At 37.5% G+C, this 60735-nt stretch overlaps 3 protein-coding genes across 3 annotated transcripts; 1 reads left to right on the forward strand and 2 right to left on the reverse strand.

Moving 5' to 3' along the window:
- Positions 1-958: 958 nt before the first annotated feature.
- LOC145802789 (uncharacterized) lies at positions 959-1327 on the reverse strand. Its single transcript, XM_082895575.1, has one exon. The coding sequence runs from the start codon at positions 1325-1327 to the stop codon at positions 959-961; it is 369 nt and encodes a 122-aa protein (XP_082751701.1).
- Positions 1328-7307: 5980 nt separating this feature from the next.
- LOC114301513 (putative plant SNARE 11) lies at positions 7308-19857 on the reverse strand. The gene is made up of 10 exons (XM_082895931.1): positions 19379-19857; positions 18864-18956; positions 18122-18215; positions 17985-18022; positions 17203-17291; positions 11203-11282; positions 9513-9569; positions 9330-9422; positions 9166-9240; positions 7308-7675 (listed from the first exon to the last, which is right to left on the reverse strand). The coding sequence occupies exons 1-10, from the start codon at positions 19453-19455 to the stop codon at positions 7589-7591; spliced, it is 783 nt and encodes a 260-aa protein (XP_082752057.1). The 5' UTR covers positions 19456-19857; the 3' UTR covers positions 7308-7588.
- Positions 19858-54080: 34223 nt separating this feature from the next.
- Positions 54081-59117, forward strand: LOC114301821 (SNF2 domain-containing protein CLASSY 3-like). Its single transcript, XM_028246782.2, has 4 exons — positions 54081-55271; positions 55391-55627; positions 56605-56763; positions 57094-59117. The coding sequence occupies exons 1-4, from the start codon at positions 54081-54083 to the stop codon at positions 58969-58971; spliced, it is 3465 nt and encodes a 1154-aa protein (XP_028102583.2). The 3' UTR covers positions 58972-59117.
- Positions 59118-60735: the final 1618 nt, after the last annotated feature.

Consider the following 60735-nt stretch of genomic DNA (forward strand, 5'->3'; position numbering starts at 1 on the left):
ACATATGCAACTTTATTACCGAACACTTTGTTTGCCTCTATCTCCTTTATCAAACACTTTCTTTTTAGCTCAAAAACACGGGCAATCAAATCAGGATGATCAATAGCTTTTTATCGTGGTAATAATGCTAAAGTAATTTCTGGCCAATTGGGATTTGCAGTCATGGTGAGAAAAATATCTAGGTGCTGGTTGTATTGCGTGATAGCCATTGAATCTTGAAAGATTTCAAACATATGTCTAGGACTACCAGTAAATGAAGATGAAAAAATATACCTTTGACCAATTTGATTAGGTCGCAAGTCATCTGGATCAACATCGCTTAAATCTTGGTAAAGTTCAACCCGAATTTTTCTTTGATTAAGCTTGTAGTACGCTAACCGATTTTGCTCAGTTACAGCCCAAGCATCTACCAAAAACTCTTGGAATAGTTTTCCACCTCTCAAAATTGTTGAATACTCTTTAGGTCGCTTAAACAAATGATAACTATAAAAATCCATTTGAATAAATCGATCAGTTGAAGGCCGATCATGTTTAACGTCCCACAATTTCAACTCAGGTTCCCATTCGAGTTCACCATATGAGAATAATAAAACATAATGCAATCGCAAATACGCTGGGTGACATTAATTAATTTACATCAGTTCATTATTTCTCTGTAGATGTAAAATAACATCTCTCATTCCAGTAACCTCGGTTCCATCACTTGGTATTACAATTGCAATCTCATCAGTAGTTGGTAGATTATACTGTCGTTAGTCTGTTGCTAAACTGCAGTGAAGATGAGCAGGTAGATTTTGTCTAGTGAAGCTAATTGATTCAAAATTGCATGAGCCTGGCGAAATTTGTCAACAAATGCATTAACTTGCAACAAACTATCTTGAATAGTTTTGAGAACATCCCTTCGTAAGTGAGGATTTCTACGATTTCGAACTTTCAAAGTTGAATCAGGATCATAAATTTACAACTGAGCATAAGTTGCATCCTGACCTGGCTGTGGTAGAAGTGATCCTGTTTGATGTTGCAATTCCCCATGGATAATAAATGGTTTAGGGCCGCTTCCTCTTAGTACTCTTGGATCCAATGTAGCACAAAGACTTGTAAAAGCATTGGCTGCATTGTATACTCGAGTATAACGTCGAAACGATCTTACTTGATCATCATCCCCATCATATAATGCTTGAAGCGGTGGAGGGGGTGTCATAAGCAGAGGTAGCCTAGTCTTTCCTTTTGAACAGCAAGTTCCAAATAAGGGACGCTTTCGAGATGATTGTGCTAATTTTTCGTCCATCCAATGTAAGGCTGAACAGTAAGGATATAACACATCCATCTTGCCGAGAGAATGATGAAATGAATTCATGTGTGATTGAGTATTAATTGCAGTACTTATAGTCATATCTTCTAATTCATCATCTATACTGAGAGGGTAATTTTTGTATAAATTGGGTCGAGCTGGGTAATGGACTATTCTGTGTGTCACGACCCAAACCCGGCCCTATGGGTTTAGCACCGTAACCAGCCAGTAATCCGAGATTACCGAAGGCCTGCTGAACAGTAATACAGTAAAACAGAGTACAGGGCCTGGCGGAAGCCAATACAGTAAATAAATAGTGTCCATTGAGCTGTGACAGTCTGTATGCGAAAAGGCTTTTCATATATTCACACATAAATAGTACAGAACAGTATGTACAATATTCACATCCATTCAACTAGGGACTCAACCCTACAGAACAGTACAGAAAACATTCCGTCTGTACAAAACAGTACGGTCTATACAAAACAGTAAAACAGTACAGAAGGGGGAAAAACAGACAAAACACCCCCAAGCCATAGCATGGCAACTCGGAACCTCGCAGTGAGGCACAAAGGCTGGCTTGACAAAACTGGAGTAACCCTGACGCCTCTAGCTGCGGTCTGGTGCCTGTACACCTACATATATATATGAGCAGTGAGCTAAAGCCCAGTGAATAACATAAAGCGTAAAGGGGTTTAGAATGAATGTCCTTACAGTAATGAAAACAGTTCAATTCAATCAGTATTTCGATCGTTCAGTACAGTAAACAGTCATATGTGGTACATCCATTAGCATAACAGTACAGTAGGTCTTGAAAGACCGAACAGTAATGATGGCCATCAGTCAGTAAACAGTAGTGGTTCCACGAGGGAACCGACAGAGATCTCTGTAACAGTAACAGTAAACAGTAGGTACTAAGGATGCCACAGTACAGTTCAGAAATAAAGGACATGCATTCATTCAGTAATACCAGTAATCAGTTCAGAAAACAGTACAGTTCAGTTGTTCAGAAAATAATCATTTGTGAACATATCTTTACACAATCGTTACTCACAGAGTTTGGGCTACAGTAGGCTAGAGCGTGTCTCCCCAGTTGCCAACCCTACACAGTTCACAGGTTGAACACACTAAGCTACACAGTTGGGAAATATCATAACTTAATCCCTAATTTGTCTTGGTGTGTTCTACAACGATATCCTCATCTAAATGTCTTAAACTAGGTCTAAGAATGCCTAGGATGGGATGAGGATGCAAAAATACACTTAGAAAACATTTTGCAAACTTTGCTGAAAATAGGGGCTTCGCTCGAGCGAGACTTTCTCCGCTCGAGCGTAAGTCCAAAATCAAAGGCTTCGCTCGAGCTAGGAATCCTTCGCTCGAGCGGTCTGCAAAACAGTAAAAGTACTGGATGCTGAGATTTTACGCGCGATGGTCGCTGGATGGTCGCTCGAGCGGAGCCCTGGACAAAGGTGCTCGCTCGAGCGGGGAATCATTCGCTCGAGCGAGGAAGCCAAATCTGGAATTTCCAGATCTGCCTCCCAAGCTCAAACCAAGCATTCAACCATTCCAAACTCGACCTCTTGGGCCCAAATTCTGGAAAACATCATTAAATTCAATGTATAACAAGTTTCAAAGCTCAATTTATGAATTCAAGCCCCAAAGGTGAGTCAATTAAAACCACATTCAAACCCATTTTCAAGAACAACATTCAAACATGCATGAATGAGTTTTAAACCAAATTGAAGCTCCAAAGCTTGCTCAAATGAGCTCATTTCTTTCCAAAACCAGATGAAAACATGGTCTATAACAACAATATGAGCATGCATGTACTAATGCCCATGTAATCAACCTCAAAATGCAATAATACTAACATGCATGCAAGAGATGAGCTTCAATCCAACATGTATGCACCAAAACATGGCTTAACTCTACAATTAAAGCATGAATTGTGCAAGAATGAACTCAAGAACAACAATAAGAAGATGAATGTCCTACCTTAGTCTTGTATTCAAGGTCTAGGAGCTCAAAGTAGCAATCACACTTCAATTCTCAAACAATTCCAAGCAATTCAAGATGAAAACCAACTCCTCAAGTCTCTCTCTCTCTAAGGTCGGTTGAGGCAAGAAGAGGAGAAGAAATGTTTGGTTTGATCACATACGTGGAGTGTAAAAGGCTCAAGAGGTGTGATGTGGTGGCCACTAAGTGGCGGAACGGTAATTAAGTCCAACTCTTCAATTAGCTTATTTAATCTAATTTAATCGTACCTAATCAATTTTCAGATACTTATACCATAAAATCACATTAAATATGAGGGTCACGGAACATCAATCGGTTTCTAGTTCGGCCGCCGATAAGGCCTTCAATTAGCAGTTTAAACATATAAACATGAACAGATAATCAGACAATCAAACAGATAGAATGCAATTAACTAACATATACTCAGTCAATTCAGTATTTCATTCAGTTCGATTATCAGTCAGTTATCAGTCATTATCAGTTTCGTTTAACAGTAATCGGTCAGTCATTAATCAGTAAACAGTATGAGGGTTGTTACACTGTGGACCACAGTAAGGACTAAGTAAAAGGGCCTTGAAGTTAGCCCGGTCCAAAGGAGCTTTGTTGTTAGCTCGGTCGGTCAGAGCGGCAGCAGTTAGCTCGGTCAAACCAGACTGAGCCGAGGTATTGTGGGCCTTTACTCAGGGCCTTGCTGTTGAATAGCTTGATCGAGGCATGCTATGGATAACGTGGTTTCGACAGGCAATCGAGGTACAACCGTATAAAAACTTAGCAAGCTTGGCGTTGTGCATTGGAGCGCCACTTGGTTAGTTTGGTATTAAATGAACAAGCCCAGTTGAAGTGTCAAACCAAGGTGCGCGCAGTGAAAGGAAGAACCGAGCTAATTGGAGCTCGGTCTAGTCTGCTGCTTTAGCATGGCCATGTTATCTCAGTTGTGTTGACATCCAATCGTGGTAGAACCATCTCGCTTGGTTTAAGCAGTGAGGGGGGTGTTGAAGGATAAGCATTATCTTTTAGGAGTGTGATTCCTAGGAGAACTCTGCATGGAGGAATAAGAGTCCTACTAGGATTGTGCCACGCGGAACCTATAAAAGCTCATAACATCACCTATGGAGAGGTAACACAACTTTGATTCTCGAATACACAGAGCTTTTGTTTATTTGTCTATTTTGCTGACTTAGGCATCGGAGAGGTATCCGGCACACATCCGCCGGCTAGCTCACGTTTGTGTTTTCAGGGAGTAAAGTGACGACGTTTAGAGGAGCGCGGATTTGATCAACAAGATTATACAAGAAGATTATTTCTTGCTCGTACATATACATAGATCCTCTTAAAGAAATGTGACTGTAGAATTAGGCCTACAAATATTTGTTGTGCATAAATTAAAATTTATATACATGTAAAAGTAAGAGTATTATTTAAAGAATTAAACATGTTTTACGAATTCTGAGCTAAAGATGTACTTTCCATAGAGAACAAATATGTGGATGCATGTGTAACCATTGTTCGTTTTTGTACCAACGAAGTATCCGCAAGTGTCTTTGTACCTTGTTCTAGGCAAGCGTGACTGCGACGACTCGGTGTTAATGAAGGAAAGTCTTTAACATATGCTCCTAATCTCTCTCGTTCTTGTCGCAAGCGTTATCCCGATTGATATGTAGAGCATGCATTTTCATTTCTTTCACGTTCTCGTTGTGCACGTTGAGCTAATACAGCTCTTGATATAACATAACCATTGGGTCCCTAAAATATGAATATTAAATCATTGGATGCCTAAAATGCAAATATTATCAAGTACCATTTTTCACTGTCCAAAGAAAATACCATGTTCTATTTTTATATCCCCTCTTCCAAAAAAATGTATTATACTCTTGCCCATGACTACCCATAGTTTTATAATAATAATAAATTGTGTGATTTGGTTACACTAATGAACAAATGTTCGACCAACTTATGAGAATAATAAACGTTCGACCAGCAGATTGTGTGGTTTTGTAACAGTAATGAACAAATGTTCGATTAGCAAATGAGCTTCATAAAGTATCCCCATTTTCTTGTAGGGCCCATGCACTTACAGGAGACACTATACATTCCTTTCTCACTATATATCCCTTCATAAAGTATCTCCTATATATTCCTTGCCCATGACTACACATAGTTTTTATTTTATTAATTTAAATTTAAATTTTTTAATTTATTTTTAATTTAAATCATCAATCTATTGACCAAAAAAAAAAGTATTTTAGTTATTATACTCAATATAATTATACATAAAATATTTAAAGTACAATTTTGGATTGAGTTTAATGACTAAAATATAAATTTTTAGTCAATTTTATTTAACGAAAATAAGTAAATATTTAGATTAAAAACAAATTAAAAGATTAAAAATTTAAAATTTATTTTGATACAAGACTCAAACATGAAAGCTTTTCTTGTAATTTCTCCAAGATAACATTAATGGGTGGTTTAAAATTATTGTTTTTATCACATTTATACTTTATTCGGCTCCAGAATGAAATAAAATTTTAGGAATTCAACTAAAAGTCAGTATTTTAATTTTTTAATTTATTTTTAATGATATCACTTCACTATCTTTTTTATATATATTTTTAAAAAAATCAACTTTTAATCTTCGTAATTTTACATTTGATTTATTAACAAAATACCTTATCACAAGGAGACAAAAAAAAATAACTATTTTTATTTCAATAAATCACACACTATATTTACAATATTAAATATGAGCTACACTTTTCTTCGTATTTCTTTGGTGCACCTCCTATTATTGTTACCCTTTTCACACGCTTCGATCTTTATATGGGGCTTAATTCTTTAGGTAAATTATAAATATATCTTTTGAAATTTATTTAAATTACAAATTATTTTTTATAATTTTAGAAATTATATTATGTCTCTTAAAATTTCTAATTTCATAACAAATAAGTTCTTTTATTAATAAATTATCAAACTAATTAACAATTTTTAATAATGTTAAAATTTTATATCAATTAATATTTCAAATAATTTTATTATTATATAGGTAAACAATTAGAAATTTCACTTTTTCAATTAATTCTATTAATAAATAAAAAATTCTGACAATGAATATTTATAATTTTTCAAATTACAGAGGATAATTTATATTTTAAACAAATCTTAAAAGATATATTTATAATTTATCCTAATTCTTTCAATCCATGGGCGAAAAGAATTACCACTTGTTTCAAGAGTGACCCTTTATAAAACCAGATCCTTCGAATACCAGCATGTCTGTATTGCAACAGTTCACACAACTTTAAAGTTGTATTTGATTCATAAATTTACAAATGAACTTTAAAAATAAATAAATATATATATATATATATATATATTTATATATGTAAAATATAATTATATTTCATTCAAATTATATTTACTTTTTTTATTTTCTGAATTCCTATACAGATTCATAAAACAAATACAGTATAACTACCGGTACTATGACGGTCACTACAAAAATTAGAAGGATTTGGGATTCCTGCTGTTAGCCTTGTGAGACTTGTCCCGGGCCTATTGATTATCGAAATAATTTATATTGTAATAAAATCTATAGAACATATTATTCATATTAAAAATTAAATTAATCGGATATCTATAATTCATGCTATTCATTTATTTATTTTTATATATAAATGTGATCTTATTATGGGACTAGAGATATCCAACTAAGATTTTTTATTTATTTTTATAAATAATCTATTTAACGAATCTTGCAATATAAACTGTTTAAAAATTCACAACCGCCCCCCAAACAAGCCTGACGTTAGCAACCCCAGATCCACGCTAGATGGATAGATAGGAGAGGTACAGTGCCAGTTGTGATTCCTTGCTTAGGTACGTCCCCAAGAAAATTTATTGTATGTTGACCAAGAAGTTAACCTGCCGAGACCATCACTGTTTTGTCTTAAATAGCTTTGTACTGACTTTTCCACCTTAAAAGTAGTGTTTAGATCATCAATTTGGTAGCCAAAACATGAAATGGGCATCATATAATTAGAATTTGCTTGTATGAACAAATACAATGATTAGTAAATATACATGTTTCAGGGCTCAAATGGGGGATAATTTAAGGGGAAAAAATGGTAGAACATACAAACACCATGTGGATTGAAGATATACTCAACTGGATACAACAAGATTTTTTGAGTCTGGCAATTAGGAAAGTCAGCCAATCAGACGGTGTCCCGAGCTAACCAACCCAAGATCCAGCCAACAAACTCGTATAATGGTGTTCCACTTCTAGCATTTCCAAAGTAATCTCCGACTCTGAACAGGAGGGGCTAGTCCTGGGATATCCCGAATGTCTTTGTTGTGTGGATTCACAAGCTGGAAATTCAAATATTCAAAATAGCTCAGCACATATAATATTATATATGATATTTAATAAACCAGATGGCATGTAAGTGAACATAGCAAACTCGTTCAAGAAATATTAGGAACCGTTAAATCCTCCACATGCAACTTAAGCATTTAAGATGCAGTTTGATAATGTAGATAGTTTATTGTTTGTAAAAACGAAAACATTAAATATGTGTAACACATATGTATTTTAAAACTTGTTTGGAAAACAAGTGAGATGGGCGGCTGATGAGAGGTGATGGTCGCAGGCAGAAGAAGGTAGTTGTCGACAATTCGAGACAATGGCCATAGGTGGTTGTTAGTCGCAGGAGGTGGTTGTCAAGGGTAATTGCTAAGAGGAATACATTTATCTAAGTGCCTATACGAGAAAATAAATAAATAATTCATTTAGTACAAAAATTATCTAAAATGTGAATCCAAACCATGTTTGCAACTATTGCTCCATTTGTTTAGTTTAGTGGAAAATGGTTTTTGGACTTTCTAGCATTTGGTATGAGGAAAAATGAAAATCAAATAGAAAATGAGGTGATTTGGGCCGCCAAAAAAAATACTCTTACTTTATGAATAATGCTAAGGATTATGAAAAAAAATCATGAAATGTATCATAAAAGTTTTTCATCCTTTGATTAGTATGTGGTGTTTAATTGTATGTGTAATCTAAAAGTAGAGAATCTTTAATGATTATTTTCATGATATTTTCTTCATGATCCCTAGCATTACTCTTAATTTATTCCAAAGTTGAAGACGAGCACTTATCTCCCGAATCCAGAACGAAGTGTAGCAAGGATATTCCTAATTCAATGCTATGCTTGCACGAGTGCATCTTTCCATGGGACATGATTGTAAATGTTGATACAACATCCAAAAAATAATTTAATTTACCAACCAGACAACTAGAAAGTGCCAAAACCCACTAAAAAATTTGGAACATTTTTCCAATGAAGAATGACTGAAGATAAAATAGATACTGTGTTATGAGGAAAGGATGACTGAACTTTACTGCTACATAATAAAAGCATCGTGTGTGCATACCAAACACCTTTTCAAGCCCTTACATAGCCAAATTCAACCCCTAATGTTATTTTCATTTTCTGCAGTAGTTTGAGCTGGAAAACATATGAATTATTTCAAATGATTTTGAAAAAATTTCTGAACACGAGACAATAGAGTAAACAAAAGACGTGCCTATAGTAACCATTAGGTTAGGACTGTAACGTCTACACCAAAATTCAAGAAAAAAATAAAAATATGCAAAAGAACTTGAGTTCACAACCCAAGTAGAATCCAAATTCCAAATATGCACCAGGAATTCTTTTATGTCAACAAGCTAGTATTGGTGGGGTTACATACACTATTAAAAGGAATAAGAGAAAAGTGAATAAATTGACCAAACAAAAGTTGCATCATACTTCTGATATAGCATGCAAAGAAGGGAGATAAGAAGTGAAAGGCCTAACCTTTACAATAATGATAGTTACGACTCCAAGCACAATAAGGAAGAGCAAGGCCATAATGCACTTATCAGTTGCAACCTAATTCAAGAATCCAAGTAAGTAACACAAAATAACAATATATATCAAGTACATCAGAGAAGAGAGATGTGAAAATTTTAGAGATTGACCTGCCTACCAATTTCCTTCACCAGTTTAGAAGCCTTCTTGATCGAGAAATGGATAGAGTCCAACTCATTAACAATTCTACTCATTTGTTCAGTCTAAACATAAAAGAAGTATGATGTTTCAGTTCTCACACCTAAATTTTAGAAGCTGTCAACTTTCTTTCTCAAATTAGTCTAACAATGTACCTGCGCCTTCAGAGCTGCTGCAGTATCGGTTCCAACATTAATTGTGTCATGGACAACCTATTACAAAAACAGAGAACCTGGAAAATAAGCTTTTGAAGATTTACAAGCAATTTCACCACTGCCTCCTCCCCCTCTTTCTCTCTTGGTGGGGCACATTTGGGAGAGTCACTAATTTACATGCATTAAACAAAATGTGCATAGTTTGGTGGTGTTGCTTCACATTGGTAGCACCACAAAAAGCTTTATCAGGGTTCAAGTTATTGGATAGAAAAACCATCATCATTTATTTATTTCTTTTTAATTCCACACCAAATTGCTTCCAAGACCCAAAACCAAATGAGATTGGCAGGAAGATGTTGCTAGCACTACCAAACAAATATGTGCCAAACAAATTTAAAAACTGGAGGTCCATTAGCAGGTATATGATGTGGCATAGAAAAAAAAAATGTAAACTAGAACAATTGTTATCCATGAGCACATCTAACCAGAGACAAGTTCATCACACAAGTTGAGAAAATTTTAGTCTTCAGATAGGTCAGCTACAATTATTCGCAACATCACTTTCTTTTTTATCATTTTTAATTGGGGTGTCCTAAATAAGTGTACTTTTTGTCTTTTTGGACTAAAAAATTGAGGAAGAAAATATGGATGTTTGGGTTAACTTTTTGACTTTTTATGAAAAAATGTGTAATAAAAAATTGTAAAAATTGATTTATAGAAAAAAATTAGGATTGGGAGTTGTGCAGCCGTAATTGTTGACTTTTGGTAAATAGTGTTAACTTTTTAACTTTTTGAGTAACTTTTTGATTTTTTGACTTTTTTGCAATATGCCAAACTTGGCCTTAGAATACCAAGACAGAGATAACAAATGCATACTTTTAGATATGTGCTAGCTTTCTGGGCATTGCCAAATGTAGGTGTTTCAACAATATGTAGCAAAAGTTAACTAACTCTGGTTAACTTGCCAACCTATCATCAAAAGTAAAAATGGAAAAGGCTAATTATATCAATAATAAAGAAAGGAGGGGGCTAATCCAAAGCCTTCTCTCACGTGTCACTGTGAGACACATGGATGAAGGAGGGGGCTACCAATGCAATTTTTTGACTGCAGAATAACAGTCTCCCTAAGTAAAATAAAAAAGATAAAACTAAATGTCCAATAATTCCTATACCACTCCAAGACAAATAACTGAACCTCACTGAGTTAGCCAAAATTGATACAAGTAAACCAGCAAAAGATCAAATGATTGTTTCTGAAGGAAAGCACCAAGCTGTAGTAGTAGTAACAGCAACAGGCGCCATTAGTGATACAAGAGGGGTTACAGAAAACCCATCGCAAGCCCGGAGAGGGGGAAGAGAGTTTTGGTAAGCAAAAAGCCAACTTAAAACTTAAAATCAAATTATGTTAGCAGTGACACAGATTGAAGATAAAGTGGGGGAATGCCATTTGAGATGGCTTTGCCCTTGTGCATTGTAGGTTAACTAATGCATAGGCATGAAAGATTGACTCGAATCAAATTGAAGGGGCGAAAACAATTACATGTGGGCCAGGCCATATTTGGACTTTTTAAGTCTTTAATCAATATATAGCTTTCCATAGAGTTAGCTGGAGAAGATAGACATACGTAGCAACCAAAGGCAATTGGCGTAAGGCTTGTTGAGTTGACTGGAGCAGAATAGATATACTAACCTTTTTTGACCTCTCAATGGCTTGATCAGTCTCATCCATCATCTGATTTCCATTATCTATTAACTCTTGATTCGTCATAGCTGCATTTGTTTGCTTTTCAGATCAGAAATCTTACAAAAAATAATACACATCAGTAAAATGAAATTTACACAAACATTCTGCACATCTGATAAAACAACAATGTGCGCTTACACTTCCATAACATTCAAGAATTAAAAACCATGCAGAAGAATTTTTAACCATGAAGCAGGTTTTACTAGTTCATGATAATGACAGTTAGGCCACTCAAGATGATCCATACAACAGGCCATTCCTAGTTCTTCTGGTCAATACTGATGGACAGAGCTGCAAGAGGTGAACTAATCATAGACCTATCCTTTAGCATTATTTGCAGTGTATCTGCCCAGCTGCACTTGTACTCAAACCCTTGTTCTCACTCTTAGTGCCCAAGCTTTTACCATTTTACTAATTTTTTAGAGGGGTTTTGTTAACAAGTGGTACTAGTTAAGAATGTATTAAATGAAGCCAACTACTTCCACTAGTATAGAAATCAAAAAAAGTAATGAATGTTTGCTTGGCACGAATTTAATTATTTCGTAATAAGACCAAAATATTCACTAAAGACAAAAATAAACAATTGTCTTTCATTTAAAAATCTAACCAAATCAAACACTTTATCTTACATTTAAAAAAGAAAATACACAGTTGTGTTTGGTTGTATTTTCTAAATATATTTCTACCCCTTTATTTGCGTTTGACGTATGTTTACGGTTTTCAAAAGTTAATTCCACATTAAATTTTGAAAACTGTCTAAGGCAGGAAAATTTGGGCTAACCGGTTGTCCCACCGGTTGACCGGAACAGTACATTTTTTTTTTTTTTTTTGCAATTGACACATGTTAATTTTTATATATTCAATAAAAAATATTTTCCAAATTTTTTAAAATTTGTTATGAGCTTTGAATAGAATTTTGAGTTATGTGTTTGGTTATGAATTGTAAGTTTTTGTATCAAATATCATATGTCACATCAAAAATTTCCCACTCTTTTCAAAACTCATTCACCAAACAAATTTTCCACGCTCAAATCATAATTCTAAAACTCACAAGCTCAAATACAACTCCTATTCTCAAATCATATTTAGAAAACTCTACCAAACACTACCCACCTTTTTGAAACATGATTTCTCAAAACCAATATAATCATTTAAAAAGGAAAAACCTTTTTTCATGTAGATAAATTAGATTATACAAGTTCAATTAATAATTTTGAAACTAAAAATGCCAAAAAGTAAAACATAAAGAATTAAAAAAAAATAAAAATAGCCTAAAAAATAAAAATTAAAAAAAAAAATTGACGCAAAAGAAAGAGGATATTTTTGTCTTATTACAAAAGAATTAAATTATTTCCAACCAAACATTCATTACTTTTTCTGATATCTATACTGGTGGAAATAGTTGGCTTCATTTAATGCATTCTTAGCTAATCCCCTTAGGACATTTGTTAACAAAATCTTTTTTAGAGATACCCAAGTCAAATGATTACCGTATCATCTTGACAGGTTACAAGTGAAGAATCAATCAACTCATGGGAGATTCTAAGGGTATGTCTCATATTTGATTCTCGACTTGGAGGTAAGCTATAGGATAATGACCAAATTCTGAAGCAGCTTGCAGAAATTGCACTCACCCAGACTATGATCATGCAGTCAATTTGCTTGGCCATTATAGCAAGTTCCACAACTCTCACTCAGCAGCAGCATACTGGTTGCCAACATTTGTAAAGTTATCTCCTTAAACATAAGCCTCGTCTTTCGAAGGGAAAGAAGACTCAAATGTTTATATTAGGTGAGGTTCAACTGTCCAATGCGGAAAGAAAAATAGCATGCAGCTGATATGTTCCCAAATGGGAACTCGGAAAATGGAGAACTTAAGTGCAGTTTGAAGTTGCAATTAAGAAAATCCACTACGTTGAATTAAAAGCTATGGCCTTGATATCAGTTATTAGTTCACCCAAAGAAATCAGAGTACTGACCTCTACAAGGGCCACATTCTACATATTCTTGGTGAAAGCTAGAATATGAACCAAAACCTGATTGGCTTGTTTTGGCTCTGTTCATCAGTGCTTCTGTTTTGCCCCCAGTTCAAAGTTTTAGACTTCAAAAAAAAAGGCTGTTTGGCTGTGTATTGCAGGGTCAGTTTACTCAAGGTCCCTGTAGAAATTTAATGTATAAAGAGAAATAGAGAATTGTATTATTGATTGATTTATATTGATATCTATTACAATGATTCATGATTCCTATATATAGAAGAGGGTGAGTGTGTAGTAGGTAAGGAGTAGGTGAAGTGGAGGTGGTAGTGGTGTAGTGGGTTAGGTTTAGTGGAGTAGGTGAGGTGAGGTGGTAGTGGTGTAGTGGGTTAGGTTTAGTGGAGTAGGTTTAAGTGGGTGAAGTAGGTGGAGAGTAGGTGGATTTTAATAGCCCCCCGCAAACTCAAGGGGGATAGGAACTAACCAACTTGAGTTTGGAGAGAGTAACAAAACAAGAAAATACATAAAAATAAAAGAGGATAAGAGACACTGTATGGTCGTGTCAGACCATTGGTGAAGACACTAGATGGTGGTGTCATAACGTTGTAGAGGACACTGTATGGGGGTGTCATAACCATGTAGAGGACACTGTATGGTGGTGTCATAACGGTGTAGAGGACACTGGATGGCGGTGTCAGACCGATGTAGAAGACAGTTTATGGGGTCATGTCGGACCGTTGTAACAGACAATGTTGTGACAGTTGTGGTAACAGTTTACGGAGTCTTGCTGGACCCTTGTAGAAACTAACCGGAATCAATGTCGGGACAGTTTACAGAGTCTTGTCGGACCCATGAAGGAGCTAACCGGAATCAATGTCGGGACAGTTTACAGAGTCTTGTCGGACTCCTAAAAAGTCGCACCCTCAAAAGGTGTGCCCAATCTATCAAAAGGCGTGCCATCAAAAGGCGTGCCCAATCCATAAAAAAGCGTGCCAGATATGATGGCGAGGCACGTGAGTGCCTTGGCTGGCGCGCCCGTTTGTCGTCTGGCGTCAAGTCAAGTGGCTCTGATACCATGTACCATCAAAAGGCGCGCCCACTTCATCAAAAGACGTGCCCGACAGAAAGCGTCGAGCCATCAAAAGGGGCGCCTGACACGCGGCGATGCACGTGATTGACAGAGCGCGTGTCGGCCTCGTCGTCTCTGTCTTTATAAACCAAAGCGAAGTCTGAGGCTTGGAAGCATAACAAACCAGTTGAAACCTCTTCGTTCTCTGTAACATTCTGTAACCAACCCTTCTCTGAAACACTCAGCAACCCAAAAACATGGCTTCTTCTTCCCGTTCAGCTACCCAGAACATAGCCTCTTCTTCCCGTGGTCTGCTCACTCTCTTTCCCGACCTCAACGAGTCAACAAGAGAGATAACTGGTGCGGTGGCCTGTGAACCTCAACCAAACACCTCTAGTTTTGCTCCGTTGAACTTTCCGATGCGGTCGGTGGAGCAAAAAATGGCAGTGCAAACGGATATTGAAGCTAATCAGTATACATTGAAGTCCTGTGTTGAAACTATGACTGCGGTCACAAACTTGTCGCACCGGCTGCAGAGTAGGACAAATGAGGTGCAGCAGTTAAACGCCCAACTGGCTCTGCTCCAACGCATGTATAAGGATGCGCGAGCAGAGATACTGCTAAAGGCGGAAAATAAGGAGCTGAAGCGGAAGGCCACCGTTATGTTCCGATTTGGAGGTCCGCCATATGCTGTAGTGGAGGAGCAAGGTGGAGTGATCGTGCCCAGTGGAGTGGGAAACACGGAGGCAACACCGTCAAAGGCCGTCCAGGACGGAGGCAAGAAGAAAAGACCGGCGGAATAGGCGAAAAAGTGAGGTCGGTGGGTGGCCGTCTGCAGAAAAGAAAACAAATCTTGTGGTGTTGTGGTTTGTGTTGTTGTGGTTTTTTTTTTTTTTGTTAAAATTGTGATCGGGGTTGATCCCTGAGATGAATAAAAGATGGTTTGGTGTGCAAAGCTATATGGTATGAATGGAATTTGAAAAAGATTAAAAAATAATGTGAAAGAAAAATAAAGAAAGAAATAATAAAAATATATTTGAAATCAAAATGAAAGATGGGGGAAATAAGGAAAGTGGTTTGGAGAAAAATAAAAATAATGGATTTTGAAATCAAACGGAGGAGAGAGAGGGGACAAGCCCATGTGAGAGAAAGAGGGGAAAAATGATAGCCGATGCACCCAAAAATAATCTAGCTGCTATCCACAGGCGCTTAGGGGAAGGAAATGGTAGCAAGAGATGGCCAACACCATATATGGCTATAGCAAAGAAATGGAGTATCAAGCTCAATGGGCTAGGATTTAGACCAGAGAGTAAAGCCACTGGTCCTGTTGAACACACACCTCCAAGACTCAAATAATCAAAACATGCTTCACGCATTTTCTTCCTTGCTTGATCAGGAGATGCACAAAACACCTTATACAGGGCTCCAGTCATTCCTCCACCAGTTAAAGGATGACGCATGTTGAAAGCATCACCTATTAATAGTGCTCCAGGAGTAGGGTAAGGAGCAGCTGGCATACTTCTATTGGGCATTGTTCTAATACTTCCCTTATCAATTGCAGCTATAAATGAATCATGCAGCTCAGGTGGAACCTGGGGAGCCACCAGAGGGAAGCAAAGCCGAAGGCTGTAAAAGCGAAAAAGGAAAAGAAGGCTCCGGCTAAGACAAAAGCTGCTGCGCCAAAAGCTAAAGCCGCTGTGAAGCCCAAGCCAGTGGCAAAGGCCAAGCCAGCTGCGAAGCCAAAAGCTGCTGTGAAACCGAAGGCTGCCGTGAAGCTGAAAGCTGCAGTGAAGCTCAAGGCTGTGGCGAAGCCCAAACCAAAGCTGAAGGCGAAGGATCCTAACAAGAGGCAAATAAGCATGGAGGAGAAGCATAGATTGAGTGTTGGGTTGCAGAGTTTGCCCCAGGAAAAGATGCCACAGTTAGTGCAGATTATGAAGAAGAGGAATTCACATTGGCCTCAAGAGAGAGGATTTAGGCAGTGATGGGAAGGTATGTGTAGAAAATAAGCGGAATAGGTTGAGGTCCGGCGGGCGGCCAAGGCGAGGTTGCCGCCCGCCGGTGAAACGAAAAATACTAAGTGCTTAACCTTGCTCTGATACCATGTAGAAATTTAATGTATAAAGAGAAATAGAGAATTGTATTATTGATTGATTTATATTGATATCTATTACAATGATTCATGATTCCTATATATAGAAGAGGGTGAGTGTGTAGTAGGTAAGGAGTAGGTGAAGTGGAGGTGGTAGTGGTGTAGTGGGTTAGGTTTAGTGGAGTAGGTGAGGTGAGGTGGTAGTGGTGAACCAAACTGAATATACATATACACACACATATATCTTACTCAAGTAAAGAAGGTACAATCTATACAGAAGTAAGGGCTTCTTTTAAATATGTGGAATAGAATCCAACCAAGTCCAACAAAAGACTTGAAGAGGACAGCAGCATTGTTGTCTTGCATCATTCATGAGAAATAGCCTTTATTCCTCAATTGAATAGGCTTGGATAGGCACTATGCAAGTCTTCTACAATTGGCCCAACTACGCTGTGTCTAGCTTTAGTAACTGTTCTAATTATGGCATTCTAAATATTAAATAGTAGAAAATAGTAAAACCAATAATCGAACCAAGCCAACTTGGTTCTCTCTCTAATCTCTCCTCTTTGTCTCCTTCACTTCCACTCTTCCTCAGCTACTACACTACAAATGGTGGCTCAGCAATAGTTCTACAATCTTTTTCAATTTCATCATAACAAAATAGCACATAAAAGTTGTATGACCTAAAGTTGTATATCAGATGAAGTATTTTCGTTCCATATTTAGAAACTCTGATTTATAGTATGTAAAAAGCATAAAGCAGTCTACAGATCAATTAAAATTGCAAGTTAGCAAAGAGGCCATATCCTTACATGAAGCTAGCAAGACATTGTCTTCTCCAATCCCTTCACTAGGCCCCTCAAAGAGCTCAACTCGCTTGTTGTCAAGATTGCTTGCACATCTACAACAACAACCACAAAAATGTGAAAACACAGCCGCATATACATAAAAACCTAAAAAGCATGACAAAGAATAACAATTAACATGAGAAAAGCTGAACACCTGAAAAATAAAGATTGTGACACTTAATAAACATTTCTCTTTATTTCATAAAAACAACTTACGCATGGGCAAATAATTTCTGATACATTATCTTAAAAAAAATGCATTTGAATTGACTAGTTTCAAAAAGGAAATAAAGATCATTTAAGGACAAATTATTTTCTAGAGCCATCCAGTGAACCAACAACAACAACAACAAACAAAACCAAAAAGGAACAAAAGAATGATCAAAAGCATGCTCAACAGAAATAAGGGATTCTATGGAACATGTGAACATATACAACAAACAAAACCAAAGAGGAACAAAAGAAAGAGAGAAAGCATGTTGAACATAAATAAGGGTTTTTATAGGACATGTGAACATGTATCACATACACATGTTCAACAAAGAAAATGAAGACAGTTAACTACAAGGTTTTGAGCTGACCTCTTTGTCAGATTACACTGTTACTGTCAAATTAACATTTCAAATGAGTGAGGCTATGCATGACATGCATTTAGAAAGTTAATATAATAATCAAATAATCCTTCAATGGACTTCTGAAATGCTTCATCAATTGTTAAGTATTAAGTACTAGAGATGTTTACTTACTGCTTTTTCATAGCAACATATGAATTCAACTCTTTGATCTGCACAAAAACAGACACAACATTCATTATTGCAACATTCCGGCTATAGTTGCAGCATCAAATACCAAAACCCAAATTAAAGTATCAAAATGAGCCAACCAGTGATTGCTTTTTCTCGTTCAGTATCTTGTTTGTATCTGGATCGTTTCTATCCTCCAAACCTTTCAGCTCTCTATCAAACTCTTTAATAAGCCTGGAGAAACAATAATCATTATATGTTTCTGATTTATTAAAGACAGCAAAAAGGGGAAATAAATACTTAAAAATATAATCCACTATTAAAATCCCATTTATCTTGGTTGGTCCATCATGTTTAGTTGAAATTGTTGAGCATCAACAGGTTCAAATTGAGTTGCCCCTTGAAACAAAACAATGCCTCCACACCACATGTTGATATTTTATATAGCTACATGTTATTGCTTGAAAGAAAAATCTAAAACATGTTACTAATATTTTATCAATCATTTGAGGCATAGAAACTTGAATCCCAAAAACTTTTAAGATTTTGTTAATACAAACTTATGAGAACCTTAATTCTTCAGATTTAACTTTTAAGTTACCCAAGTGCAGTTTAATAATGTAACAATTCAGGTAGAAGAAGATAAAATTCATGTCCCTGAACTTTATTTGCATAATTTCAAAATATATTTCCCTTTTCTTCAATGCAAATTCACCATTCCACCCAGAAATAAACATCAGCCAGAAGTTGTACCACACTGAAAAATACTGAAGTTTAAATTCCATCAATAAATGTAAATGCATATATATACATGCTCATGTAAATGTCTGCAAGTGCATTCATGCATTTGTGTGGGCGGTTGGTCTTCAAAACACTGATTACCTCTTACACTCCCGCAATTTGTCGGTGAGCTCTTCCAGCTGCCTACTCCGCCTATTCGAGTCCTTAATCTTCTCCAATTTCTGAAACCCATTTCTGCAAGAAAATAAACCCATTTTGGCTCATTAAAAACTCGTTCGAGCTCAAATTAGTTAAAAATGAGCCAATTTTGAACACATTTCAGAGCTCGTTAATGTTTTCAAACTACGCTTGAACAATAAATTACTAGATCGGCTCGGTTCAATAAGCCTAAGGCTACATAAAAATATCAAATTACTCGATCTTGCTCGACAAAAACTAACTTGTATGAGATCGGCTCCAAAATTTAACGAACAAATCTTGAATAGTTAACTGCTCGGCTTGTTTGACTCGTTTATCACCCTTACATACATCCTATAAACTATCAAAGTTGTGCAAATCTCCAACAAACAAATGCATTCACAATCAATAAGGCTTAAACAATAATTGAAGACAACGAACTCATTGAAAATGATAATATAATATCTGAAAATCCTTACGATAGAGCTCGAAATATATCAGCGATCTGACCATCGATCTCCGCAAGCTCCTCGCTAACCGTAGCTAACGAAGCCATCCTTCTTCAACCTCAATCACCCTCTACTTTTCTTATAAAATCAACAATACATCAAATTCCCTATACCAGTGCTTCACAAAAACATAATACCAATCCACAAAATCGAAAAAATCAGCAATGGAAACAATCGGAGGTCACAGAATCCGAAATTAAGATCAAATGTTAACAAATTCCAGACGCATTCGAATATGCAATGCAGTATAAAGAAAATTGGAATGTGAATTGGCCCTAGGAGTCCGATCAATGGAGGTTTGGGCGTTTATGGATCTGATCGAAACCTAGGGTTTTTGTATGTGGATCTAGATAATCATTTCTCGTGAATAACAGGGACAATGCCTGGATTTTTTTATTTTTTTATTTTTGGGGAGTTTGGGAGGGACTTGAGAGGTTTAAACAAATACCGATATTTCGGCCGTTAAAACCGCAAAAATAGTGAAACCGACGATGTGTGGGGTCCACGCAAGTTTGGAGCCGGTGTTTAAATGGCTTAGCTTATTAATTAGTGTACCAATATTAATTATGATATTATTATTAATTTCACTCATTAATTATATTACAAATATTAAAAAAAAATTAAATTATTCTACATTACACTAATTAATACATATAACATTATTCTTTCTATTCAAGTTGAAATGCTTTGTAAATCAGTTGTAATTTCACGAAGGGAGCCATATTCTTTCATTTAAGCCTCGTGGGATTGTTGCATCCTGGCAAGATTTTAGGGCATAAGTTCTGCAATCTCAAGTTTCACTTTTTTTTAGGGTAGTCACTCAGGTGACAATATATATGGTTGGTTGGATAAATTTTTCAAGGAAAATTTAGCTATAAATCTCATTTACCTTTATTTCATTGTTAAAAGGACTAAGAAAAAAATTATACTTTCTAAATCCCCTTATAATTATAAAGTCTTGCATAAAGGACAAAATTTATTATTTAAATATTTTATATGACTATTATACCCCCAGCTTCTGCATATATAATTAGCTTCGTCATCAACTGTATCATAATCACCATAATCGTGTCTTCGAAGCTTCAACAGAAGGTTGGTGGCACCATAGTCGCGTCTTCCAAGCTTCAACAGATCAAATTCATTGAAACAATAACACTAACAGATCATTAGAATCAATCAGACAAAGAATATAGCAGTTTCAATTACCAGAAATAGTTCAACATTGAAGGACCTAATTGTAACAAGCCCGCGGGGGGACCTCGCTACAGCTCGGACTCGACTTTTCGTAGTCACGGTTCTAAATCTGAACCAAAGAGTCCAAATCCGGCAAATCGTATTAGGAAAACTGATTTTTGAAAGAAGTGCCAAACATGGACTGCTTTGCCAGATACAGAGTCGCCACCTAAATATTTTATTTTGGGAAATTTAGGAAACCCTAACTCGGTGCCAAAAGGCCACGTGTCCGTCATCACCAAAGTTGCCTCGGCTCGGGAACTTGGGTACGATTGGGGAAGGTCACTTCGTGAGCACCCCCGCTCGCCCGGTCATAGACCGGCCTCTACTAACCATGATATCAATTTTTGAAAACATTGTGAGTTCTTATTCCGGTTATTAGCCTAGGTTACTATGTGATGCTCGCAGCATATAAATATAGACTGGGTCGTCCGAATTGGAACAAAACATTTCATGCTTGTTTATTTGAAAATGGTTTGATGGTGCTACCCGCAGGTAGGCTAAGACACGGATTTGCCACCCTCAGGTGGGCTTTTGGAAAAGATGGTTTTGCCACTATCTAGTGGGCTTAAAACAAACATTTGATGAATTGTCCCTATTCAAGTAACCCAACCTTCACCCACAGGCATTCAGGCAGATATTTCACATAAGCACATAGCCTCATGGTAAGCATGTTATTCATGGCAGTCACTCATACACATGCAAGGATGCTAAAGCATAAAACTTACCGAGTACTCCAAGCCAAAATAGGAATTTATTAGAAATCATGCATGATCCTAAATATACAGAAATGCCTAATGTGACACATGCAGAATGCAACTATAGTAGGCTCGGCTATTCTAAGATGGTATATGAAATGCTACAACTATCATGTATTCAACTTGGAATTGAAGGTACAATGCAGTTAGTATGATGCGCCGAGCCCGGTGCATGCAATACAGATGAATGATGCAAACATGCTGTCATACTGTATGCTAATTTAAACATGCCCTAATCTAACCATCAAAAGCGAATAAATAAAAGGGAGAAAGACGTGGGGTTGGAAGACATACAACACACTCACGCACACTTATTACAGTTGTGCCCTCGCGCAAAGGGTCCGAATAAATAATACAGTCCAAATATTACAGTCCCCAAAATAAAAGAATATTACAGTCCAAAATATTACAGAATTCTAATTAATTAATGAATTAACTAGAAAGCAAATAAACTGGTGTGCAAGCCAGGGACTGCCTTGCTTCTGGTGGATGATGCATGTCCGGACTGTCTTGCGCGGAAATCCACCGGAATGCCCCAATTAGCCTCTGTTTACACCTGTTATTTTTTGAAAAGCGTGCCAAGTCCCGGAAAGTTGCTGATTCCTGATTTTGCTGCAACAGAGAGCAAGAAAGGGGCATAGCAATGTATTTGCACAAATATATGCATGTCTCGATCCTCGTGCCACCAATCACGCATACCGAGGCATGATGGCAGAGGAGTCGAAATGCACAACTCAATATAGGATGAATGCACATGAAACTACAGCTAAAACCTAACTCCATCATGGATAATCCGGAGTGTCGGTGACTGGGGAATTGAGACACATTCCGTCACTCGGAGTACGAAACATACCTCGTTTCCCGTGCCCGGGCTAACTCATATTCCGGACACGATGCAATATGCATGATATGCGTGAAATGCAACTAAGATGCAATCCTAACATATACAATGCTATGAAAATGAGATGTCTCGAAATGCGTGCACACGGGCACGCAAACCGAGAAAATGACAGAATGCACTGAAAATGAGGTGCCTCGAAATATGTGCACGCGGGCACGCAAATCGAGGCGATGATAGGTGTCTCGAAATACGTGCACGCGGGTACACAAACCGAGGCGATGATAGGTGTCTCGAAATACGTGCACGCGGGCACGCAAACCGAGGCGATGATAGGTGTCTCGAAATACGTGCACGCAGGCACACAAACCGAGGCGATGATATGTGTCTCGAAATACGTGCACGCGGGCACGCAAACCGAGGCGATGATATGAAAAAAGACAAATGGGCTTATACCAACATGAGTGAGCCTCAGCCACACTCACATAGGATGCCGATGGCAGAAAATGAGGTGCCTCGAAATGCGTGCACACGGGCACGCAAACCGAGGCAGTGCATACGCAATGCAAATGACATGAAAAATGACAAATGGACTTATACTAACATGAGAGAGCCTCAGCCACACTCACATAAGATGCCGATGGCAGAAAATGAGGTGCCTCGAAATGCGTGCACACGGGCACGCAAACCGAGGCGGTGCATACGCAATGCAAATGACATGGAAAATGACAAATGGACTTATACTAACATGAGAGAGTCTCAGCCACACTCACATAAGATGCCGATGAATGAAAAACGAAATGCCTCGAGATGCGTGCACACGGGCACGCAAACCGAGGCAATGGCAGAATGCGATGAAATGATATGGAAACATGATATGGGCTTATACCAACATGAGTGAGCCTCAGCCACACTCACATAGGATGCCGTCGGATAAAAATGAGGTGCCTCGAAATGCGTGCACACGGGCACGCAAACCGAGGCAATAAAATGTGATGCAACATGGCAAAAATGATATGCAAGCATGCTAATGGAATTCCAGCAACAAAACAAGGGGAAAACAGCCCCGGGATGAGGCGAAATGACATGAAATGCAAGGAAATGTCCCGAAATGCAACATAAGGCACCCGAAATGGCCTATAGCTATGCCAAACATGCACAATATGGACATGCAATGCAAAGACAGAAGCTAGACAGTCCCAAAAGATGCACTTTCACAGTTATAAACATGGCCAAACAGCAAGTATAGGTAGGGGAAAAATAGCATGCAAGAATAGGGGCCAAAAGAGGGGTAATGAAGCAAGTGGTATAAGCAAAACTCAAACTGAAAAATTTCTTTCTACAACACTGAAGATGGACCAAAAATATGAACATTTACAGTATATGGAAGACCTCAAATCAGTATACAAACATGCTAAAAATGTGATGCAAAACAAGGCTCAAAAGGTGCTATAACATGAAGTATATAAAATAATCACCAAACAGAAAAAAAGTGTGAATGAAACATGAAGTATAGGCCAAAATAAGGCCACTTTTAGTTCGGACCAAGAGCCAAAAACAGAAGCAAAGAGGGCTATCAATTTATGCAAAAATGGGGCCAAATAGGGGATATAACTACAAGTGACATATGGAAACACCAAACAATGTTGAGCCCTTCTCCAATGTTGAAGAGGGGCTCAAAATAAGCCTTATATCAGTTGATAACATGCTCAAAAACAGATTGCTCATGGACCAAAGATAGCATGCAAAACTATGACATACAAGATGATCAATGAAGCAAGTATATTATGGAGGGCTCAAACAAGGTTGAGCCCTTAATAAGAAGTGAAGATGAGCTCAAAATATGGCCCTTTTCAGTTAGGGCCGAAGCTTGAAACCAAAAATAAGTGGGGCTTAGAAATAGATCAAGAAAAAGGTTCAAAAGGTTAAAAGTGTAACTTACCCTTGAAGATTCAAGCTTTTGTTGCTTCTTGGATGGATTTGCAGCTTCTTTTGCCTTCTAGAAACCTTCCTTGCTGCTGGAGGTGAGGTGGTGGTGGTAGAGCTTGGTGGTGTAGAAGGAATGAAGGTTAGGGACTTAGGGTTTTTTGAAGAATTGAGAGGGAAGAAGATGGAGTTGGCTATGGAGCTTTGAAGGAGAGTTTTTCTAACCCTTATGAAGAAGACCACCAGCTGGTTATAAGGATCAAGAATGGGGTGTAAAGGTGGGGGAGAAGGAGGGCAAAACTCCCCCACAAAATATCCCCCGGATACAAAAAATATCTGGGGGATATTGCCCCACAGCTGGAAAGGGTACAGTGTAAGGAAGCAGGCCGGCCTCATACTTTTGCTGGAGGTGGCCGGCCGGCCACACCCCCTAGCCGGCCGGCTAGGGGTCAAAAGGGTCAAGTTGATTTTCTGGCCGGTCAGCTACTGGGGAGGTACCCCTATGTGTGTACAACACAACCATGTAGTTGAAATTCCAAGAAAGTGGGCCCAAAAGGTTCAACAATGGCTCGGAAAGAGGGGGTCAAAAGGGTCAAGTTGACTTACTGGCCGGCCATGAACTTTTAGTGGCCTCTCATATGTGTACATCACAGATATGTGGTTCAAAGTTCAAGAAAAAAGGTCCAAGGGGTTCAACATTAGCCCGGAAGAAAGTGGTCAAAAGGGTCAGGTGACCTTAATGGCCGGCCATGAACTTTTAGGGGCCTCTCAGATGTGTAGATCACAGATATGTGGTTGAAAGTTGGCAACACTAGCTCCAAGGTATTCAACATTAGCTCGGAAGTGCGAAAAACAGGCGCCGGGAGGCTCCGGAAGAGAGATAACTGGTTGCTGCAACAATTGCTAACCTCCCACCCTTCAGTGACCTTCCTTGTGATAAAACAGAGGTACCTGCCAAAAATGAACGAAAACCGTTGCAAAACGAACGTTCCGGGGCCAAAACACGCAGTTCGGGATCCCGAAAATGGGCTGTTAAGCACCGAAAGTGGCGTTCGGCCACGAAGTGGGTTTCTCAGACCCCAGTGTCCCTCAAAAGGGAGAAAATAAGATGTATGCTAAAAATCAGAGCAAACGGAGATGGTTAGGCGGTCCCGAACCGAGGCACACGGCCTGACGGCTCCGAAAATCGGGAACCGGGCTCCGAAATGGGCAGAATGGCCTACGGCCACCAAATGTAGCCCACGGCCACTGAGAGATGGTCTACGGGACCTCTCCCTCCCCTCAGGAAAAGAAACAGAGAAAACCGAGTCTGGTTCGCAAACCGAGGCAAGGCACATGAGAGAGTTCGGAAGTCCGGAGGCAGGGCTCACGGCCGCGACTCTGAAACTTCTAAACGAGCACAACATGCAATATCACCGAGTGCTCAACTGGTGACGTCTGAGTCTCGAGGTCGGTCAAAAATGGGGTGTCTACACTAATCCTCATCTTCCAAGCAATTGTGAGGCAACAGATCACAAGAAGTATCATGTTTTCTTCTTCATTTGACAAGATAACTTCCTGGATCTCTTTTGGCTTCGTTACTTGATACAAATGAAATTCGTAAAAAACGTAAGAGACGTGATCGATAAGTTTTCGTTGTAATGTTATATAATATTTTCCTCCATTTTCTCAGCACACAAACAGAATCGATCTATAATATGTGTGCGTATGAGTGTTGTAATGTTATATATATATATATATATATTTGTGTGTATGAATGTTGTTGAACGCATGTATTATTTTCATTGAGATTTGTGATTGTTGATCGAGTTTTAAAAGTTTTTCTTCTCAATTAGATATGTTGATTGATTTGTTTTGTTTTTGTTTGTTTTTTTTATTTTTTTTATTTTTGTTATTTTTTGATCTAATTTCATTTGATAGAACCAGAGTAAAATTTTACTCTGGTTCTATTGCTCTGTTTTTTGTTTCAGATAATGAGAATAAAATTTTACTCTGGTTCTATTGCTCTGTTTTTTGTTTCAGATAATGAGAGTAAAATTTTACTCTAATATTCAAATGACAGTAAAATTTTTCTGTCAAAAGGTGGTCATTGCCAAACACTTCAGCCGCTACAAACACTGCCTTCGCTTTTTTACTTTTGTACAGAGTAACATTTTACTTTTAGCTTCAGAGTCTCACAGTTTACTCGTTTTTCAGAGTAAAATTTTACTTCTATACAGAATAAAATTTTACTTTCGTATAGAGTCTAACATTTTACTAATTTTTCAGAGTAAAATTTTATTTTTATACAGAGTAAAATTTACTTTTAGTTTCAGAGTGTAACATTTTACTCTGAAATACACAGTGAAGATAGCTTAATAGGAGAGCTGATAGATATGAGGGTAATATAGTAAAAGAAACAAATTTTAAAATATTAAAGGGTTTTCAAAGTACTTATATAATTCTTATCATTTTGAAAGACAAATTAGAAAGTGAGGGGGCTATCACCAAATCCCTCATTTTTCAAACTTGAAGGAACCGTATCCAGTGTCAGGAGTGTAAATTCGAAAATATAAATTTTTCAGACTTTGACGACCTGTACCTAATGTGACTTATCGCTATATAGTTGAGTAGCCATACTGTGTAGCAACCATCTAGTGGTAACCTCTGGAGCCGTAGCTCCTTACGGTCTAACTCCAGAGGTTACCCCTATACGGTTAGGCCATCTTTTCATTTAAGTCTCGTTTGGAAATATATTATTTTAATAATTTTTTAGTTAAAATATAAAGGTAAAAAATTAATACTTTTGTGATTACTTTTTGATTTTTTACGAAAATATATACAAAAAGTAAAGATAAAACAAAATTTTTGACTTTTTTGTATAATTTATTGATTTTTTAACTTTTTTAATAATTTTTTGATTTTTAAATTAAAAAGTAATTTTCTAAATGAGACCTTAATTTGACAAAAAATAAAAATAAAAAATATATTTTCTCGCATATCATATAACGAGAAAAAACAAAGTTTATAGATAGATATTTTTGTAATCTATTAAAAATAAATTTATTTGGACATAAATTAGTTATCATTACCTCCACGACCATAACGAGTCCGGATTCTCGGCCGCCCTACCCGGCAGCCGTTTCCAGCAGCCCCCAAAACGACGTCATTTTGGGGGCAAATTTTCAAAAAAAAAAAAACGCAGAGGAAGAGAGGGAGGAAGGAGAGGAAGAGGGAGGAAGGAGGAGGAGAAGGAAGGGAAGGGCCGGACTAGAGGGGGCCATAACCAGTGGGGGAGGAGGAGGAAGGGAAGGGCCGGACTAGAGGGGGCCATAACCAGTGGGGAAGGAGGAGGAGGAGGAGGCGGAGGCGACGACGGTGCAGCTGCTGCGACGAGATGGATCGGGCGACGATCGGACGGCTGCGACGGCCGGCGGCGAGGCGACGAGCTGCGATGGCGAGCTCGCAGCCTCCTCCCTCCTCCTTCCTCCCTCTTCTCCCTCTCCCCTCCCCTCTGGTTTCTGTTCGAAGAGAGAGAAAGAAAGAACGAAGAAGAAGAAAAGAAAAAAACAAAAAAACCCCAAAACGACGTCGTTTTGGGGGGCTGCCGGGTAGGGCGGCCGAGAATCCGGATACCGACCATAACACCACCTCCATGGCTATAGTCACCATCACTGTTACTACAATCAGTAGCGGAGGCATGTAGAGCCAGGGGTCACGTGTCGCGGGGTTTTGGGAATTTTTTTTCTTATAAACATATAGAAAATATTTTAAATAAAAATATTTGTAAAAATATTATTTAAAGTGAAATGTCAATGACATTTTTTAAATTATAAGAACAATAATGGTTAATTTAATTGAAAATAAAAAGACTATGATAAGTCATATTTTTATCTATGAAAAATTCAATATAATGGTGATATCTATCATTATTGACATGCAAAGATAATTAATTTGAATGAAGGTATGAAATTTATTGGATTGCTAGTTACATTTGACATGTGGAGTTTACCCTCCATCTGTTTCTTTCTATTTATAACTAAAATGATCATTATATAAATTATAATCAAGCAACACATCTTCAATTATAAAAATAAAAATAAAAAATTACAATAGGTCATAACTAATATCAGAATGAGTCATAACTAACTATTACTTGATATATGGTCATAACCAAAATAACAACCACAAGAAGTTATAACTAAATTATATCTAACACTATAATGTGTTATAACTAAAGACTATGAAGATCATAATTGCGACATATAATAAACACTTTTTTTTGCGGTATGTTTTATAAAATTTATCTACTAAAATATATCATTTATATCTCAACTTATCTTTTTCTTTTTTTTTTTAATTTTTCAATGCACCTATAAAATAGTTACTCCCTAATATTTGTATAAAATTTAATCTCAAATCCTTTAATTTAAAATTCATATTTATCCAAATGAACTCTTAATATTTAAGTTTAGTAATATCTCATTGTTGTTAATTATGAAAAAAAAATTAATAATGTCATTAATTTATACCCTCCTTCACTAAATTTCTGACTACGACACTAACCACAATCATTGCCATATACAACCATCACTATTCCACCTTTGTGCCACCACCACCACTTCTACCTCGCCACAACCACCTCTACTTTTGCCTCAGCCCTACTCACATCAGTCTACTACCATTGATACAACTATTGGCCCATTGATAACACAATCAAACATGATAAAAAGTTTTTAATAGAAAATATTTTTGGTGTGTTTGGTTTGGTTTTAGGAGATAAATTTTCAAAAAAAATTTAGAGAGAGTTTAGAAATTTTTTTTTATTTGTTTGGTTGTATATTTTAGAAATAATTAGAGTATGAGAGTTTGGGATGATTTGATATTTTGTTGTAGTTAACTAAATGTGTGTGAGAGATAAAAAGTAATTGACAGAGAAAGAGGAGAGAGAAAAAGTGATTAATTGATGTATAGGAGAAATAAAATAATTTTGAAATTTTTTTTCCTGAAATTACTAAACTAAACAAAATTTTAAAAAAAATTTCTCAATAACTACTCTCTTAAAAACAAACCAAGCAAAGCCTTTGTGTTTTCAAATATTTTATATAAGAACAAATGAATAGTACATTATAATAATTGCAATGCTTTGTTTATTGAGGCAATATTTTCTATTGAAACAAACAATAATGAGTAGCAGTTCAAATGAAGAGCGGTTGAAGTGCAACAAGAAAAAGTAAAAGAAATTATTGGGTCTTCTTAAAGTGTCAAGTATTTATATTATCAGTCATGCTACGTAGCTCGAAAGCTACGTAGCTCGAATCCCCCTAATCGAAAACGTTGCCGTTTTTTTTTTTTTTTTTTTCAGAAGCAGAAATCAGGAGAAAGAAGGGGAGGAGAGGAGGAGGAGGAAAGAGGAGGAGGAGGAGGAGAACTGGAGGGGGCCTAATAACAGGGGAGGAGGAGGCGGGGCTGGAGGCGGAGACAGCGGCCGGAGCTGGAGCTGGAGCTGGAGCTGCTGCTGCGACGAGCTGGCGGCGAGGCGATGACGGCGGGCCGGAGCTGCGACGACGGCGGGAAGCTGCGATGACCACTAGCTGCTCCTCTTCCCCTCTTCTTCTCTCTCTCTCTCCCTCTCCCTCTCCTTCTTCCCCTCTTTTTCTCAGATCGGTTTCAGATTGAAAATGGAAGGGGAAAAAAAAAACCTAATGCCCAAAACGACGTCGTTTTGGGCATTAGGGGGATTCGGGGAGCAAAATCCTCGGGCTACCAAACATTATTCTTATATTATTTACTAATTATCATATATTATGTATATTTTTTTATATTTCTTAATTATCTAATATAAAATTATAAATTTTATCTTCTTTATCAATTACAATACTCATAGAATACCATGTAATCGTATTTCAAGAACACCCATTAACAACTTAAAAAAGAGGTAAAGAATAAAGAAAAAGAACAATACTATAAATAAACCCATAAAAAACAAACTCATAATTTATTCAAATTCAAATGGTGTGGATGAGATTAATTATAGGTGTGACCCACGACACAACCCTTTAGCTACATTACACACTTATTTCTGGACAGATTTCAGGGTTCACAAATTTGGGATAGTAGCATTTATCAAAGGAAAGTAGACACACACACACACACACAAAAAAAGAAAGTAATCTGATCGGTATTAATGTTTAATTGTGACAAGAGTATTTTCATAAGGGAAATTTAGCTATAAACCCCTTTTACCTTCCTTTCATTGTTAAAAGGACTAAGAAAAAAATTATACTTTCTAAACCCCCTCATAATTATAAAATATTGCATAAAGGACAAAATTTATTATTTAAATATTTTATAGGACTATTATACCCTCAACTTCTGCATATATAATCAGCTTCGTCATCAACTGTATCATAATCACCATAGTTGCATCTTCCAAGCTTTAGCAGAAGGTCGTCGACAAGCAGCCGCCATAGTAGCGTCTTCCAAGCTTCAGCAGAAGGTCCTCTCTTCATCTTCATAATCAGCAACGATGAGGCTTTGAGTATGTTGAAATTGAATGAGGATGTCGTTGGAGATTCGAAAGCTAGGGTTTCGGAGTAGATAGAGATTCGGAATGCAGTGGAGATGGCTCAATTGGAAGCGGAGAAGAAACATGATGAGGTTGTTGATGAGATGCTGGCGATGTTGAATGCGAAGGCTGAAGTTTCGAGATTGAAAGAAGTTGAACAGGAGGTTGGGAAGAATGTGGATGAGGAACAGTAGAATATATGTATATATATATATTTGTGTATATGAGTGTTGTTGAACACATGTATTCTTTTTCATTGAGATGTGCGATTGTTGATCGAGTTTTAGAAGTTTTTCGTTTCAATTAGATATGTGGATTTGTTGATTAATTTGTTTTGTTTTTGTTTGTTTGTTTTTTTTGAAGTTTTTTTTCTCAATTAGATATGTTGATTTGTTGATTAATTTGTTTTGTTTTTGTTTGTTTGTTTGTTTTTGATTTATTTTTGTTGTTTTTTATCTAATTTCATTTGACAGAACCAGAGTAAAATTTTACTCTGGTTCTATTGCTCTGTTTTTTTCATTTGATAGAATCAGAGTAAAATTTTACTTTTATACAGAGTAAAATTTTACTTTTGTGTAGAGTCTAACATTTTACTAGTTTTTCAGAGTAAAATTTTACTTTTAGTTTCAGAGTGTAACATTTTACTCTTATTCAGAGTAAAATTTTACTTTTATACAAAGTAAAATTTTACTTTCATACAGAGTAAAATTTTACTTTTAGTTTCAGATTGTAAAATTTTACTTTTATACAGAGTAAAATTTTACTTTCATACAGAGTAAAATTTTACTTTGAAATATATAGTGAAGATGACTTAATAGGAGAGCTGATAGATATGAGGGTAATATAGTAAAAAAAAAACAAGTTTTAAAATATTAGGGGGTTTTGAAAGTACTTATATAATTCTTGTCATTTTGAAAGACAAATTAGATAGTGAGGGGGCTATCACCAAATCCCCCTTTTCATGAATCTACATTTAATATAAATTAAAATTAATATATATTTTTTTTAGTTTTTAGCTTGTATTTTTATATTTTTAATAATTTTTAAAAATATTTTAATATATATATTTTTAATTTCTTAGATTCACCTAATCTTGATATACTAAAAATATAAAATTTGTATATAAATCTTAAAAAAAATCATTAAATATAAAAAAATATGAAAATATACTCTCTTTTTTTTGTATTTTATATTTTTTTTATACAAATATTATATTTTTTAAGTGTATCTAAGAATTCAAAAAAATTACTAAATATTAAAAAATATGAAAAATAAAAAAATTAATTTTCAAAAGCTGAGTTAAACCATAGAGGTCTTTTTTTTTTTTTACAATTCTTTTCATAAAAAATAAAAAATTGCGTCACCTGTCTCAAAATATTAGTCTTTTTATTCCATTTTTCATTGTTCGAAAATATTAGTTTCCTTCAAAAATTAAGGACTAAAATATGTTTGGGATAAATTTTTTTTGGCTATTTTAGCCACAAAAAGATAAAATAAGCTAAAAAATCAATAAGATAAAATGTCACATTCAAATCATAATCATTTAATTTTTTCTCACACAAAAGTTAAAAAATCCAAAAAACTCATCCCAAATAAGATTTTTTAGCCCTGGTCTAAAATAGCCCAAAAAACAAAAAACAAATTAAATTAAAAAGTCAATCCACATCCCAAATGATGGCAATATGAATTTATTATTTTGTTTTTTCTTTTAAATTCATTAACATTAAATTTTTTGAAATGTAATAATTGTACCATTAAAAGGTAGTTTTGGAAAGTTGATATTTTTGAAGGGTAATAATTGGAAAATTCTATTTCCACAACTCAAGACACACACTCAATGAAATATTAATTTAATAACAATTATATCTTAAATAAAAATGATTATAACAAGCATTCAATAACACCCATAATATTATATGAAAAAATTCTCTGTACACATTTTTTAAGAATAAAAAAATTTCAATATAGACCTTTTGAGCAATCAAAGCCAAGGTGAAGGCTCAGCAAATATTGGCAAAGGGTGTGAAAGCCTCCGATGATCTTTATAACATATGTGACTCTTATTTTCTATAAAACCCAGATGACTAAATCTCCAAATTGCAATCCGATTTAGATCTCGCTCTCATGCTCCTCGATTCCATTGCTTTTGGTACTTACTCAAAAACTTTTCAATTATGCGTATAATTATTATTATTAAGGAAAATAACATAATTATGTGTTTGTTATAATAAAACAATAAGACTATTTGAGAAGAGTACAATGAAATTTAAATTGGTTTGTTCTTTTTCTATTTTCACAGGTTTTTAAATTGTTATTCTCATTGGAGATTAATTTATTTCTATTAATGTTTAGAAGTGTTTATTTATTTTAGTTGTGTGCAATGAAGAAGTATACTATTTTGGATGATTTATAATGGTTTTCAATAGAGGTCTTTATGCAAGTTTTCAACGGAGGAAATTTCATTTCGGACCAAAGCCTTCTTAAAGGGCGTAGGTGAGTCAATGTGAAAGTAGGGTTAATCAAAAGTGAGTGGAAAGAGGGTTAGTAGTGTGTGTACAATGATTATAAGTGAATGGTGTAATTGTAACTTTAAGTGTGTGGTTTGAGAAAATTAATTGATAATCAAATTAATAGGCGTATATTGAGAAAATATGTGCCTTGAGCTAATTAAGTGTGTGGAAATAGAATTTCTTGTAATAATTGTACTATCAAAAGAATTGAATTCTCCAAAAGTGACTAATATTTTAGGATAAATTACAAATACATCCTGTGGGGATATATTTTTGAGTACCGACACGTGGCAAGGTGACGCCGATGTGTCAGCCGAAGTGCCACGTGTCAGGGTCATGACGCTAAGGTGATCTCGGTTAAGCCGAGGTTATCTCCGAAGATATCGGAGTCCGAGAAAAGCGGATAAGGGACAAAAGTCCTAGAATAAAGAGGAGACTTAGCCAAGATAAGGATAAAGCTCTTAGGGAGTTTATCTTTATCTCTGAAGAAGTCCAAAGTAAGTACTGAACAGGAATCCATAGAAATCAGGCTTCTATTGAGATTAGGATTGAGGTAACTATAAAAGAGAGGCACTCCCGCGGGTCTATGGTACGCAATTTTATGCTTTGAGCATTGAGTTTAGCATTATTGATTATCTTTGAGAGACATACTGATTTGATCGTCGGAGTGCCCCCGAGTGGTCGAACCACCGCCGGAATCTTCTCTTTCTGTTACAGGTTAGCCAGGTGTCATCTATTCTGCCAGTGTTCTCCAGCTGAATACTGAGTTGGGCAGTGTGATCGGAAAATCACTCACACAATTTGGCGCCATCTGTGGGAAAGAAAGGAGAATAGATGGCCAGTAACAGACAAAAAGAAAAGGTTGGGGATCACACTCCTACTGGGAGTGAGAGACCTATTGACCTTGATATCACAAGAGACGAATGCAATGCAGAAACTCGTGACCAGAATCACGGAGCGAAAGACGTCGGCCAGACTAACGACGCACCAAAGAAACCTGATCAAAGCAGGTACTACAACGAGGACGACCTCCAGGTTTGGAAGGATAGGTGCCTACGGAGGGACGAAGAGGTAAAAGAGATGGAAAACAAATTGGCAGATCTGCAGTCGGTCGTCAATTTCATGATGCAAAATAACGTCATGCAGCCACCGTACCCGCTGCAGGACACACCGATTCCAGCGGCTAATGCCCAGAAGGGAGGGCAGAAAACAATCCCCATAGCCCCTCAGCACAACAGAAGCGAAAGACACTCTCACCAACCTTCTAGGGAGGTCGGACGAAGAGAATCAAGAAGAGAAGGATCACGGAGGACGAATCGCATAAAGGAGGCAGACCCCAAAGGACATCGACATGTTCAGGGGCAGGCACTGTGCTTCGACACAACTCATGGAGAAGGATCAAAAAGGGCTCACCATGAGGCCAAGAGTAGTATACCGAAAAGACTGAAGTCAAAAGATAGCCAAGCTCCTAGACGGAGCAAAGAAGACTTAAGAGATTACCTCAAGAGGAAGCAACAGAATGCCGAAGCCGAGGTAACCTCTCCAAATAAGCCGAGGACACCATTCTCGGTGGAATTAGACAGATTTGAGGCACCAAAACGATTCAGTATACCGAGGTTTCAAATATACGATGGTAAGTCAGACCCCAACTTCCACGTTGGACTGTATTTGAATTTAATGGCATTATATAGTGAGAACGAGCCGTTGCTCTGCAAAGTGTTCCCCTCATGCTTCGGGGAGATTGCATCAGATTGGTTCCACAAACTACCGACGGGAAGCGTGAAGACTTGGGAAGGCCTGGCCGAGATGTTTGTGGCCAGATTTGTGACAAACAAGCTGCAACCATTAAGGGTGGACGCATTGATGGCTCTGAAGATCAGCAAGGATGAAGGCCTTGGGGCATATGCAAAAAGATACTACGAGGTATTCAATTGAATACCCGAATGTAATCAAGAGATGACAGTCGTATCTTTCAAGAACGGCTTGAAAGACAACTGTCTACTATGAAAGTCTTTGGCAAAGACATTGCCAAAAAGTATGGAGGAGCTCATGGCGAGAATCGAGAAGTACGCCAGAGCCGAAGAAAACACGTCGAGAACCAGGGAGATAAAACAAGAGAAAGGAAATGGCTCGTCGAAGCGAAGCCGAGGTAACAATGGAATGAGCAGGCAAGAGGCAAAATTGAGAGCTACACAAGCAGTAACAACTGTGTTCCGAATCCCAATTCCCAAAGTCTTGGATCAAATTCGGAACCAACCCTATTTCAGAACGCCAGAGAGGACTCTAGGAGAGTTCGTGAGAAGAAACATTGGCAGACATTGCGCCTACCACAATGAAGACGGACATACAACTCAGGGTTGTAGAGCCCTGAAAACATATTTGGAAGACCTGGTGAGACAAGGACATCTGAGAGACCTTGTCGATGAGACCAGGACAAGGGAAGAACGAGCAAGATTGCCTCAGGCACCAGCAGCCCCACCTCCCCCAGCACAACAACTACAGGCAAGAGGACCTCGGATAATCAACGTAATCCACTCAAAGGTTAACGAAAATGAAATCCGAGGAGAGACCCAGAAGGTAAAATACCTACGACATGTCTACCAAGTCGGGAACAAAAGACATTAGGCAGAAGAGTACCAGGGACCAATGATAACCTTTACTGAAGCCGACCTAGAGATGGTCCAACATTCGCATAATGATGCCTTGGTAGTATCCCTCCAGGTTAAGGAGTGCCAAGTGAAGTGCAACCTGATTGACCAAGGCAGCTCTTGTGACATCATATACGTCCGATGTTACAAGGAGCTCGACCTTCACCCAGATGATATGGAACAATCCAATGGCCCAATGGTTGGGTTCAATGGAACTCCGACATGGCTACTAGGAACAGTAATCTTGCAGATGCAGGCAGGCACCAGGAAGATCAAGACAGAATTCACCGTCATCGACACACCCTCCCCTTACAACATCATCTTGGGAAGGCCATGGTTGCATGCAATGGGGGTAGTTTCCTCAACATTGTATAAACTATTACGATTCCCAACAGAGCTTGGGATAGAAGAAGTTAGAGGCGATCAGCTACAGGCGAAGAATTGCTCCATGGCAACAATAAAATCTACCTGCAGCGTACGAGAGCCAGAGAAGGCAGAAATTGAAGATGAGGATGTGGAAATCCTAAAAGACGTCGGCAAGGAGCTAGCCGAGAAGAGTGAAGAGGCACTGAAGAAAATCTTCGTCCAAGATGGGGATGAAGAACGTTTCTTTCTTCTCGGCTCGGGCTTAGCCGAAGAAGAGGAAAAAGAGTTGAAAACTTTTTTGATAGCAAATATTGAGGTGTTCGCTTGGACACCTTACAAAATGCCTGGCATTGACCCCGAGGTCACTTGCCACAAACTGAACGTTGACAGGTTGGCCAAACCTGTAATTCAACGAGCCAGAAGACTGACATTGATGCACGTCGAAGCAGTAGAGGAAGAAGTAGATAGACTTCTAGAGGCCAGGGCCATTAGAGAAGTACACTACCCAATATGGCTATCCAATACAGTGGTAGTGAAGAAGAAAAACGATAAATGAAGGGTCTGCGTAGACTTTACCAGCCTCAACAAAGCTTGTCCCAAATACAGCTTTCCTCTACCCAAGATTGACCAACTAGTAGATGCCACTTCAGGGCATGGAAGAATGAGCTTCCTAGATGCCTACAGAGGGTACCACCAGATAGCTATGTACCCTCCAGACGAAGAGAAGACAGCGTTCATCACCCCAAAAGGCCTGTACTGTTACAAAGTAATGCCTTTCGGATTGAAAAATGTAGGAGCAACTTACCAAAGACTGGTAACCAAAATGTTCAAATACCTGATCGGCCGAACAGTGAAAGTCTACATCGACAACATGGTCGTTAAGACCAAGGAGCCCAAAGGTCATCTCGCCGATCTAAAAGCAGTCTTTGAAATCCTTAAAACATATCGGCTCCGACTCAATGCATCGAAGTATGCATTTGGAGTTTGATCTGATAAGTTTTTAGGATACTTGGTGACTAGAAGGGGCATCGAGGCCAGCCCAGATCAAATCAAGGCCATCCTAGAGTTGAAGAGCCCGACGTCGGCAAAACAGGTGCAGATGCTAACTGGAAGGGCCGCAGCCCTAAACAGATTCATCAGCAGAAGCTCAGATAAGTGCAGACCTTTCTTCAACTTGGTAAAGAAAGCCACAGACTTCTTGTGGACAGAAGAATGCGAAGCCGCTTTGGCCGACCTGAAGAAGTACTTGACCACAGCTCCAGTTCTTTCAAATCCAAAACCTGGAGAGGAGCTGTTTCTGTACTTAGCCGTTTCAGAACATGCGATCAGTGCAGTACTAATCCGAGAAAAGAAAGGGGAACAAAGAGCTATTTACTATGTAAGCAAAACCCTAGCCGATGCAGAAATGAGGTATCTGCCCTTAGAGAAATTGGCACTAGCTTTAGTAATGGCTTCAAATAAGTTGAACCATTACTTCCAGGCCCATAAAATTGTAGTGCTAACAGAGTACCCCTTGAGGTCCTTACTGCAGCAAGGAAACGTGACAGGAAGAATAGCCAAGTGGGCAGTCACCCTAGGCCAGTATGACCTGGAGTACAGGCCAAGGACAGCAATCAAAGGCCAGGTTCTGGCCGACTTCATGCCTGAGTTCACACCAGAATCCATCGAACATCGGGCTCCGTTGAGCCAGGATAAGCGATACCCAACCAAGCAAGGAGAAGCACAGCCAAAGGCAAAAGAACAAAGGAAAGAGGACAAACTCAGACCCTGCAGCATTTACATCGGTGACTCCTTTCGACTGTTTGTTAATGGGAGTTCAAACCGACAAGGAGCGGGGGCAGCAGTAGTATTAATATCCCCAGATGGGCAGGTACTAGAACAGTCAATTCGTTTAGGGTTTAAGGCCTCAAACAATGAAGCAGAGTATGAAGCACTCATTGCAGGACTGAAGTTAGCAGCAACAGTGCAAGCAGATGAGGTAATAGTTTTTTGTGATTCACAACTGATAGTTAACCAGACAACATGTGAGTTTGCAGCCTGAGATGAATGAATGTCGGCCTACGCAAAGGAAGTCATCAGACTGTCAGCTTTATTTCAGAACTACCGACTACTTCAGGTAAGCTGAGATGATAATAGCCACGCCGATGCGTTGGCTAACCTAGCTAGTGCAGTACAACCTGGAAAAGCAAGGACAATAATGATTGACTATCTGTCGGGCCCGAGCATTGAACCAGTAACCACAGAGCATGAAACAATGTGCATAGACATGAGACCAAGCTGGATGGACGCAATTGTTGCGTTCCTAAAATAAGGAAAGTTGCCAGATGACCGCAAGGAGGCACACAAGATCAGATTGAAGTCGGCAAGATTCAGTCTGACAGCGGAAGGACACCTCTACAGAAGATCCTTCACTGGACCCCTTTTAAGGTGCGTACACCCTTTGTAGGTTGAAGATTTTTTATATGAAATCGATGAAGGAATTTGTGGAAGCCACGCTGGGGACAGATCAATAGCTCACAGGGCCATTACCTAGGGGTATTGGTGCCCTTACATGCAAAAAAGATGCAGAAGCCTATGTGAAGAAGTGTGAACAATGCCAAAGGTTTGCACCTTTGATACACCAGCCAGTTGCTGACCTGAACCCTGTATCCAGTCCTCGGCCATTTGCCCAATGGGGCATGGATCTCTTTGGGCAATTACCCCAAGCAACTGGACAAAGAAAGTACTTGCTAGTAGCAACAGATTACTTCACAAAATGGATAGAAGCAGAACCTCTTGCCAAGATCCGAGATGTGAATGTCAAGAACTTCATATGGAGAAACATCATCACCAGATTTGGGATTCCGAGAGCAATTGTTGCAGACAATGGAACTCAATTTGACAGTAAGTTAATCAAGAACTTCTGTGCAAAGTCCAAGATCAAGAACTACTTTTCAACCCCAAGCTTTCCACAAAGTAATGGACAAGCAGAAGCATCCAACAAAGTAATTTTGGATGAAATAAAGAAGAGACTGCAGGCAGCAAAAGGCAAGTGGGTAGACGAATTGCCCAATGTACTCTGGGCATATCGGACTACGCCGAGAAGATCAACAGGAAAATCCCTCTTCGCCATGGCTTATAGCATAGAAACAGTCATTCCGCTGGAGATCGACATCCCAGGAATCAAAACCCAGGGAGTAGAAAACGGGACTAATGATGCACTCTTAGCCCGAGATCTGGATCTTTTAGAAAAAATAAGAGAGAAAGCTGCTGTTAAGACCCGAACTCGCCCCCATGGGTTAAGGACGTAACCGGCCAGTAATCCTAAGATTACCTACGGCCTCAAACCAAAACAGACTTAAGACATCAGAGTAAAGGGGGCCAAAAGGGAAGCAAAATTTAAAATTTTGTCCATAGAGCTGTGCTTACATGGCACATCAGAACAAACCATACATATGTACGTTAATAACTCACAACAGAAACATAGTGACATAGGTTCTGTACAGACAGGATCATCCAAAACCAAGTCAACCCATATAAAAACTATAAGCAGACATATACAAAACTTCGCCAACCTGACAAAATGTAAATACAGAACAAAAGGGCGAAGACGGGTCTCGTGCGTGAGACACAAGGGCTGACTTTCTCAAAACCTTAGTTGTTCCATACAGACTTCACTGAGGCTGGGTCTGGACTTCTCTTGGCTCACCTACAAATACATGAATGAGCGTGAGCGATAGCCCAGTGAATAATATCAAATAAAGAAAATGCATTGGAACAATGTACATCAAACGGCCTTGGGCCCAATTTACATTTTAACTAGTATATACATACATAGACACATGTAAGGTAAGCAACTGAGGTTCCAAACACATCATACGGCCTCGGGCCCAATTCATTCGTTTCATTGTCAAACTATTACTCGTGTCAAACTGGCCTTCAGCCTTTTCAACTTTCGTATCAAACTGGCCCTTAGGCCTATTTACACTTTCGTGTCGAAACGGCCTCTGGCCCATTCATTCATGTCTTGTCAAAACGACCTTCGGTCCATTCATTTATGTCAAAATGACCTTCGGTCTATTCATTTGTGCCAAAACGACCTTCGGTCCATTCATTTGTGTCAAAACGACCTTCGGTCTATTCATTTGTGCCAAAACGACCTTCGGTCCATTCATTTGTGTCAAAACGACCTTCGGTCTATTCATTTGTGCCAAAACGACCTTCGGCCAAATCATTCATGTCAAAACGGCCTTCGGCCCAGTCATTTATGTCAAAACGGCCTTCGGCCCAATCATTTATGTCGAAACGGCCTTCGGCCCATTCATTTCTATCGAAATGACCTCCGGTCCATTCATTTCTGTCCAAACGACCTTCGGTCCATTCGCTTACGTCAAAACGGCCTTCGGCCCATACATTCGTGTCAAAACGGCCTTCGGCCCACTCATTCATTTCAAAACGACCTTAGGTTCATTTATTTCTATCAAAACGACCTTAGGTCCATTTATTCATATCGAAACGACCTTCGGTCCATTCATTCGTTCATTTCAGACTTTTGTCCCCAATCCCAATTAGCAACTCATAAAGCTTATAAGGGAATAAACAGTTGGACATTGCTAAGCTTTCAAATATCGATATTACTCACAGTGATCGGCTTGTGGATTTGCCCTGGAGCTTGACCCTACACATTTCATGAACACAAAAGGGTCACTAACAATTCAATCCGTTCCTTAATTCACATATTCCTCTTTAGGCTTTGTTCTTATCTCATTAACTCATTTACAATGCTTAACATATGCCTAAGAGTGCTTACAAGTGAAAGGAAACAGAAAATAAATCACAGAATGCATGAACAAAATTTCAGAAAACAGGGTCCCCGCTCGAGCGTCAACTTCCCCGCTCGAGCGGACCCTTAAGGCCTGCAAAAGTACTGGTTGCATGAAAAATACGCTCGGGCGTGGAATAGAGCACTTGAGCGGAAGGCCCGTCTACAAAAACTCCCCGCTCGAGCGTGAGATATCCCGCTCGAGCGGACATCTAACTCTGCAAAAAGTGCTGGGAGCACGATTTATCCGCTCGAGCGTCCCTTCCCCCGCTCGAGCGGAAGTCAAAATTCTGGAAATCCCAGGTTGTGTTCTTGAGCTCCAAATCGATTTTCCAGCTACATTACTTGCATGCAATGGCTCAAATCTCAAATATAATCATACTAACATGGCAACAATGCAAGATTATAACATTATGAAGCTCAATCTCTTGATTTATCTACATGCATGTCCCAAAATATGTCAAACCCAACACTAACATAGCAAACTCATGCATTCAAACTCATATCTTCTCAAATTGTACATGCATGTGATGAATTAGCCACATTCTCAACTTAGATAACACAAATGGTGATCAAAACATGAGTTTCCTTTAACATTTCACATGGATTATACACATTTGTGTTCAAACATGCAATTTCAAAGTAAGTCTTTACATGCATGCACATATTAAGCTTCAATTCAACAAATCCAACACAAGTTCATTTCAATCTCACTCTTGATCACCAAATTAGCTTGAACACACAAAATAACAAATTATACTCCAAGAATTACTCACCTAGAAGCTTTGTCTCCTAAGCTCTAGTCAATTCTTGAGCTAAATCTCCAAGATTCCCAAGCTTTAGGCCAAATTTGCACAATTCTCTCCTCCCTCACTCTCACAGCCGGCCTTGCCTCTCTCTAGAGAGTTGATCAACCCAAAGTGTTAAAAAGATGAGAAATTGAAGTGTAATGGCCCTTATGTATAAGCCCACTAATCAAGTTTAACAATAATAAATAATATGACACTAATTCATTAATTAAATCAATGTAACCTGGCCTGAATCAGTTTTTCAATTAAATTTCACTGTAGGCTCTAGAAATTATGTCAATCACAATGGCGTAATCAATTTTGGGTTCTGTGGCCGATAAGGCCTCTAATTTAATTTCTGAAGCGGTAAAATCAAACAGATGTTCCTACGGTGAACAGATAGAAATTCAAAACCACATATTTTCACATAATGGCATACAAAACCATAACAAACACATAATCGTATACACATTAAGGACCAATTAGCATAATACGGAACAGGGGTATCACAGCTACAATCCAGCTTGCAGTATACTAGCAGCAACTTGCAAAAGCTTATAACAAGAAGGTCAATCCAAGAGAGTTTCAAGTCGGCGACCTAGTCCTGAGGAAAGTCGTCAGCAATAAGAAGGATCCCAAAGAGGGCAAGCTTGGCCCAAATTAGGAAGAACCCTACAGAATCATCTCGGTACTGGGTAATGGGGCATATCGGCTTGAAGATAATGAGGGCAAAGAGTTGCCAAGACCTTGGAACACTTGTAATTTGAAATTTTTCTATCATTAGAATTTCTTTGTTCCTTTGCCATTTGCCAAAGTAAATAAATAAAGATTCAGTTCTCTTTTTAAGATACTTGACATTGTCTCTAGAATACATGCATAATGAGAACCCCAAGTGGAACTCAGATTCACATTAGGGGGCATAAAGAAGAAGAATATGTTTAACACTTGTTGAAATTTGTGGACAATTTACAAGTTAAGTTAAACCGAAATCATTGTTTAACACTTGTTGAAATTTGTGGACAATTTACAAGTTAAGTTAAACCGAAATCATTTGTTTAACACTTGTTGAAATTTGTGGACAATTTACAAGTTAAGTTAAACCGAAATCATTGTTTAACACTTGTTGAAATTTGTGGACAATTTACAAGTTGAAGTTAAACCAAAGTCATTATTTAACACTTGTTGAAATTTGTGGACAATTTACAAGTTAAGTTAAACTGAAATCATTTGTTTAACACTTGTTGAAATTTGTGGACAATTTACAAGTTGAAGTTAAACCGAAATCATTGTTTAACACTTGTTGAAATTTGTGGACAATTTACAAGTTGAAGTTAAACCGAAGTCATTGTTTAACACTTGTTGAAATTTGTGGACAATTTACAAGTTAAGTTAAATCGAAATTATTGTTTAATACTTGTTAAAATTTGTGGACAATTTACAAGTTGAAGTTAAATCGAAGTCATTGTTTAACACTTGTTAAAATTTGTGGACAATTTACAAGTTAAGAAGACACATAGAATATTCTAAGTATAGAATCATACAAAAGCAGTCAAAAGAAGACAGTGGTACATGCAAAAGTTGTGTTAGCATTCAACAAAGAGAAAGAACATCGGCCATATGGAGGGCTTACATTGTTTCAAAAACAAAGAAAGAACAAAGTACAAAAGAAAAGACATGGAAATTAAGACTCCTCAGCATCGGTAACAGGCTCTGTTTGGACCTCGGAAGGCTGTTAAGAAGCCACCTCGGCCGTCTTTTCTACCGCAAGCTCGGCATCAATTTCTTGTAAAGTTTCCTTAAGACTCTTCTCGGCAATGGAGACATCGGCTGATGTCTTCTCGGAAGTAGCATTTTTGCTAACTTCCTCATCCTCCTCATCTTGAGTCAAGTCGAGGACTTGCTCATTATGAGGAGGAGACTTGGCCTCAACAGCATCTTTGGACTTCCTTACCAAAACTTCCTCATCGGCCTCATCCTCAGAATCAGATTCATCACCAGATTGAGCAGGAGTTGTAGTTGGGGCTGGAGGGAATGGAAGAGGAATGAGGTCGGCATTTCTGAAGGGCGAGTCCTTGGGGACATTAAGCTTCTTTAGAAGAGACATCCAACCAAGGGTGAAACCCTTGTTGCATGCCTATTTCACTTGAAGTTCATAAGTTTCCGTGACATCGGCCATGCCTTGAGCGTATGCCTTTTCGTCGGCGTCCTTAATTTCAGCCTCTTTGGTGGCCAAGGCTTCTTGAAGCTCTTTTTCTGCTTGGGCCATCTTCTCCTCGGCGTCTTTTCTTTGGGCCTCAAAGACCTTCCTGATGGCTTCGGCATATTTAGCCTTTTCTTCGGCATCAATTTAGGCTTTGACAACGGCCTTAGCTTGGTCTTCCAGCTTCTTCATTTTTGACTGTAAGCCTTTATTGGTCTTTTGAAGAGAAGAGAACTCCTTCTTCATCTCGGCCAACTTTTCCCCGTTTTCAAAAGACTGAATTGAAAAGGAATGAGCATGCTGAATGGCCTGAAAGTAAACAAAACAAAAGTTATTAGAAAATTTCTAAGTATGAAAAAGAAGGAAAAAAGTGCTAGATGAAAGACACTTACTTGGACAGAGCGCTGAAGCATCAAGGCATAGTTCTCGTATTCGCTGAACCCGGCATTTCGCTCTAGATCGCCTGGTAGAAGTAGAGCAGTACTGAGCGTAACGCCGACATTGATATCCTCGGCACTATCATTGGCCATGACTGGCTTATCTTCCAAGGTTATTTCAGAGGCCCAAGGGGCAGCAAGCTTCTTAGACCCCGAGGTCGTTACAGAAGATGATCTCGGCTTCTTCCATTTTGGCGATTCGGATGGTTGGACCTCAGAGCGCCTCTTCCCAGCAGAGGGTTGAGATTTGTCACTCTCAGCCAACTTGGATATTGGCAAAGCATTCTCAGTCTCAACTTGAGTAACTTTAGCCTTTGGCTGAGTTTTTTTTATTCTTTTCGGCATCAGTGGAGGAAGGGTTTGAGTTGGTTGTGCATCAACATCAGAAGGGATGCTGGCCAAGAGATCTTTTGCAATTGGTTTTGGGCAACCCATCTCGGCAATAGAAACTGTTTGGCGTCGACGGCGGCGTTGGGATATTGGAATCAAGTATGGAGCTAAAGTTGACGGTTGCTCAGCTGGATTAGAGGTTGACTCCTGGTCTGTCCGAGATGTGGATGCGGTCTGTGGCGTTGTGGCAGAGGGTGGAGAAAGGCTTTTCTTCTTCCTCCTAGGAACGTCGTGCAAAGCTGACTTGTACGTTGGAATAAAATTGAGAAGCAGAGGCGCCGTTCGTTTATGAGCTGGCAGGTCCAAGAGTCTCTTCAAATCCTTGCTGGGAACGAAGGATTGACGAAAGTTCTTTGGTGGCTTAGGAACAGCTGCAAGAAAAGCAAACACTAAGAAATAGATAAAGTACACAAGACTTTAAAAAACAAGTAGGTATGAATGCAGGGCTCTTACCATTGCCCTCTACAAAGACTGATCGAATGAAAGGGAAAAGATGGAGATCTTCATCTGGGGCGAACTCTCAGTTCCCCGAAGTAATGAAATAATCATCCCCAGCTCCCTCGTTGGAGTCAGGGAGGTCAGGGACAATTTTGTATTCAGTGGACCTCGGCTTAAGGTAGTAAACATAGTCGGTGTCTTTTTTGAGGCTACACATAGTGTAGCAATACTGGATATCGGCTAATGTGATCCTAGCGTTCTCTTGTTTTGCTAAGGCTATGATACCATTGATGGTTCGATAGGAGTTGATGGAAAGTCGCATTAGGTTCAACTTATAATAATGAAGAATTTCACGAAAAATGATGTTGAGTGGGAGCCGAAGTCCACACTCAATGAAGGCTATCACAAGGAAGGGCATGAAATGATCAGTAGGCATGATGGAGTCATTATCCCCAGCCAACCTCAAATGGACGTCGGCTGGGATTTCAAACTCTTGTCTAAAGAATTCTAATTTAGATGGGGTGTTTACTCTATGTTTCCACATGCCCATGATGTTGGCTTAAATGGAGATATTAGATTTCAGGAAGAAGTATTTTTGGAAGGTTTAAAGGACCTCGGCTAAAAACCTAAAAGTACACTTTGATAAAGGTTTGTATGGATCTAAAGGCAGTTCGTTTCAGTTTTTTCCTAAATTATAGGTTCTACAGACAAATCCCAAAACCTAAGTCTACGGAATCGAAGACTGAAGGCACGAATCTGGAAAAGACACAAAAAACAGAGATAAAAACGAGTTTCAGAATCAAGAACAGAGATGGTCTATCAAGAGCATAAAGAATACACGAAGTATAGGGCCAAGAACAGTGGCAAAAATACAGGGAAGTAGTGAAACAATACGTATGTTCAAGACATGGACAAGGGCAAAATCACACACTCAAATATATGATTCACAGGTCGAAATAATGGCAACAAGTTCAAGAAAAAATTAAGAAACTGGAATAGGAAGGAATAAGTGTATTACCAGAGGAAGAACGAAGCCGGTGTTGAATATTTTCGAGGTCAGACGACGGCGGCAGACGGGAGAATCAGCATGAACTTAGTAGAAGAAAATGAACGACGGTGGTTGCAGAGTTTTGGAAGCTTGAGCAATGGAGGATTTCGAAGGGTAAAACAAGAAAGAGAGAGAAAAAGCTTCAGACGAGAAAGAGTAAAGTGAAAAGACGGGGAAAAAAAAATGATTAAATTTGAAACGGCGGAAAAAAGGAAATCAATGACTCCAGAAAAACGAATCTGTCAGGCGGCGCATACAGGCGCAAAAACGATCCACAGGCGCGTCCGGAGTACGATCCAGTAAGAAGAAGACGCGTGGCTAAAACAGTTGAGTTGTTTGTGCACGACAGCTCACAAACAAAGAAGGGCACTTAGAAGTCTTGTTTTTTAAAGAAGGCATGCCAGCCCTTTAAATGATGATCTCGGCTAGAAGCCGTTAAGCCAACGAACTGAAAGGAAGCACAGATATAGGTTCCATCACCTCAGAATGCCGAGGTAATAGAACCTAGGAGCAGTTGTGGGGATATATTTTTGAGTACCAACACGTGGCAAGGTGACGCCGACATGTTAGCCGAGGTGCCACGTGTCAGGGTCATGATGCCGAGGTGATCTCGGTTAAGCCGAGGTTATCTCCGAAGATATCGGAGTCCGAGAAAAGCGGATAAGGGACAAGAGTCCTAGAATAAAGAGGAGACTTAGCCAATATAAGGATAAAGCTCTTAGGGAGTTTATCTTTATCTCTGAAGGAGTCCAAAGTAAGTACTGAACAGGAATCCATAAAAGTTAGGCTTCTATTGAGATTAGGATTGAAGTAACTATAAAAAAGAGGCACCCCCGTGGGTCTAAGGTACGCAATTTTATACTTTGAGCATTGAGTTTAGCATTATTGATTATCTTTGAGAGATATACTGACTTGATCGTCGGAGTGCCCCCGGGTGGACGAACCACCGTCGGAATCTTCTCTTTCTGTTACAGGTTAGCCAGGTGTCATCTATTCTGCCAGTGTTCTCCAGCTGAATACTGAGTTAGGCAGTGTGATCGGAAAACCACTCACACACATCCCATGAGATTTGATTAAACTATAAATCGCCCTTTGTAGTTTTGAAAATTACATTTTACCTTATGAGGTTTCTAATTTCATAACAAATCATCTATTTTATTAATAAATCATTAAGTCAATGAACAGTTTTTTAATGATATTAAAAATATGTTTTAATTAATAATTTAGATAAATTTATTATTGTATAGAGAGAGCAATTATGAATTTTATTTTTTTAGTTAATCCTATTAAATAAAAAATTATAATAAGGAAGTATTTGTAATTTTTTAAACCACAGAGAATAATTTGTATTTTAAGAAAACCTCATGGGAGTATATTTGTAATTTACCCTATTTTGGGACGAATGAAGTAATTGGGAAAATCTAATATGCACACCCTTAAAAATGGTGTTACTATATTCGTCCTTAGTTATGTCAATTTTTGTGTTTAGTTATGACTAATTTTCTTATTTAGTTATGACATTATTTTATGGCTCATGAGATATGTAATTATGTCTTATTTTGTGTTTAATTATGACATTGTTTATTTTTTTTAGTTATAAGTGCAAATGGTACACACTTTTGAAGAGATGTACCACACACTCTGTTTGGTTTTAGTTTTCTATATTCAATTTTTTGAAAATTAAGTTTTTTGTTTTTCGTATTTTTTTTGTTTATTTTTCGATTTTTTTTACTAGTTCAAGTATTTTTTTTAGATACACTTAATATAAATATGATTAAAAAGTATAATATTTTCAAAAAAAATCTTTAAAAAGTTCATTAAATAGAAAAAATATAAAAAAAAAACAAAAATGTAGTATATTTTTATATTCTTATGTATTTATTATTTTTATAATAAATATTTTATCTTTTAAATATATTTAAGTTAGACACGTTTAAAAAATAAAAAAATTACTTAAAATATTAACTATAAAAAGAAAAAAATAAAAAACAAAAAACTTACGGTGCGTTTAATAGAGTTTTCTAAATATAATTTGAGAATAGAGTTGCATTTTGAGTTTGTGAGTTTTGGAATTATGATTTGAGTGTAAAAAATTTGTTTGGTAAATGAGTTTTGAATTGAGTGAGAAATTTTTGATGTGACATATAATATTTGATACAAAAACTTACAACTTTTAGCTAAACACACAACTTAAAATTATATTTAAAACTCATAAAAAAATTTAAAAGTTTCAAATTTTTTTATTTAAAATATAAAATATAACACGTGACATTTGTAAAAAAAATATATATATATTTTTCTAGTCAATCAATTGAATATCCAGAAAGACGACTAGTTAATTTAAATTTTTTTACATTATAAAGATCCAAAAGTAAATGTGAAATTAATTTTTAAAAATATTAAACAACCACCGCATATAAAAGTAAATGTGAACTTATATTTTGAAAGCTACGCCTCAATTTTCAAAAAATTAAATTGTTGAAGCAAAGAAGGTGATAGTGTTTCCCGAGTTATTGATTCCCAAACCAACTGGAAGACCTTCGCGCTTCCTTTTCTTTCTCTCTGTGTCCCTCTTCCCGTAGCTTCATCCGCTTCCTTTTCTTTCTCTGTGTGTCTCTACCTCTTCCCGTAGCTTCATCCACACGTCTTCTCCAGTAACTAGTTCTAATCTCTCTCTCTCTCTCTATTAGAATAGATACATTGTATTGCATGTATACATACATATACACGACGATACGTGCTCTGTTTGGACTGTCACATAGAGATCAAATCTCTGTTTCATAGCAAGCGATATGGACTACCCATTACCGAGGAGAACTCGGTTGCAAAAAGCTTTGTTTTACAGAGAGTTCAACGAGAAGAAGAAGAAGCAGAAGAAGGCTGATGGAGGGTCCGGTGGTGGTCTGAATTTAGGGTTTGGTGGTGGTGGTGGAAGTGATGTGGATGGGGAAGTTGAATCCAATGGTGGAGTTAATTTTGGTAGTTTTCAGAAGAATGAGAGTTGAGATTTGAAGTATGGAGCTGAAGTTGACGGTTTCTTCGATTTTGGCGATTCGGATGGTTGGACCTCAGAGCGCCTCTTCCCAGCAGAGGGTTGAGATTTGTCACTCTCAGCCAACTTGGATATTGGCAAAGCATCCTCAGACTCAACTTGAGTAACTTTAGCCTTTGGCTGAGCTTTTTTTATTCTTTTCGGCTTCGGTGGAGGAAGGGTTTGAGTTGGTTGTGCATCAACATCAGAAGGGATGCTGGCCAAGAGATCTTTTGCAATTGGTTTTGGGCGACCCATCTCGGCAATAAAAATTGTTTGGCGTCGACGACGGCGTTGGGATATTGGAATCAAGTATGGAGCTGAAGTTGACGGTTGCTCCGCTGGATCAGAGGTTGACCCCTGGTCTGTCCGAGATGTGGATGCGGTCTGTGGCGTTGTGGCAGAGGGTGGAGAAAGGCTTTCCTTCTTCCTCCAAGGAACGTCGGGCAAAGCTGACTTGTACGTTGGAACAAAATTGAGAAGCAGAGGCGCCGTTCGTTTATGAATTGGCAGGTCCAAGAGTCTCTTCAAATCCTTACTGGGAACGAAGGATTGACGAAAGTTCTTTGGTGGCTTAGGAACAACTGCAAGAAAAGCAAACACTAAAAAATAGATAAAGTACGCAAGACTTTAAAAAACAAGTAGGTATGAATGCAGGGCTCTTACTATTGCCCTCTACAAAGACTGATCGAAGGAGAGGGAAGAGATGGAGGTCTTCATCTGGGGCGAACTCCCAGTTCCCCGAAGTAATGAAATAATCATCCCTAGCTCCCTTATTGGAGTCAGGGAGGTCGGCGACAATTTTGTATTCAGTGGACCTCGGTTTGAGGTAGTAAACATAGCCGGTGTCTTTTTTGAGGCCACACATAGTGTAGCAATACTGGATATCGGCTAATGTGATCCTAGCGTTTTCTTGTTTTGCTAAGGCTATGATACCATTGATGGTTCGATAAGAGTTGATGGAAAGTTGCATTGGGTTCAACTTATAATAATGATGAATTTCACGAAAAAGGATGTTGAGTGGGAGCCGAAGTCCACACTCAATGAAGGCTACCACAGGGAAGGGCATGGAATGATCAGTAGGCATGATGGAGTCATCATCCCCAGCCAACCTCAGATGGACGTCGGCTGGGATTTCAAACTCTTGTCTAAAGAATTCTAGTTTAGATGGGGTGTTTACTCTATGTTTCCACATGCCCATGATGTCGGCTTAAATGGAGATATCAGATTTCAGGAAGAAGTATTTTTGGAAGGTTTAATGGACCTCGGCTGAAAACCTAAAAGTACACTTTGATAAAGGTTTGTATGGATCTAAAGGCAGTTCGTTTCAGTTTTTTCCTAAATTATAGGTTCTACAGACAAATCCCAAAACCTAAGTCTATGGAATCGAAGACTGAAGGCACTAATTTGGAAAAGACACAAAAAATAGAAACAAAAACAAGTTTCAGAATCAAGAACAGAGATGGTCTATCAAGAGCATAAAGAATACATAAAGTATAGGGCCAAGAACAGTGTCCAAAATACAGGGAAGTGGTGAAACAATACGTATGTTCAAGACATGGACAAGGGCAAAATCACACACTCAAATATATGATTCACAGGTCGAAATGTTTAAGCAAAGCAGTAATGGCAACAAGTTCAAGAAAAAATTAAGAAACTGGAATAGGAAGGAATAAGTATATTGCCAGAGGAAGAACGAAGCCGGTGTTGAATATTTCCGAGGTCAGACGACGGCGGCGGACGGGAGAATCAGCGCGAACTTAGTCGAAGAAAACGAACGACGGTGGTTGCAGAGCTTTGGAAGCTTGAGCAATGGAGGATTTCGAAGGGTAAAACAAGAAAGAGAGAGAAAAAGCTTTAGACGAGAAAGAGTAAAGTGAAAAGACGGGGGAAAGAAAAAGTTTTGATTAAATTTGAAATGGCGGCAAAAAGGAAATCAATGACTCTAGAAAAATGAATCCGTCAAGCGGCGCATACAGGCACAAAAACGATCTACAAGTGCGTCCGGAGTATGATCCAGTAAGAAGAAGACGCGTGACTAAAACAGTTGAGTTGTTTGTGCACGACAGCTTACAAACAAAGAAGGGCACTTAGATGTCTTGTTCTTTAAAGAAGGCATGTCTGCCTTTAAATGATGATCTCGGCTAGAAGCCGTTAAGTCGACGAACTGAAAGGAAGCACAGATATAGGTTCCATCACCTCAGAATGCCGAGGTAATAGAACCTATGGGGCAGTTGTGGGGATATATTTTTGAGTACCGACACGTGGTAAGGTGACGCCGACGTGTCAGCCGAGGTGTCACGTGTCAGGGTCATGACGCCGAGGTGATCTCGGTTAAGCCGAGGTTATCTCCGAAGATATCGGAGTCCGAGAAAAGCGGATAAGGGACAATAGTCCTAGAATAAAGAGGAGACTTAGCTAAGATAAGGATAAAACTCTTAGAGAGTTTATCTTTATCTCTGAAGGAGTCCAAAGTAAGTACTGAACATGAATCCATAAAAGTTAGGCTTCTATTGAGATTAGGATTGGGGTAACTATAAAAGAGAGGCACCCCCGTGGGTCTAAGGTACGCAATTTTATACTTTGAGCATTGAGTTTAGCATTATTGATTATCTTTGAGAGATATACTGACTTGATCGTCAGAGTGCCCCCGGGTGGTCAAACTACCGCCGGAATCTTCTCTTTCTGTTACAGGTTAGCCAGGTGTCATCTATTCTGCCAGTGTTCTCTAGCTGAATACTGAGTTGGGCAGTATGATCGGAAAATCACTCACACACATCCCATGAGATTTGATTAAACTATGAATCGCCTCTTGTAGTTTTGAAAATTACATTTTACCTCATGAGGTTTCTAATTTCATAACAAATCATCTATTTTATTAATAAATCATTAAGTCAATGAACAGTTTTTTAATGATATTGAAAATATGTTTTAATTAATAATTTAGATAATTTTATTATTATATAGAGAGAGCAATTATGAATTTTATTTTTTTAGTTAATCCTATTAAATAAAAAATTATAGTAAGGAAGTATTTGTAATTTTTCAAACCACAGGAAATAATTTGTATTTTAAGAAAACCTCATGGGAGTGTATTTGTAATTTACCCTATTTTGGGACGAATGGAGTAATTGGGAAAATCTAATATGCACACCCTTAAAAATGGTGTACCATATGCGTCCTTGGTTATGTCAATTTTTATGTTTAGTTATGATTAATTTTCTTATTTAGTTATGACATTATTTTATGGCTCATGAGATATGTAATTATGCCTTATTTTGTGTTTAATTATGACATTGTTTATTTTTTTTAGTTATAAGTGCAAATGGTACACACTTTTGAAGAGATGTACCACACACTCTGTTTGGTTTTAGTTTTCTGCATTTAATTTTTTGAAAATTAAGTTTTTTGTTTTTCGTATTTTTTTTGTTTATTTTTAGATTTTTTTTACTGGTTCAAGTATTTTTTTTTAATTTTTTTTTAGATACACTTAATATAAATATGATTAAAAAGTATAATATTTTCAAAAAAAATCTTTAAAAAGTTTACTAAATAGAAAAAATATAAAAAAAATACAAAAATGTAGTATATTTTTATATTCTTATGTATTTATTATTTTTATAATAAATATTTTATCTTTTAAATATATTTAAGTTAGACACGTTTAAAAAATAAAAAAATTACTTAAAATATTAACTAAAAAAAAAGGAAAAAATAAAAAACAAAAAACTTACGGTGCGTTTAATAGAGTTTTCTAATTATAATTTGAGAATAGAGTTGTATTTTGAGTTTGTGAGTTTTAGAATTATAATTTGAGTATAAAAAATTTGTTTGGTAAATAAGTTTTAAATTGAGTGAGAAATTTTTGAGGTGACATATAAAATTTGATACAAAAATTTACAACTTATAGCCAAATACACAACTTAAAATTATATTTAAAACTCATAAAAAAAATTTAAAAGTTTCAAAATTTTTTTATTTAAAATATAAAAAATAACACGTGACATTTGTAAAAATATATATATATATATATATATATATTTTTTTTCTAGTCAACATCAGAAAGACGCCCCTTAATTTAAATTTTTTTACATTGTAAAGATCAAAAGTAAATATAAAATTAATTTTTAAAAATATTAAACAAACACCGTATTTAAAAATAGAGTAATGATCCATCCCCTTTTTTCCCCACTCCTTTTAACCCTCTCTCTCTCTCATTGGTCATCTTTTCTTTTTCTTTTTCTTTTTCTTTTTTTTCTTGCTCCACCAATCACCCCTGCCACGTGGCAAAGAGGTGAGGGGTGACCCCCAAAAGGGGTCCCAAGCATTATTCTTAAAAATAAATGTGAAATATTTTGAAAGCTACGCCTCAATTTTCAAAAAATAAATTGTTGAAGCAGAGAAGGTGATAGTGTTTCCCGAGTTATTGATTCCCAAACCAACTGGAAGACCTTCGCGCTTCCTTTTCTTTCTCTCTGTGTCCCTCTTCCCGTAGCTTCATCCGCTTCCTTTTCTTTCTCTGTGTGTCTCTACCTCTTCCCGTAGCTTCATCCACACGTCTTCTCCAGTAACTAGTTCTAATCTCTCTCTCTCTCTCTCTCTCTCTATTAGAATAGATACATTGTATTGCATGTATACATACATATACACGACGATACGTGCTCTGTTTGGACTGTCACATAGAGATCAAATCTCTGTTTCATAGCAAGCGATATGGACTACCCATTACCGAGGAGAACTCGGTTGCAAAAAGCTTTGTTTTACAAAGAGTTCAACGAGAAGAAGAAGAAGCAGAAGAAGGCTGATGGAGGGTCCGGTGGTGGTCTGAATTTAGGGTTTGGTGGTGGTGGTGGAAGTGATGTGGATGGGGAAGTTGAATCCAATGGTGGAGTTAATTTTGGTAGTTTTCAGAAGAATGAGAGTTTGGGGATTATGAAAGTTCAGAATTTGAAAAAGGGTATGAGAAAAGATCAGAATTTTGATAAACCTAGTGTTGGTTCAAAGGAAAACAAAAGGTATAGTCAAAGATTGAAGAATAGCAAGAATGTGATTGGAATGGGGCTTGATGATGATGATGGTGAGAGTGATAACGAAGTTCAAATCATAGGTATGAAGGATAAGGATGGTAGAGTGGTTGAGGATAGTGTTGGGCTCAATGATGGAGAGAAGAGTTGCGGTTTATCGAGTCAAGTTCGATCACAGTTAAAGGAGGAGGTAATTGATGTTGTCTCTATTGATTTAGAGGTGCCGAGCGAGAGTGATGGTGACAGTGAATCTATTGGCAATGCTAAAGTTGCTAATTTGGGGAAGAGAAGGCGAATTTGTGGGTTGGATATTTTGGTTGATTGTGAGAAAGAACTGGGTGAAGAAGAGATTGAAAGGCCTACTACCATGGCAGAACGTGTTCGTCTGAGACATGTTTCTAAATCCACAAAATCTGAAAAGAAGATACAGGAATTTGGGGTTAGTGAATCCAATGGCAATGCTAAAGTTGCTCATTTGGGGCAGTTGAGTTCTTGTAGTTTGGATGATGAGGGAAAGGAGAGAAGCATTGAAGGTGGGTTAAAGAGAAGGCGAATTTGTGGGTTGGACATTTTGGTTGATTGTGAGAAAGAAGACGGTGTAGAAGAGATTGAAAAGCCTAAAACCGTGGCAGAACGGGTTCATCTGAGACATGTTTCTAAATCCACAAAATCTGAAAAGAAGAAACAGAAGTTTGGGACTTTTAGTTGCCCATTTACTCTTACTGGTGATGATTTTAAGACTGGTTTAAAAAATTGTAACGATGGAAAATATGTGTGGAAAGCTGGTGAGAATGGTGAGGAAAGCGAAGAGGAAGTGATGTGGCCTGCTAAGAGAAAGCGTAATGCTGTGGACTCAGCTGTTCCAATATCAGTTGATAAGGTGAAATTTATACTATCTATTTACTTTTTTAGAGAACTTTGTATTTTTTTTATTGTCTCAAGTAATTTAAAGAAGAAAGAATTTGAATTTAACAAATATGTTTGTGTTTGTTTGTGAAGATTCTTGCAGATTCTATTTGGGAGAAGGGAGATGTGCCTCTGGAAAATTTAGTTCCTTCTGAACACAAGGTTCCTGATCAAGAAGCAACACTACCCTTAAAGTTCAGCTTTGGCTTTGAAGATGAGGATCAAAAACCACCTGAGAAATCTTATTGGGAAATTGAAGCGGATAAACTTTTTGCTGAGAGGGATTTTGTTCTCGCAACTTGTGAGATTGGTTCTTCAGATTCTTTCATGGTAAGGTTGACATTAAAATCTAGAATGCACAATAATTATGTCAACTTTTCCAAGTCATATGATCGTAGTATCTGTTAATGCGTCTCCCATAGAGCAGTTTTTTGTTTCCTATTATTGATACTTTTGCATCAGTGTTGAAAGTTTGTCATTGATTATGCATATTTAGGTTGTCTATCAATTTTCTGTGATTATTATGAAGATCTATTTGCTGACTATGATGATCTTTTTTTAAGTCAAGTGTACATGTACATGTACTCATTAAAATACGAAAAAATAATGTTGTTGCACTTTAAAATAAGTGAAACATTTCCATTGAATAAGTGGGCGATTGCTATCCTCTGCTTTCCCCTTCTACCTATGTTAAAAATTTCAATCAAGTTGTGATGTGATCATTTTTTATTCTTGTCATGCACTTCGACATATTTATACTCTTCTATACCAGTTTGCTCTACACTTGTACGCTTTTTAGTGTTAATTTCCCAAAATTTTCTTGACAGTAACAGGTGTTTTAACATAATTTGATCCCATTTTGGAAATTTATGACCCCCTTCATTTGTTTATAGCTGAATTGAGAATGAGAAAACATGTATCTTGCTTTATAATTATTGATGAATTATTACTTTGTTAGCCATTGATGCTAAAAAGGTGGTGTTATGGTAGCATAATTGCTAATGTATTTATCTCCATGTTGGTGAACTAAGGTCACATAAATTTGTTTCTATTAATGAAGCATGAATGCAATTTTAAACTCATGGGTTTATTATATGACGTTGATAACTCCTTTCTTGGTTACTTTTGCTCGCATCCAAAACATCTTGTTGAACCTTACATAATCTCATGATCTATTTACATTTTTAGCTCTTAGTTGCCATTCGTTTTTGAATGTTACATGTGTGTTCATTAGTTTCTTTTTCTTTTTTTCTTTTTTTTTTCAATCTTGTGTTGAGTTTTAACATCTTGCCATCAATGATTGGTAGGTTGACAATGAGGACAGTATCACTCAAGACGCTGAAAGTGATCCAGCTACCTGTTGCTGTCAAGGGAGGCAGCAGCTTGTTCTTGATGAACAAATTGGGCTAAAATGCAAATTTTGCTCTTTTGTGAAGTTGGAGATTAAGCACATCTTACCTTCATTTGTAAGTCATCAAACTTTATCGTTCTAAAAGTGTCTGTGTCCTAACGTTGTATTTGCTATTTATTAAGGCTGTTTGTCTGCAAATAAATTGGATTCAATTTTTCAAGCATTCAATTAGTTGAATATTAGGGTGAGTTATATTCAAATTCAAAACAGGGTGATTTTTACATAACTCACACTAATGTTCAACTTCAAAAGCCTTAGATTATAAGGTTTTTTTTTTGTGTGTGTGTGTGTGTGTGTGGTATAGTTTAATAGTATTATCTATTATTACTTAAAAGAAGTCGAACACTAATTATCTGGTTCTACATGAACTTGGTTTTGCATGCAGAGTAAGCATCCCTGGGGAAGAAGAACTAACAAGAAAAACTTAGGCAGCACAGACCATTTCAATCTTGATGATCTTCAGTTCCAAGACTCGGCTCCTCTATACCAGTCTAGTTCTAAACGACACGCTTATGCCAAAAGCACGGTGTGGGACATCATTCCCGGTGTTAAAGATAGTATGTATCCACATCAACGTGAAGGTTTTGAATTTATATGGAAAAACATAGCCGGAGGCATGGACCTTGAAGAGTTGAAGAACAAGAATGATTTTGATGGTGGAAGTGGATGCATTATCTCACACGCCCCCGGTACAGGGAAAACACGTCTGACAATAGTATTTCTCCAAACATACATGGCATTATATCGATCGTGCAGGCCAGTCATTATTGCTCCTAGCAGCATGCTTTTGACCTGGGAAGAAGAGTTCAGGAAATGGAATGTTGATATACCCTTCCACAATCTGAACAAACTGAACTATTCAGGCCAGGAAAATGAAGTGTCTGTTAGTCTAGCGAAGCAACATGGACCCCAAGGACAAAATGAAAACTCTATTCGTCTGGCAAAGCTGTATTCATGGCAAATGTGTGGAGGTGTCTTGGGGATCAGCTACACGCTATTTGAGCGACTTGTTGGGGATGGTGTTTTTAGAAAAATGCTTCTTGAACTTCCTGGTCTTTTGGTCCTTGACGAAGGCCACACTCCTCGCAACGATCGAAGTCAAATTTGGAAAGCCCTTTCAGGAGTCAAAACTCAAAAGCGCATTATCCTCTCAGGGACTCCTTTTCAAAACAACTTTCGCGAGCTCTTTAATACACTTCGCTTAGTTAGACCCAAGTTCGCTGACAAGATTGACCCCTTTGTGTATGTACATAGACAAGGGAGGAAAAGCAGTGCAGCAAGAGGGAAATGGGATTTGCTGACCAGCTCTATTGGTAAGGATAGCAATAATAAACTAGACAAACTCAAATCCATGATCAACCCGTTTGTGCACGTACATAAAGGTTCGATACTCAAAGAAAGTCTTCCCGGTTTGAGGGACTCCGTGGTTGTTTTAGCACCAACGCACGTTGAGAAAGGCCTCATCAAAGTCATTCAAGGCAGGAAAAACCAACTCGAACGCTACCACCTTGTATCGTTGATTTCTGTAAACCCTTCGTTGTTGCTCAAGCGTTTATCTGAAGAAGAAGCGCTCTCAATTCACGAAGATAGGCTAGAAAGGCTTAGATTTGATCCTAAAGCTGGTGTCAAAACAAAATTCATCATAGAACTAATCCGGCTAAGTCAGCCATTGAAAGAAAAGGTTTTGGTTTTCAGTCAATATACCGTTCCATTGACTTTCCTAAGAAAGCACCTTAAATCCCACTTTGCTTGGACAGAAGGAAAAGAATTATTATACATGGATGGAAAGTGCGATGCAAAGCAGCGCCAGTCCTCAATTAGTTTGCTCAACGATCCTGCAAGTGAAGTACAAGTACTGCTTGCATCAACAAAGGCGTGTTGTGAGGGGATAAATCTTGTTGGTGCTTCTAGAGTTGTTTTGCTCGATGTTGTTTGGAACCCATCTGTAGAAAGGCAAGCTATAAGCCGGGCATACAGGCTTGGTCAGAAGAAAATTGTCTACCTCTACCGTCTGATCACATCTGGAACAATGGAAGGTGAGAAATACATAAGACAGGCTGAGAAGGACCGGTTATCTGAGTTGCTGTTTTCTTCGTCGGATGACGGAGTTTGTAGGTCAGAAAAAATCTCATGTACAGTCAGTGAAGATGAGATCCTACAAGAGATGGTTCAGCACAAGAAGCTCAGCCATATGTTTGAAAAAATTCTCAACCAACCAAAAGAATCTGATTTAATCGACACTTTTGGTTTGGTTGATTTGTGAAAAAACTGTCCAACATTCTTTTTCCGGCATTTGTAAATGCAGTGTAGGAGTCTGTAATACGGGGATTGATGCAGATTGGTATTTTTGCTTCCATTAACCATGTAATACTAGTGTCTATAGCAAATGGGCTTTGATTCTGTTTTCTGAATTTTTTTATGGTAACTTATGAATACTGATTTATAAGTTTGAGCAAGGATTTGGAACATGTGAAATGAACTCAAAATAACATTAACAGCTTTGGGGTTATTAAACATCATTCTTTGTTTCTTGATCAAAGTTCATTCTATTTCATTATCCATGACAAACTACTCTGCTGCTCTCTGACGTTTTTTTTTTTTTTGGTCCCTTTTCTTCTTCTTCTTATGTCTTTGGATCTTGAATTTTATGAAGAAAAAATATAAGTAAAAATAAAAAGAAACGGAAAATAATTTTTTTTTTAAAAAGGCCTTCTACTTCATTTTTCTTTTCTCTTTCTTGTCTAATGGAGATGGGACCTTGTTACAGTACTCTGCCATGGTTTACATTGTTGTCATCAAATTTGCCTTAATAAGCTCTGGACAATGTTAGTTCTCAGTTTATCATTATTTGGTTTGAAATTGGACTAAAAAATGCTTAATTGCAGACGTAACAGTCTAAGAAATGTGTCCATGAGTGAATGAATCCAAGGGTATATGTTTTGTCCTATATTTCCCCCTTTTGTCTTATAGTTCTTGCCCCTCATTGAAAAATTAGTTCAACTGTCCTCTTCCTCATCTTCAACCTTCAATGTAAAGAAAATAAAAAAATAAGGCTATGTTTGGCATGTGAGGTTGGGATTAAAATAGTCACAAAAGACAAAATAAACTAAAAGTCAATAAGACAAAATATAACATCTAAACTATAATCATTTTACTTTGTCTATAATCATTTTATTTTTTCTCTCACAAAAGTAAAAAAAACTAAAAAATCCATCCCACACTGTTTAACTCAAGCTAAATAGTCAAAAAGTCAAAAAGTTAACTCATTTTTCAAACAAAGGCTAAATCATACTTGGCTTTAATTGACTGAGAAGATGGTTAAAAGTCATCTTTTAACTTATAACCCATTTTTAATTACATCATTTTTTACCTATTTTTTTTTTAAAGTAAAAAAAAAGTCAAAAAATTAACTTTTAACCATCTTTTCAAAATAACCATGTCTATTTGTGATCTACTTTTTGATTTCATTGCCTTAACAAATATATATATGCATAGAATTTTATTAAAAGTATCTTAAATGAATTTATACCATATGTTAAACATTCTGAATATATTTTTTTTTTATATAAATTATGTATATGTAACATTTTGCTAAGATATGTTTTGACAAGGCCCATGAATACTCACTTGCATACATGGAAACTCAACAATTATCAATTGTAAATGTTCATTAGTGGGCTGTGCATTTCACATGTACAATTTATGTTCACCTACCCACATGCCTTTCAAACAATCAATACACAATCTCCTAAAATTCTATTATGTAATAATTGAAAGCTAATTAAAGTTATTTTACATAAAATCTTTGCCCTTTCTCTTCCCCTATCTCTTTCTTTGTAAAAACAATTAAAGTTATTTGACATCAAATCTTTGTCGTTTCTCTTTCCATATCTCTTTCTTTGTAAAAATGGATAAATTACATTAAAAGTCTCCCTAATTTGTAATTTATATCATTTTAATTCTTAATTTTTTAATTATGACATATTTAATCTTAAATTTTATTCCAAATAAATACAATTAAATGTAT

This window comes from Camellia sinensis, chromosome 11, assembly GCF_055761805.1.
Source record: "Camellia sinensis isolate YWXY chromosome 11, ASM5576180v1, whole genome shotgun sequence".
Taxonomy (NCBI): Eukaryota; Viridiplantae; Streptophyta; class Magnoliopsida; order Ericales; family Theaceae; genus Camellia; species Camellia sinensis.

What these genes read in the sequence shown, in the direction of transcription:
- LOC114301513 (XM_082895931.1), bottom strand. Translation starts at nt 19,455, where the DNA reads ATGGCTTCGTTAGCTACGGTTAGCGAGGAGCTTGCGGAGATCGATGGT. An exon ending in CCATTGAGAGGTCAAAAAAG is followed by an intron (nt 9,570 to 11,202) that starts GTTAGTATATCT and finishes TTTTTGTAATAG; the next exon opens with GTTGTCCATGACACAATTAA. An exon ending in TGAAGGAAATTGGTAGGCAG is followed by an intron (nt 9,241 to 9,329) that starts GTCAATCTCTAA and finishes TTCTTGAATTAG; the next exon opens with GTTGCAACTGATAAGTGCAT.
- LOC114301821 (XM_028246782.2), top strand. Translation starts at nt 54,081, where the DNA reads ATGGACTACCCATTACCGAGGAGAACTCGGTTGCAAAAAGCTTTGTTT. An exon ending in TTCCAATATCAGTTGATAAG is followed by an intron (nt 55,272 to 55,390) that starts GTGAAATTTATA and finishes TTGTTTGTGAAG; the next exon opens with ATTCTTGCAGATTCTATTTG. An exon ending in AGCACATCTTACCTTCATTT is followed by an intron (nt 56,764 to 57,093) that starts GTAAGTCATCAA and finishes TTTTGCATGCAG; the next exon opens with AGTAAGCATCCCTGGGGAAG.
- LOC145802789 (XM_082895575.1), bottom strand. Translation starts at nt 1,327, where the DNA reads ATGGATGTGTTATATCCTTACTGTTCAGCCTTACATTGGATGGACGAA.